Source organism: Nyctereutes procyonoides, unplaced genomic scaffold, assembly GCF_905146905.1.
Source record: "Nyctereutes procyonoides isolate TBG_1078 unplaced genomic scaffold, NYPRO_anot_genome, whole genome shotgun sequence".
In the NCBI taxonomy this organism is placed as follows: Eukaryota; Metazoa; Chordata; class Mammalia; order Carnivora; family Canidae; genus Nyctereutes; species Nyctereutes procyonoides.
The window spans coordinates 33,269,471-33,341,559 of NW_026575136.1; the positions used below are offsets into that span (position 1 = coordinate 33,269,471).

At 35.0% G+C, this 72,089-nt stretch overlaps 1 pseudogene; it reads right to left on the reverse strand.

Annotated features, from left to right (window-relative positions):
• Positions 1-13,302: 13,302 nt before the first annotated feature.
• On the reverse strand, positions 13,303-56,055 carry LOC129495469 (high mobility group protein B1-like; annotated as a pseudogene).
• Positions 56,056-72,089: the final 16,034 nt, after the last annotated feature.

Sequence of the window (72,089 nt, forward strand, 5' to 3'; positions counted from 1 at the left end):
ACTGAATGAGTCTACCTCGGATTCCGCACCTCTCAGTTTGAGGAGCTCTGTGGACATTGTGAAGCTAAGCATTTACTTGAAACGGTGCCTATGTGATTTCCTCAGTCCGTATTACAGATAAGGAGCATAGCTTGTAAACCACATTCAATTATATTCATGTTTGATACTGTGTGGAGAAGACTACCATGAAGAATATTAGATTATTTGTTATTGTTTTTTACCTTTTCACAACTTTTTATTCTATGAATGAAAATTGTTTATAAGCTAAGCTCCACTAGCTAAATATAGACTCTCACAAACTTTATCACGGATCCAAAATGCTACTGCAGAGTTCCCAATGAGGGGGAAAAATACCGTGAAATCCATTTTAGAACCTCCAGGGGGGCAGTGATCCATCCCGATTTCCTTCTTCCGCCCCCTATTAATGCCTTCCTGAATTGGTACCTGCATTGCACTTTCTCTTCCCAACTCCCCTATAAAGACACATGTACAAACATGATTACTTTATCATCTCCACAAACGACAGACATATAAATTTCAGCTAACTATGGAGAGAATAGGATCTGCCAGCCCATCCGAATAACCATGAGCAATCAAGAGAAATAGTTAAATATTGACCATTCTGAAAATTGAAAGTATTTTTAGATCCTGGTAACTTTAAACCAACTTACAAACTCTAAGACCCTGTAATTTTTTTTTTCTATATAGTTTCTCTTGGGGGTTTCAGGCAGGAAGTTACACTATCCAAAACTAAGTAATCATTAGTTTATTTTGCATGAGATCTTACTATTTACTTTGGTGTGACAGAAGTCTGATTCCACTTTCTCAGGATTAGGTTGACATAAATTTGCTGAACAGATGTCAAATAACCTAATTCTGCCATTTACATATGCAATGATAAATAATAAGTGTGTAATAAAACACATATTCACCAATTTCCAGTGTGTAAAGTGTTTTCACAAGTATTTTTTTCTCATAATGAACCATAACTGGGTAGGGCTGAAATTATTGTTCTCCTAAAGATTAGAGAAGAAAAAAGGCAGCAGCAGAACTTTTGTCCATGTTATACAGCCAGTGGCAATCCTTGTTCATTTAAAATCTACCTTTGTGAATTAATTCTAAAATTACTTTTAGAAGATATAAGGAAGACATTTTATTTGGATCATAATACTAGAAAATAAAGCAAAGACATAATTCACATAAATTTTGCCAACGTAATCTGGCAGAAAATCTTTCTTGTAGCTCCATTCTTCCCATTGCCCCTTTCTCTTTCATAATTCCACATCATTTCCTCCTTTCCATGGCAACTGTTTCAGAAGAAAACTGTAGAAAATACATTTCTTTTTTGAAGTTTATGAACTAAGTCATCTTAAGTTGATTTAAAAAGTCTGTTTTTAAACTAACACGTTGAAATGTTCTAAATCTTTTATAGAGACATCATAGCATAACAACCTTTGTCCATTCACAATCTGTGTTGGTTTATTAATTATCGTGGATTTATTCTAAAGTGTCTTCCTAACACTTAAGGGACTTTAATTCTCAACTTGTTTACAAGATGCCTGCAGTAATTACACTGTTGAGGGGTTTATATTTGCTTCATGTCACTGATGTCTTCCTGGTTTAAAATATCTTTGAATTACATCCTCATCTCTTTATGAGGTATAGACATATGCATTTCTGAGCTTTCCTTAAAATATGACAAAGAACATTGTAATTTTGAATGATCAGTAAACTTCTCAAATTCATTTTTTTGCACTTTTTAAGATGAATTTTGCAATAAATTTTTTAGTGCATGTAAAAACAGAGATGTTCTTAAAGGCAAAATTCAGTCTTTATCAAGGTAGGTAGTTTAACAACAAATATTAAATAAGGCAAGAAAAGTATATTGTGGACAAACGCAGGTCACACTGATTAAAAACAGTTAACGTTCATGTTTTATGTAAAAAATATATGCTAAACTCTTGAGTTCTCCAAGATCCAACATTTATACTACACAAAATACTAATGTGGTGAGAATCTAAATTGGCAGACAGAATCTAATCTAAACACTGATTTGAGAAAATAAAAAAATATATATAATCAATCTTATTTTCTTACATAGTTGGGAATTATGGTGTTAGCTACTTTTCCATAGAAAGATAATTTGAACTTACCAAGATATTACATTTCCTGTATTTGTCAACTTGTTTTTATATCTTTCAGTAACATGCAAATTATTTACAGATAATTTTGGCTTTTCCGTCACCAAAAAATTGTTACACTATCATTTATTTATATGCAATGGATTCATATTTTGGCTCCCTGGGTAGTATTTTTCTTGACCATATATTAAACATTAATAAAAAGTTTCCTATGAAATGCATGTCAGGGGTACCTGGGTGGCTTAGTTCGTTAAGCAATGCACTCTTGGTTTCAGCTCAGGTCATGATCTCAGGGTCCTGGGTTAGAGCCGCACTTTGGACTCCATGCTCAGCACAGAGTCTGCTTGTCCTTCTCCCTCTGTTCCTACCCACGTACACGTGCTCTTTTTCTCTCAAATAAATATATAAATAAAATCATAAAAAAAGAAAAAATAAATGCATGTTATTCAGACTCAGAAAATTGTTCATTCTAAAATTATACATGCATTAAAACTTCTTTCAAAACCTTAAAACAGATTACTGTTTTAAAATTTTCTCATGTTTTTTTTTTCAGGATTACCAATTATATGTAATTTCCTTTTTTATTCAGTTATGTTTTAAATAAGGCTCACAATTTGTAATAATATGACCATGTTTCCTTTTTGTGTTCCCTAGTACTAACACCCTAAATTCCCTACCATACTTCTATTTCAGCTTACTTTTCACAAAACAAAAATTTTTCAACAACCAAAAAAAAAAAAAAAAAAAAAAGAAAGAAAGAAAAAGAAACTTTATCTCTTTTCTTTGAAAGCCAGTATAAAGTAATTCACTTACAAATGATTTAGAAATTACTTATTTTTAAAAGATTTTATTCATTCATGAAAGACACAGAGAGAAGGCAGAGACATAAGCAGAGGAAGAAGCAGGCTTCCTATTGGGAGCCTGATGTGGGACTCAGGCTCAGGACCCCAGGATCATGCCCTGAGCTGAAGGCAGATGCTCAACCACTGAGGCACCCAGACGTCCCTAGAAATTATATTTTTAAAGCAACATGTTGAACACATCACATCATATTATAAAAACAAACAGGTATGAATGATTCTATAGTAGTATAATAAAATATTCAACATCGACAGTTTACATCTATATTTTCAGAGGCAAATTATTCCTTTTTCCAGCAAATTCCATGATAATCATGTTTGGTAAACATACCATGAAGAGCTATTTTAGAATATTTCCCATAATGCTTATTCAAATGTCAATTTTTGGCCACTCATACAACCAGATACTGACCACTGATTCTAAATTTGGCTGCATATTGGAATCATTTAAAAACTTTTTCCAAAATCAGATTTGGATTCTGGATGGGGTCAGTGATTTTGCATTTCCAGCCATTTTCCACCCCAGGAGGTACTGATGATGTAGGCTTCAGGCCCACACTTTCAGTAACATGGTCCTTGATGAACTGTTTTTGTGGAGTTTGGTCTTTGGATTTTACAAACTATATTTTGCCTCTATCTTTAAGTTCATGCAGATAATCAGATAGTTGAATCTTTTGTAGTTTAGAGAAATCCAATGGTATTAAATGCCCATTTGCCATTTATTTTCTGTCCATGTATTTTCCAACAATATTTTTATGACAAGTAGTTGATTTTTTTCAAAAATTCTATTGACCCTAGCTTTATGTCTCATTTTTCAGCCCATAAAATAAAAATCAACTTTTGAAATAGTAAGTATCAGTAGAATTTTATAAATGTTTACAGGCTAATAACTTTAAATACATTAAATCATAGGTTACTAATGCCCTATAACTTGAATGAGATTTACCTTACTCCATAGTAAACTTAGAAGTGTACTTAGCTCTATAGTTTAAATAATATTGCTTTCTTTTCATGTGGAAATCAAACCCCTTACCCCATTCAACAAAGAGAAGAATATAAATTGTCATTAAACTCTACAGCTAAAAGTGACCTGTTTATTTCATTAATGGAGAAACTGAAATTTAAGGAGTTTATAGTTTAGCAAATGTCTTCCTACATTGTGTAGCAAACACTGTACGATATTAATGTGTGGGCCTAATTGCTGCTATTGGATTATGATGTTACTGCTATTACAAGTTAAGATACACTAGACCAACCACAACTATAAAAATACCAAAGACTGTAATAGCTTCTTTTAATTTAGTAATTTATAATAAATGAACTAATCAACTATTTCATAAAAGGTAGGCAATTAATACTTTCCTTTTTCTTTTTATGGTAGAAAATACATATTCAATAATTTATATATTCATTTATTAAAAGGTTGATTTATTCTCTATTCATTAAATTAACACAGTTGATTATGAATACTAAAAGAGAACATTTTAAATTATTGTGTTATTTCTAAAATAAAATGCCCTATTAATATATTTTTCTCTATTACTTAATTATCCTACATGAAGCACATTTTATTTTTTTAAATTAACAGCACAAGTTGGTGTTTGACCTTTTATAGAAACTATTAAAGCATCCTAACAAAGCTTCTAGATACCGAGTCTTCGATGGTTTTTGAAAAAGAATTTTCCTTCTTTTCATCTAAAATTTATTTATTTCCTTGGTCATATCCTATAAACTTTCTTGTAGTGAAATCCGCAAATGTCATCTGGATTTGATTGTTAAACATTCTTGAATTCATTTAATATTTCTAAAAATATATCTCTGCTATTTTCCCTGTGTCCTGATGTAATTTGTACGGTTAACTGTAAATCAAGACAGTACACTCAGTTATGGTAGATTATTCACAAGTCAACAGCAGGGTAATTTGTGATTTCCATTAAAAATATCAGACAATGCATGTGAAATTATAATTTAATGTATTAAGTGAATATATCTATCAATATGGAATTTTCCTGCTACATGGTCATAATACTTCCCCCCATGGATGATTCAGCAAAATGTATGCTTGAATGTAAATCAGAAAAGAATCAGTGAATTTTATTTATTAAGTAATTAGATAAGAAGAACGCTAACTTCTATCAGCTGATTTATAGGACTAAAAGTTTTGTTTTTTTAATAGCAATACTGGGGAAAATATTTCAAAATCATGTAAAAGGAAAAAAAATCTTTATATGATGATAACGATACAGATGAACACAAAATCAAATTTATATTATATGTACATTACTCTTCCATGGATTGAAATTTGTTTCAGGTTTAGAACTATGGCATAAAATACTGTAATTGGAATTATAATGTAGGGATTAATTTTCAGGATAACTAGAAAAATTAATTAAAGTGATTCTAGAATATAAAACATACAGTCTAAAAAATTCCAGATATTTTATTCTAATGTAAGCTATATCAACATAATTTTTGACAAATTTAATCTTTTATTTATTCCTCAAATTTCTACAAGCAAGACTCCGAATATCTTTCTACCATATCATGCAGTTAAAAATCATTCTTTACTCATCTGCCTGAAAGTACCCTTCAGGAATTATGCCAAGCAAGTTTTTGATTAAATATTAAATGTAAATGATTTTGTTTGTCCTAAGAGCAACATCAGTAAGTGCTTTGTGGACTCTAATGATTCCTTGCTACTAAAAAGATGCCTAAATACTGTTACCAAGAGTTCAATGAAAATGTGTTATCTCTGTCTTATCATTACTGTGGTACTTCAAAAACATATCTTAACTCAAGCCTTCTAAATCACATCCTCCTCATTATTTCTCCATATTCAAGGAAGTTCCTGTTCTTAGAAATGATTCTGGATAGGAGTTCTATCTCCATCTTGATTCTCAATGTCACTCATCTCATCTATCATGGAAGCTTCTTATCATCTCTCTTTCTTATATCAACTTGAATGTAGAACGTAAATGTCTTGTGATCTCACACAGGAAGTTAACAACAAAGGAACAAGCAATAGTGTCAGCTAAAACAGAGTATTAGATCTCCTTGTCTCTTAAAACCCAGGAGGCAGTACAAAGTGTAATTATTTTCTTGGAGCCACAGCAGAAATATTCCTGCCAGTTAATTTTGCATTACAGTTCAGCTCCTTTCTTTATTTACCTCCAAACTCAAGTTCAGGATTTCCTCTTTCTGTGCACTGACTTCTTGACAACTCCGTCAAAAGAAGGGCCACCAAGAGATCACAGTGTGTGATCACTGACAGTTCTCTTTTCTCAATTAGCAATCTCATCCCTCGGCTGCTTTTCTTGGGAAACCAAAAACCAACAGTGTGGTGTTTGCATTAAGATGGGACTTCAAAGAGGAAAGATAAGTCCTTGCTCGGTGTGTCAGTTGTTTTTTATTTGCTCCTGGACTGTATATGCAACCCCCTTTCTGTTTTCTGAATGATAGTGTGTCCCTGTGGTCATCTTGGAGAATTATAGTTGACACAGGGTCATATAGAAGAGTAAAGGAGTGAGTTGTCTATGGTTTACCAGCACCACCTCACACACATTACATGCATTTGCTTGCACATTTACACATCTGGTTGTGTGTGTGTTTATATACTTACAGTGATGGTCACAGTTACATAATTTTTATGGAGTTGATTGTCAGAGGGGGAGGCAATTACACTTCCTTGGGGAAAGAAGACTTGAGAGTTCATTGTAATAATTTTCACACTGATAAAGTTTTGTTAAAGCTACACCCAGTGTGTTAACTTTGGACTGTTAGTTTGACCCATGTTACCCGTGTTTGGTAAGTGACTTTTAAACTATTTTCTTTTCCTACTTTTCAAATGGCCTCTGATCTATGGAGGCTAGCTTAGGGTCTTAATAGGAATACCTCTTTGCATAGGGCTTATTACTGATCATAATCCTTAAAGTGATGATAAGAAGGAAATGAATATGAATAAAGTATAAATAGGCTTTTCTATTAATCTAGTTATTAGAAATAATAAGTACATAAGTGAACAATTTAATTTTCTGTGTTAAATACTACTGGATATTGATTTTAGCCTGGATAATTTTGCCTTATTATTATTCTTAAATCTGACATAAAATAAAAGTCAACAATTTAAAATATACAATTAAATGAGTTTTGCCAACATAAGGCAGAATATTTCCATAACTTGTGAAGTTCCCTGTATACCTTTGCACAGTCTATCGCCTCTCCCACCCTGGCATCTGTGTTGTTTCCTGTCACTGTCATTTTATATTTTCTAGAATTTTACTTTTTTCTAGAATTTATTTCTGTTGTGAATCTATCAACTTAGTGATGGTATTAGTTGGCCTTTTAAATCTCATTTTATTTTTGGATACTATAAATAAAGTCACAAAAATATTTAAGCACATGATTTTGTGCAAACATATATATTTTTTATTATTCTTGAGTAGTTTTCTAGGAGTGAAATTGCTGGATCTTATGGAAACTATCTTTGTATAAATCAGTGTAAAGAGTTTCAAAATAATTATACTATTTTTTGCATTCCCATAAGGAATATTTGAGAATTTTAGTCATACAATATTTACACAAACACTTGATTTTGCCAACCTTCAATGTTAACTATTCTCAAGTATGTGAATATTTGTGTCATATTGTTATTTAATGACTAAAGAGGTAAGATGCAGTATCATAGGATTATTGCATTCACACCTGTCTTTGATGAAGTGTCCTTAAAATGTTTTGCCCACTTTTCAAAAACTGGGGGTCTGTCTGGTTAAGCCAGGGAAATTCCACTCTAGAGAGATGGATTCAACATCTTAATTATATCCTAAATGATTATTTAAAGTTCCACTAAATTACATAAGGTACACGTTAAAGGTTTTGAAATTAGGCTTGTTTAAAACCCCAGCAGCGGATTGACATGGGCTCTCCAGTGGTCAGTGGTCAGTGACCACTGAGTCTCTCCAGGGAGCCAGAAGAACATAAAGGTATGGAGAGGAGAGAAGTAGAGGGGTAATATCGTTTGGTTAGCTCCCCCTGAATGACCCATTTCCCAAATGCCATTTGCTCTATTTACCCTTTTTCCTGATTTAATATATAAACTGATTCAGGGCTTTAACAATAAACTGAGTTCAGAGATTTTCCTACTCTTTCTTTCTTAGACTATCCAATGATGAATTCGTTCTCTGTACTTACCCCTTTTCCCAAAGTCACTACTCAAATCCAAACAGCCAATGCTTTCTTTAGTTGCTATGGTCATGTTGGCTATTCCTCTACTTCAACACTCTGTCTATAGTGGAAGCTGAGCTTCAGCTCACATTAGGAAGGGTTTTCCTCACTCTCTACCATGTACTTTTCTACAGCCATTAGTACTTAATATCTCCCAGGTCCTTGAAGTTGTTGGAAGTGAATGATACATATAACTAATTCTGGGATGGATGCAGGTTTTTAAACTATTTGTATTTGTTTACTGAGAAGTTAATAACATATCCAGAATATAAAACATTTTGGTTTTCTTTTCATATTAAACTAAGAATAGACCTTTATTGAGAAACACATATTATGTATTCTTAAAACATATTCCATTATTTTTCTCACAGCCAGATTTTGATAAGGTCTGTAGTACAGCACTCACAAAGTGAATTCTCAGATCAATGCATGCAGTCCAGATATTTTTGAGATGTTTATTGAGCTGATCTAAATGCTTTAAAGAATATTATTTATTATAGTCCAATTATTTAAATTCATGAAAGATATTAACTATAGCTATGTCCTCAGCATTGAGGAATTAATGTATAGACTTTGCCAAATTAATGTACAGACATTACTAAACTCTCTAATGATGGGTAAAACACATGTGGTCTTCTTATTCTGGCTAGGCTAATTTAGGTTGATAAATGATAATGAGGAGACACACCTACTGTTTTATAAAAATTTGCAAAATAATGTTTCCTCAGTTATTAGATGTGATAATAACTATTTTTATTATCAGACTAATTTTGTTAACTACAAGGATTAAATATTTACCTTTAGACATGTAGCGAAACCTTTATTATTTTTGAATTTGTGGAGAATTACACTATTTTGACACAGTAAAACTCCAGAAGTATAGGATTTGGCCCAATATGTGTTTTTCAATTGTCCACATCGATGATCCTGTGCTACTGATGTGGACAAGGAGGGAGGAGAGACGGAAGGTAGGAAGGAAGGAAGGAAGGAAGGAAGGAAGGAAGGAAGGAAGAAAAGAAGGCAGGCAGGAAGGAGAAATTGTGGGAAGATGTTGAACATGTTCTTATGTTCAGTATATGACAGAAATTGTGTTCAACTTACACACATTTACCTAAAAAGTATCCTATGAGATTAGGTTCATTCCTCTTAACTGTTAGGAGAAAACTGAAGCTCTTCCCAGGTAAATTTTTTACTATCTTGCTGAAGTGACAAAAAGCCAACATTAACAATTTTATAAACATGAACACTACTAAAATGTATACTGTTTTTAACTACTGCTTGACTAATTCAAATTTTCTGAAAATAAAATTAAGAAAATAAGTCTAGGGATCCCTGGGTGGCGCAGCAGTTTAGCGCCTGCCGTTGGCCCAGGGCCGATCCTGGGCACCGGGGATCGAATCCCACGTCGGGCTCCCAGTGCATGGAGCCTGCTTCTCCCTCTGCCTATGTCTCTGCCTCTCTCTCTCTCTCTGTGTGTGACTATCATAAATAAATAAATAAAAATTTAAAAAAAGAAAAGAAAAGAAATCTATATATTTTTTCCTAATTGAATAACATGGATGTCTGTCTCAATTCTAAGTATTTATATACATTATTTAGGAAAACCACTTTATTTTTGAAAAACACCTTTTGAATTATTTTCCTAAGATGATATTACCAAACTGCATGACTTTTTTTAAAGTTCAAAGCACAATGCTTATCTTTCAAAAAGTTTATTAACTTAGATGATGTAAATTAATTATATCATGTGGCTTAAAGAATTTCAGAGGGATTATCTTTGAAGATGTTGTGTAGTGTCCCACGGAGTACCAGCAAGTGAGAAATTGTGATTTAACAGAGGGTGTGTCATGCTAAAACTGCAATTTGCTCAAATATTTGTTTTGCTTATTCTTTAGTTAACATATTATACAACTCATTGAACTTAATATTCGAGTCATCCCGAATGTGCTGTTAAGACCACATCCTTTGCAGTATTAGGTTCAGTAGTGCATTTTAGTCCTTAAGAAATTACAAGAATATACAAGTAGATTCATTTCCACTAAAGAAACACTATCAAATAAATTATATATATATCTAAGTCTAGATAGATATATAAAAAAAGTATCAAAGTGTATGTGATTTTAAGCCCAATTAGTCTAGATAAGAGTCAATAAGCTGAATTATTAATAGATAACAAAGAAATAACAATTGGCCTGTAATAAAATTACTCTGTACATTTTTAGGCTTTCTGTCTCCTAAACATTCTGTGCTTGATGTCACATCCTGTTTTTTTGAGTATCACCATACATATATGACATTAATCCATTTAAATCTTACAATGAAGCAGTTGACATCTTACGTAAATTTTGAGATGCCTTGCCTGTGGGAGAATTCAGGTCGTGTTGGTTGTAGGACTGGGGCCCTTAGCTCCTAAAGACCACAGACAATTCCATTTAACATCATGAGCTTTTATTCCTATAAGATCAGAATAAGAATGTCTCTTTTCTCAGGAAAGGCCCAGTTCCTCTTTAAAGAGTTTTAATCACTTGATTAAACCAAGCCAACTCAGGTTAATTTCCCTCTAACTCAAAACCAAGTGATAAACTGGCTCCAGCTAATGTGAAGCACTAACTACATCAAAAAAAAAAAAAATCCCTTTACCTCTGGCATAAACTAAACCTAATTACACTCACATAAGGGTATATAGCTCAGGTTGCAAATCTGGAGAGTCATCATAGAATTTTACCTACCACAGGGCACTTGAGTGGTTCAGTTAATTAAGCATCTCCACTCTTGATTTCAGCTCAGGTCATGATATCAGGGTCATCAGATTGAGCCCTGCATCTGGCTCCACACTTAGCATGGAGCCTGCTTGGGATTCTCTCCCTCTCCATCTGACCCTCCCCCTGCTAAAACTCTCTCTATATATAAATAAGTAAATAAAATCTTAAAAAAAATTATCACAACTCCCTACAATAAGATACCTGGTATTTTTAAATACTAAGTGAAATATACCCTTTTGGCTAACCAAACAGGTCTATCAATAATGACAATGACTACAATAGTCACAGTAGGCCAGATTATGCCACATTAAGAAATGAAGAAAAAGAAGAAGAAATGTGAAAGGCAACTGGATGAATAAAACAAAGGTTAATTTACTCACTATATGTGTCCAGTGTGGGCCCTTCACTTCATACTAATTCATAGATCCAGAATGAAAGAGATTTTATTTACCATTTTGTAGCTACATTATGTACCTCTTTCTCTTGCAGCCCTGATAATTCTTATTGATTTTACCTCTTGGGTATCTGTCCATTTCATGTTCTTTTCCACCTACTAGAATTTTTATTTATTTATTTATTTATTTATGAGAGACATACAGAGAGAAGCAAAGACACAGACAGAGGGAGAAGCAAGCTCCTGCAGGGAGCTCAATGCGGGACTCAATCCCAGGATCCTGAGATCATGACCTGAGCCAAAGGCAGATGCTCAACGACTGAGCCACCCAGGTGCCCTCCATCTACTAGAATTACCCCAAAATTATTTTGCTTCTTTTCTCCTGACTTACAATCTATCTTCAATTTAGCAGATAGAATGAGCCTTTTAAAAAATTTGTCATATCATGTCACTCCTTTATTCAAAACTCTCTTAAATGCTTCCCATTCACTAGAGGAAGGGTCAACATTCTGGAGCTTCCACTTCTGTAACAGCAGTATGAGGAGGGAAAAAATGCTCAAAACAGTTTTCATGAGCCTTAAAATATCCCAAAAGTCTTTTTTCTAGCTTGATTCTTGAAGTACTTGTTATTCCATAGAGTGAAAAGGGTTACAGTTAATGAAGAAAGTGAGTGAAAATTCACAGTCATTTTTATTTAAGAAAATTGTAAAACATACTGCCAGGTGCTTTACCTCTTTCTCTCCATTGGCAGTTATACTTTATTGTCATAATATAATGTTGTTTTGGGGCATGAATAGGATGTCAAAGGACATTATTCTCCAAGAATAATATTTGTCTCTCTGTCTATGTACATTAATCAGAACTACAGTCAACTCACTTTTTCCTTTTTCAAATTAGCAGTTACATATGGACAGCGCTGCATCAATTCCAAAATGAATGTAGAGGAGATGAAAAACTAGATGGAACATAGGTTAACAAAAAAGCAAGATTAAGATAGATAAACAGAAGAAACACAATGAAAATGACAGAAGGCTAGGGAAAAGAAACCAAGAAATGATGCTACAGAATGAAGTAAAAAACCTGGCCAATCAATGTAAAAGTTGTAGCTCGAGTCTGCCAGGGTTTTGGCAAGAGTACACTGTAGATATTTTATACATGGGAGGGACAAGATTTCCTTATAGTGTTTCTAAAGTCCTACCATGTCTCTCCTTTAGCCCATTTCCAAAGAGGGCATGTGCTATTGAAATGCTTCCAAAATTAGTCATAAAGTAGTAGTTGCTCCCGTGTAATAAGAACGCATACAATGATATTTATGGGCATAGTCAGAAATAATAAATTTCTCTGTAAATTGCTTAGACTTTAAGGTGCATTCCAACAGTTTTCTATCATTTATATGTCAGTGAAAGAGAATTCAAAATGTAATAGACTTTAAAAAGGTATAACTGTTTAAATAAATAAAGATAAGTAATTTAATTTTCTAACTAAAAAATTGTATTTCTTAGAAGCATTCAGAATGTCAACCACACTGCTGCAACTTTTTTGCATAAGCTTCATCAGAGACAACTGAAAATGAAAAAACAAAAACAAACTGCCATCCTCATATATAATTAATTTGTGCTGGGCACCAACCTGGACCTGCTTTAAAGATCCAGGACAATTTATAACTCCCATTTTAGTCCCAGGCAAAGTTACTGGCTACTGAGAATACCACTAGGAGAGGGCTCTCTAAATTCCATAGTGTGTTAGTCATACAAAAAAAAAAGAAAAAAGAAAAGAAAGAAAGAAAAAGAAAAAGATACTGTACTCTTTAAAAACAAATCTTACGCAGTCTTCCATTTCATTTTTTTTCTTTAAAAGGAATAAGTTGCACACAGGGTGCTTAAATACTTTATTGACAAGAAAAAAAAATCTATCCTAGAACCAACTTATTCATCATCATCACCTTCTTCCTCCTCCTCCTCTTCCTTCTTTTTCTTGCTTTATCAGCCTTGAGGACTCTCTTTTTTGTGGCATCAGGCTTTCCTTTAGCTTGGTATGCAGCAATACCTTTTCCCTATTTTCCTTCAGCCTAGCAGCCTTTTCCTGAGGCTGCTTGTCATCTGTACCAGTGTCATTCCTTGTCTCTCCCAGTTTCTCTGCAGCATCACCAATGGGTAGACCATGTTGTTCTCCTTTGATTTGGGGTGATACTTAGAACAAAAAACAAAAAGGCCAAAGAAGTCCTCTTGGGATCATTGAGATCTTGAACTTCTTTTTTGTTTCCCCTTTGGGGAGATATAAGTTTTCACTTCTTTTTCATAATGGGCCTTGTCTGCTTTTGCCATGTCTTTAAATTTTCTTTCACCTTTCTCAGCACTTCTGAGAGAACTCAGAGAAGTTGACTGAAGTGTCTGGGCACTCCTCTTGGCACAAAAAATGCATATGATGACATTTTGCCTCTCAGCTTCTAGAATCTTCCTTGCCCGTGTTTAATTGTTTTCCTGAGCGAGGCACAGAGTCACCCAGTGCCTGTCTGGCACTCACCCGCCCAAGCTCTGTCTCTGTGGAGCTCAAGGTACTCCAATGATCCATTACTTATTATCCATAGAATCTCAAGGCTAATTCAAAAGAATTCCATATTTACTTATAAAGCAATGTCATACTCTCACAACCACATGACTCTATTTCATTGTACTTTGCATATTGATTATACTAACTTTTGACATAATTAACTCAAATTTGTTTTGTTGGATGGACAAGCCTAAACTTTTATGCCATATCTTTTGCACTTTTCCAGTGAATATCACATTCTATTTCCTCAACTAACCCAAAATGGTATTACTGTGCTTAATCAATCATAACAAATGTTCACAATCCATATGTTTTACTTTTTTGCATCCTCAATCTTGCCATTCTTGTGGCTCAGGGGGATATTTGCATCACTATTGTTCCTGTTTTGTACTGAAGCCCCTATTTTTTTATTTTGTTTATTCTTTTTTTTTTTAAGATTTTATTTGTTGGGCACTTGGGTGGCTCAGTGGTTGAGTGTCTGCCTTTGGCTCAGGGTGTGATCCCGGGGTCATGGGATGGAGTCCCACATCAAGCTCCCAGCGGGGAGGCTGCTTCTCCCTCTGCCTATGTCTCTGTCTCTCTCTCTCCATGTCTCATGAATAAATAAATAAAATCTTAAAAAAAATAAAGGCTTTATTAATTTGAGAGAGAGAGTATGAGAGACACAGAGAGAGATTACAGGCAGGAGGGAGAAGCAAACAAAGAGGGAGGATCAAATTCCCCATTGAGCAGGGAGCCTGATGCAGGGCTCCATTACAGGATCCCAGGATCATGACTTGAGCTGAAGGCAGACTCTTTACCCAGTGAGCCACCTGGTGCCCCAAAGCCATTACTTTTTAGTTTTATAAGAAAAATATGCATTAATCTGGACTTTCAAAGTTTAACAATATATATATTTTTATGAATGTATTAAATATGTATGAACCTTTTTTTCTGACTTTTAAGTTAATACAGCTGTCATAGATATTTGTGTACAATCATTTTGGAAATAATTTTTCTTGTTTGCAGTATTTAGAAGCAGAAGGAGTGAAATGTTGGGGAGACATATATATTTAAACATTGTTAATCACTACACAGTTTCCTAGACATGGCATGCCATCTTAACTCCTACACTCAATGTCTGAGAGCTCCATTTGCTTCTTCCTCTCCCATGCTTGCAACCTTAACCATCCTTATGCAGAGTGACCTCCTTACAGTTATCATTTACATTTCCTTGAAAAGTAATAGTCTTGAATATATTTTAATTCCCATGCCACTTGGACAACCTCATTTCTGAAGCGACTGTTCAAGTTTCTGACTCTTTCCCTCCCCCCAAATTGGATTGTTTGTCTCCTATTTGCTGATTTGTAAAGGCTCTTCTTATGTTCTGGGAACAGATTCTAATTCACAGTGCCTTAAATAAGCACTATAAATGTTGATAAAATTCCACCTTCTCTTTGTGATTTCTGTGTCTTGTTTAAGAAATATCTGACCACTTCAAAGTCTTCAAAATTTTCTACTACCTTCATTTTTATAAATCGTAGTGTTTGGGATGCCTGGGTGGCTCAGCAGTTGAGCCTCCCTGCCTTCAGCTCTGGGCCTGATCCCAGAGTACCGGGATCAAGCCCCATGTCAGGCTCCCTTCAAGAAACCTGCTTCTCCCTCTGCCTGTATCTCTGCTTCTCTCTCTCTCTCCATGTCTCACATGAATAAATAAATAATTTCTTTAAAAAAAGGTCATAGAGCTTTAGTTATTACATTTTGGTCTGTGCTCCTACTCCAGGTAATTTTCTTTTTCCCCTTATAGTGTAGATAGAAATTCCTTTTTTCCCCGTACAGATATAATATTGTTTTTCTATATTTTGAAATAATACTAACTTTTCCATTGTAGTGCATGGGCCCTTTGTCTGAAAATCAAGGAAGAGTTTAGGTCTATTTCTGTATGTTTTGACATGTTATACTATACTTTCTTCAACATTGCTCATCCATTTCAGAAATGCTTCCACTATTATATATTTATGACATTTCTAAATGCATTTCAGAATCATCTTGTCAAATTTTATGTATAAACCTACTGTCGTTTTATAAGAATAATATTGAATCTGCAGTACAAATTGATAAGTGGCATCCTAATGATATCAAGACTTCTAATCCATGAACATGGTATATGTCTTCATCTTTGGTTCCTTAATTCCTATTAATGAAGTTTCACTTGCCTTTGTAAGATACACTTATATTTATTTATCTAATTTCTAAAACAAATTGCTAAAGATTAAATGTGATGTAGTTTGAGAGTATAGGGCCTCTGGAATCTACAAACACAGGGGAAGCTTGTATACAATCACAAGCTCTTCTCCACAGTAGGGAGGATGCATTTCCAAGAAAGACTACAGAAAGGGCAGGAGAATTCAGTGTTATAGCCTGAACAAGGCTATTGGCCCCTGCTAAAAGAAGAGCATAAATCCCTTTTCAGATATTCTTCCTGTGGAAGAGCTTGAACCACTGGGAAGGGGAGTGAGGGAATGAAATGCTAATTATGCTAATTAAAGTCAGAACTAGACAGTATTGAATACCTAAAATTAAAAATCTGATAATAAAAATGCTGCAAAGTATGCAAGACAACTGAATTCTTTAAATAGGCTGCTGGGAATACAAAATGATAGAGTCAACTTGAAAAACAGTTTAGAACTTCCTTAGATATTTAAACATGTATTTACAATATGACCCAGAAATTCTACTCCCAAATATTTATTAAAACATATGTTCACCCATAAAAATAAAGGTTTTGTATTCCAGATATCTATACATAGTCGTCCACCAATAGAAACAATTCAAATGTCCTTCCATTTGTAATATTAACTAACTGTAATCCATCTTTATAGTGGAATACTACCTACCAATGAAGAGATCAAGCTACCAATACAATATAAATACTGGATGCAATATACTGAGTAAAATCACACCAGAATAAAATGACCACAGACTGTATGATTCATTTATATTATGTTTTGAAAAGGCAAAACTGTATGGATGGAGGGGCACCTGGGTGGCTCAGTGGTTGAGCATCTGCCTTTGACTCAGGGTGTGATCCTGGAGTCCTAGGATCAAGTCCCACATTGGGCTCCCTGCAGGGAGCCTGCTTCTCTCTCTGCCTATGACCCTGCCTCTCTGTGTGTGTCTCTCAGGAACAAATAAATAAAATATTTTTAAAAAAAACCTGTATGGATGGAAAAATAGATCAGTATTTTTTTGGATCTGGGGACAGAGAGGCAATAACTACAAAGGGCATGAGGTAACTTGATTATGAAAATGTCCATATATTGACTTCATTGGTGGTTATGATGCTGTATGAGTTTGTTATAATCTAGGGACCTAGGCATTTAAAAATGAATTTTAATGTATGAAAGTTATTACCATAATTAAGAAGAATCACACACACACACACACACACACACACACACACACACAATAAGGAGTTTTAACCTGTTGGACTCCAATCCCCCACCCATTTCTCCTTTGTAGTTAGAAATAGTAATAATTTCAGACCAAGAGAAAGTATTCCTACCTATGGAATCTTGGTTGTCTTGTTTGTCTGTTATCTATGTGTTTATTCTTTCATGTTCATGCATTATTCGATATTGGATTCTCAAAATATAGTGTGCTAAGAATGAGTCTATGCATCAGGCATAAATGAAAAACTCATAACTTCTCCTAAAGCACCAGAAAATTCCTTTCACCAAAATCAACTGCAAAACTAGACAAAATAGATGATGTACTGGGTATTAGCCAGTGGCTAATATTAGCTCATGTTAGCACTACTTGGAAGAATTTCACTCAGTTCTCTGCCTCAGAACCACTTCTGACCTAGGGTGAAAAGAGAATGAAAACTGGAATATGAACAGAGCATAGGAATCTTGCTGAGCTGAGGAGACAGAGATCAAAGTTTGGGTCAGCTGAAACAGTGGGAGTATGTGTGGTAGGTACTGTAGAGAAGTTAGCTGTGTAGAAAAGGAAGCTAGGTGGGGGGATTACCCATTAGTTCTTGGCTGCAGGCTGGGTCCTAAATGAGCTGGGCACAACCTCCTAGGGTTTATCAGAGAACACCTAATACAGGGATCAGAACAAAGTGGGGATATTTGAAATTGAGCAGGGTTGGTGAAGCACCTTGTCAGTGGATCTCTTTCATAGTGAAGGGATGCTCATTAACACATCTTTAACACCTAAGCATATACCTGAGACGTAAAAGAGTTGCCATATTCAAAATTAAAACTGAAAAAAAATTTAAAATGTTTAACTTATTAATCCACTTAAAATAGCAACAATAATACACTAAATGGAAATGTTAACAATATAATTTTAGGAAAATAAATATATTTTCCAAAACAAACCAAACTGTACTGAGAAAAGTACTATTGTTTTACATTTTTGCAAATAACTTAAATGACTAGCCTAATAGAAGTCAGCTGGATTCTTATGTCTGCCTTCTTTATTCAGCCTGACTTGATATGCTTTTTAAGGAAGTATATGAGGGAGAATATGACCTCACATAGACGTGTGGTTTTAAAAGGAGAAATATTATATTTTTTTCTAATAATTTTGGATAGTCTTTTTGTTTCTATATTTCAAATAAAAAATTGGTTGTTTCTTAGTAACTAGCTGCAAATGGGGAAGCTGGAATCATATCAATTAATGGATCTTTTCCATGTATGTGGTTTTGTAACATCAAATAAGTATCGTCTACTTGGGTTCAATGAATTACAGAGATATTTCCAATGTTGACACATTCCATTATAAACAATAAAAACTGACAGCCGTATTAGATCTTATGAGAAATATTTTAAGTTTTGTCAAACCTCTGGCTGAAAAGTTTAGCAAAATTCTCTCTTTCTGTCTTTTCTTCAAATATCTCAAATGACATAAATAAAAACAAATACAGTCAATTATTTTCTTTGGAATGACAGTGAAGTGAGCCTTCACTTTGTTAATTTTTGAGAAACTTGTCTGAATAAATATAATTTGTCCTTCAGCCACTTAAGTCATATTGATGTTGCATTAAAAAATTGAAAAGTGACTGGTTCAGCTTCAAACTCTGTATCCAATAGATTTTCTCCAAACCCATCATTCTCCAGTATTCAGCACGATACTTCCTTATGTTTTCTCATACTGAATATTCAAAAGTATGCTCAAAGTTACAGTATTTAATAAATTAGTGATTTATACTTCTTGATCTAAGGTATTTAAAAGTGGCTTTTTAAAATGTAAATAGGTAAAGTTGGATAAAATATACTTAACAGCACATTTTGGTGCCACTGTTTTGATTTCTGTGAAGACACAAGCAGATTTATCAACCAATGCTTAAGCACCATCTTTATAAATGTTAACATGGTAAAACACCAAAAAAGAAAAATCCCACACATTATATTTATGAAAATGGGCTTAAATTAACAGATCTCTTGGAAGCGTATTGGAATGCAGCAAACTGCACCTTGAGAATTGCTACATTAAATTATACTTGTCCTACAACCATCCTAACTTAGATTAGGGAATATCTGTCAAGCCCTGCAGGGTGACACCATATGATATACATCTTGCTAAACTGGAGCTGCTTGGGGAATATCTATGAGTTTCTCTAGATTTAACCTACACCTTTATAGATTTCAAATTGTTCAAACACTAGCTAAATTCCTGAAAAGCAGAAATTGTCTCTTTGAGAATGAAGCACAATGTGAAAATATCTGTAAGATATAATCAAAGTGCTAAATATTTCATCAAACATCACTAGGCAAGTAAATTCAAAACATGCAGTTTATACTAAACCAGTGATAAACAGAAATCATGCCCACTATGTCTCAGATGATGAATTTAGAAGACTACAAGTTTTGTATAGATTTATTTTTAAAACCAAGAAAATAAAATGATTTTAGTGAATGAAGGATAGAGAAACCAGATAAAAATAAAATAAAACAACAAGCCAAATGGAAATTCTAGGACTAAGAAATAAAATAACTAAATAAAAATTTACCTAGTGGAGATGGCATAAAAGAAGACCTGTAAAGTTAAAGGCAGATGAATAGAAATTATGCAATCTAAGTAACAGGAGTGATGGGTGGAGGGTTAGGAGTTAGGATACAGATCCCAGAATAAAAATAATCAGTGATTTAGAGACCTATGTGAAAGTCTTACATATGAGATGAATAAAGGAAAAAATAGTTTAGAACAAGTATGGACACACACACATATATTCACATATGTATTTGCATATATTTATATATAAATATAAATAGTTGTGAATACTATGCACACACAAACAAAAATGAAGTGTTAAAAAAAGTAGGCATATATTAAAAAAACCCTATGTATTCCTTTTAAAATTTTTGAAAAGACAAAAGACTTCAATGAAAAATGATGAAATTGTAAGATGAAATTTATAATGTTATGTTCATATAAACTATAGTAACAATTACCAAAAAATGGGAGGACAGGTAAATAGATTTATGTCATACTAAGGCTACCATGCTTAGAAAGTGGGAATGTTAAAGAGAAAATTAGGAAATTTCAAGTAGGAAATAAAAAATGCCAATTATAAAGATTGAAGGGGAAGGTTGAAATCAGAATTTTGTAGTATTTAACGTGAAATTTGACAGATACAAAAATGACTCAAAATAGACCCCGATAAACAAAGAACCCATATTGCTAGCGTAGAGGCATTACTGGAACAATAAAATATAAATTAAAAAGCTATAGAGGAAATAAAAGTAGACACTAAAAATATTTAATTAACCAAAAAGACAAGATTAAGGAAGAACAAGAGAACAAAAACAGAAAAGTAGAAAACAAATAGCAATATGGTAAATTTAATAATAAAAAAATTAATTCAGCATAAATTGAATGAACATTCAATTTTTTTTAAGATTTTATTTATTTACTCATGAGAGACACGGAGAGAGAGAGAGAGAGAGGCAGAGATATAGGCAGAGAGAGAAGCAGGCTCTATGCAGGAAAACTGATGTGGGACTCAATCCCAGGACTCTAGGATCACACCCTGGGCAGAAGGCAGATGGTCAACTGCTGAGCCACCCAGGTGTCCCAAGCATTCAAATTAAAAGACAACATTTTTCAGTCTGTGTAAAGGCAGAGAGCCAAACTATATTTTGCTAATTAGAGTAAGATGAAACAAGAGAACATATGCTTAAGAAAAAAAAAAAAACCTGAGGGTGGGGAGAGTAGTGAATAGTATGCACACACAAATAATTAGGAAAGTGGTGTGTTTATTAGATAAAGTAGACTTTAAGACAAAGACCATTTTCACAGGGGAACAATGTAATGAGCAATGTCCTATGAATACATAACAGTCTTAAACATATATATGCAGGGGATCCCTGGGTGGCGCAGGGGTTTGGCGCCTGCCTTTTTGGCCCAGGGCGCGATCCTGGAGACCCCGGATCGAATCCCACGTCGGGCTCCCGGTGCATGGAGCCTGCTTCTCCCTCTGCCTGTGTCTCTGCCTCTCTCTCTCTCCCTCTGACTATCATAAATAAATAAATAAATAAATAAATAAATAAATAAATAAATAAATAAATACATATATATGCAACAGATAACAAAGCACCAAAAACCATGAAGCAAAAGCCTAGCAGAAGTAACACAGATATAAATCTACAATCACAGTCAAATATTCTAACAGTATTCTTTCAGGAGATGACAGGTAAAGGATATAGACATTCAGTAAGACTACAGGATACATGAGCATAACTAAAATAATTAACAACCAGACTTTCCTGATTGACAGGGGAAACAACACCTGATGAAATATTATACCTTAGTTTCAAGTGTACATAAATTATTCATATAATAATGGTCAATAGTGGTTAATCAAAAGCTTAAATGAACTTTAAATGGCTGAAGTATTGTTTCTTAATCTGAATACCATGGAGCACTTCAGGTATTTGTCTCAACCAGTCTAATGAAATTAAGAATTACATTGTTAAAAAACGACAATTCACTGTTTTCATATCTGTCCATCCTTTCCCCATTAGTCATTGTTGCTATAAATTTACAGTATGGTTATTAGTGATGATTATATAATTGCTATAGGAAGATGAAGATTTAGTATAAACCATGCGGTGATTTTTCTGCATGTGTGTAATTATTATATCACAGATATCAACATTTCTTACTAACTTCCTGTGTAAAGAGTATTTAATTCTCCTGTGGTTATTAATGCTTCCTTTAAAGAATAGTCTATAAATACCATCTTTTCTTTAACCATCCGTTTCCTTCATTGTTATTACCTTATTTCTTAACTCTAGTATTTAAACTTTGTGGAATATAAACATTTTCCATCCACGGAATTAGAAACATACATTTTAATTTTTTTTACCTAATATTCTGGTGTTTTAATCTCCTTTATCTTCTGCTTCTGAATCTCATTTTGTTTATTAATTAATGAAAGTCTCTGGACTTTTCCCACAATGTATACTTCACCATAGCAGATTTCCTTCTGATTTACTTAATAACTTCTTGTATCTTTCTGTTAGATCTAATATCACACCTCCAAAATTCTTGATGGCATATATGATTACATTTTCCAATCAATTTACAAACACTAATTATTATGTGAGAGGCTAATATTTAGTGACTTCTTGCTAATTAGAGACCTGTCTAAGCACCAATAAAGAACTTGAGTTTTTTCTGTAACATGGTTTATTTTTAGTATCAAAAGTTTATATGGGGAAAACATAATGCTTTATAGATCAAAGGATGTGTCTTATACCACATACCTAGTGTGGCAGAGTAAACACTTTACAGGAGGAGCTTTATCATTTTAACTAGTCCAATATATCCCTCATAGTAGTATTAGTAAAGTTGTAAAGAAAAATAACCCTTCTCAAAATTACAATAAAATCCTCTGAATTACTGTTTTCTTATAACTTGGTGATTGGTGAAATAAAGAAAGAATCATACATCTCTTTTTCAGATCCCATTGGCTAAGTTATGTACTTCTGGAAACAACATTAATAAAAAGTTACAAGGTCAATGCATGTGAACTATCTCCTTGCAATATTGACTTTGTCACATTTTCACAGTGACTATGTATCAGCACTAAAACACATCAGGGAACTCTTGGGTGAGATACAACATTAGTATTGTTCCCACATTTAAACACCTCACATTTTTAAGTCTTGATTAATTATAATTTTGCTATTTAATTGATAATGTCTTAGTATATTAAAAAGACTTTTTTACCTGAAAAGGCATAAGACCTATGGATTGAGGGTATCTCTGCACACTGGAAGCACTTATGAAACATACTAAAATGTTTTCATGAAGAGCCACATCTGAAGATTGCTTCAGTAGATCTGGGACATTTCCAGGGATCTATATTTAAAAACTACTTATGCACATCAATATTAAAAACTACTCTAAATATTATCTTGATGCATTTTAATTAAAAATGAAATATAATTAATTTTATATTAATGTTACCTTTCTTTACAAAGACCAAAAAATAAATTTATATTCTTTTCTTTTTCTTATAAAGAGGAAGACTTGTCAATGGTAGTTTGGGAGATATAGATTGTTGTTAGCAATAAAGTGATCATACAAAAATTAAACTATTTTTAAATAGTCACATCAATTTGCTGCTCTAAAATAAACACAGCCTAGGGCAGTCAATAGCAAGCTAGACAATTTCTCATTTGCACATAGCAAGCGGATCTTGCCTGCTCATGCTGAGATTCCTCTTTTATCTGTGGACTTACTTGCTTTTTGCCTTTCCCTGTAGAATAAAAATACATGGGAAGCCCTCTGTACTTTATGAATGGACTCTTCTGTGAAACCCAGCAATGCTCACACAGTCAGGGCATCATGTTTCAGAGGGTGGCCAATATCTGTCAGATGCTCCAACCTGAACATAGTAGAAGGAAAGCTCATAAAAGTTTGTTCATTTCTCTAAGATTCTGCACTACGAGCAAAACTTTTTTTTTCAAAAAAAATCTTGTTCAAAACGTTCAAGAAATTTTGTTCATACATACATGTTGAGATTTTATTTGTGTTTTTAATTAAAATGCATCAACTCTTGCTGTCATCTGAGGTCATAGTCTTGGATTTGTGAGGTTAAGCCCTATGTTGGGCTCCACACTCAGCAGAAGGTCTGCTTGAGATTCTTTGCCTCTCCCTCTCCCTCTGCCCCTCCATCCACTCCTGCTCTCCCTCTCAAATAAATAAATAAATAAATAAATAAATAAATAAATCTTTAACAAAATAAAAATAGAAAGGTCTAAAACTCATCACAGCCAAGAGAAGCCTCAAGAGACCTAATAGCTAAGTGTAATATCATACCTTAGGTTGGATCCTGCAACAACAAAAAAACAATAGATTTTACAAACTATGGTAATATGAACAAAAAGTGTGGGCTTTACTTGCTATCAGTCTATCAATACAGGTCCATTTACTGTAACAAGTGTACCATGCTGATGTACGATGTTAGTATTATGGAGAATTGCATGGAATACTTGAGGACTCTATTATCTCATACATTTTCTATAATCTAAAATTTCTATCTCCGTCTTAATAGATGTAACTTCAAAAATTTTAATGATATTAATTAGGGAAGCTCTTCTTTATTCTTTTTCATGAATATAGTGGTTATTTTTGTTCTTTATTTCATTGTATATATTTTTGTCAAATTTTACCACAAGATTTTTGATTTTCTATTGAATCTACAGATCAGTTAAGGAATATGGATTGTCTGTATGGTATTGTGTCTCCTTATTCATGAAGCTGGCATGTGCCTCCACTTGACTTATAATTTTGTAACACATTTCAATATAATTTTGCAATTGCCCCAACCAGAACTTACCTATGTTTTGTTACACTGATTTATAACCACTGTCAATATTAACTAGCCTATTTACATCTATTGATTGCAAAAGGAACTTTAAAAATATTTTATCTACTTGTTTACAGTGTAAAAGATGTAAACAAAAACTGATTTTTAAAAAAAACTCCAAAACACTTGCAAAACCCTACTGCTAACTAATTACTGATCTCAAAGTTAAGTTGGTTTTCTTCAAAGACAAAAATATTGTGTATAAATAATGAAATTCTCAGCTTTCCAATCATATGTAGCACTTAATCCTTTTGCTTTTATGCACTGAATATACACCCAGAAATATATTTAAAATGTTGAAGGGCTTGCTTCTAGAATATCACTATCAATAAGAATATTTGCTATTATTTTTAAGTAAATAACTTTATTAGACTCCAGGAATTTCCTTGTATTTTTAATTGCTAAGAATGTTTTTACATAAAAATTAAATTTATCATACTCCATATTATTTCTGCATTTATATATAATCACATTGACTTCTCTCTCATCTCTTAATGTAGCAAATCATGTATTAATTTATTTTCAACTGGTAAGTCAACATTACACTGAGATATACCCAATGTGATAAACATACTATCTGAATATGTGCTGCATTGATGTCTGTGAGAACAACTGTCCTGTGATTTGTCTTTTACATACTATCCTACTTACATATTGGTGTCAAACTATGCTGGCCTTGATTATGCAATTTTTCTTTATCTCTTTTAAAGAGCATATTTCCATATGACTAGAATAATTTCTTCTAATTTTGTTGTAAAACTGATTCTAAAATCACCTTTTTAAAAAGGTTTTCTTTAAAGGAAGTATTTATTAATACTGTATCTCAAATGGGAAGATCACTTGTTTTAGGTAATTGTTTTTTGGGTTTTTGTTGTTGTTGTTGTTCTTAATAAATGCAGAAGTTATATTTCTTCTTTTTTTCTTTTCTTCTTCTTCTTTTTTTTTTTTACATTTCTTCTAACAATTTCAATGTACTGGCATAAAGTATCATGGCATCTCATTATTTTTAATTGTTGACATCTGTTATTATGCCCCAATTTCATCGGTGCTCTCGTTTATGTCTTTTTCTTCTTTGTAAATTTCATAATAGATTTGTCATTCTCATCAGTGTGTTAAGCAGGATTGGTGTTGTTTATATAGTTTGAATTTATTGTCTTTCCTGGTATGTTCTACCTTATGTGGTTTTGTATTCATTTTGTTCCTTTTAGTCTAAATCCTGTAACTTCTTTGTTGACTAATTTTCAACCATTCATTTTCAATGAATGTTATAGTATAAGTCACAATGTCTTAGCTGTGTTTCCTCATTTTTTATTTATTTTTCTCAATTCTAAATATGTTTATGTGCCGTGGTTATAGTTCCTCTGTTAACAAGCTGTCTTTGGTTTCATTTCTTAATGTCCTGTCTTGTAGTATTTTTCTAAATATTTTTAAAATTGATTCCTGGATTATTTGGTCTACATATCAACCTCTGAAACCTATAACAATTTCTACTATGATTTATTATATAAGTGTTTATAGATGGCTACAATATTCTATTTATATACCGCATATCAATGTGTTATTTTTGCATTTTATATTTCTATAGCTTTACTCTCATTTTATGTTTGATTACATAAATACTAAAATTACTAAAAAGGTTATAACGTTCATATCACATATAACATACAAGGGACATATAAGTTTAAAATTGCTGTACTTTTCCTATGAATTTGATTTTTCATTATGAAATGATGATTCCATTTACCTCTAGTAATACTCTTTGCTTAAATGCAATTTTTTAAAGATTTTATTTATTTATTCATTAGAGACACAGAGAGAGGCAGAAAGAGAAGCAGGCTCCATGCAAGAAGACCCATGCAGGACTCGATCCCAGAACCCCAGGGTCACCCCCTGAGTCAAGACAGACGCTCCACTGCTGAGCCACCTAGGTATCCCAAATGCTATTTTGTTTGATAATTTACTCACATATGGTAGATCTACAAGTTAATATCTGTCAGAAGGGAAGAACAATTGGTGATGGGTCAGAACAATATATGTTGATTTAATATAGAGTTCCTGAATAACTATTAAAAGAAACAATCATTTTATTATGGGATAGAATTCTAAGACATTCTACATAGACCAATTTAACGCAGGCTAACTTACTAGCTAGTCTGCAATTTTCCCCTTAAGTATATTTTCATTCTCATCTCTATGCTATTGAATTTCTATCTTTTATAAACATTACTCTAAATCATGGAAAGTACTTTTATTTATTTAAATATCAATTGGAGTGACACCTGGGTGGCTCAGCAGTTGAGCTTTTCTGCCTTTGTCTGAGGGCATGATCCCAGGTCCTGGGATCGAGTCCCACATTGGGCTCCTTGCGAGGAGCCTGCTTCCTCTTCTGCCTGTGTCTCTGCCTCTCTCTCCCTCTGTGTCTCTCATTAATAAATAAATAAAATCTTTAAAAATAAATAAATAAATAAATATCAATTGGACTTTATACATTTTTTTTTAATTTTACAACTGAGGATATTATTTTCCTAAATGTGTTTCTTTCCAGCATATGTCCTCCATGTATTATGTATCTTCTGAGGCCCACAAATGGATAATTTTCCAGCTTTCTTTGCACTCTTTTACATGGTACTCAAACTTCAAACCCATCTTTAATGAAGACGTATTCCATTTCCCCTTCTTAGAGGCTAGGGCATAGAGCAGTGTGTGACATAGCCAGAATCCCTGACTAAATGTAACTGAGAGTCTGGCAGCATAATTCACCTCCTCGGTTTGGAAACCAGTATATATGGGTAGCAAATATCATCATCACTTGTCTGCAGACTCTATTGTCTTGATATTAGCTTTCTCGTAGGTCTTTCCCCCACACACACACTGTATTTTTGTGGATCCACACAAAAGCAGCTCTCATTACTGAAAATAAAATGTCTATGTTAAGGATTCTGTAGAAAATATACATTTCACAGCAAGTAGTTCTCAGTCTCAGATTAAGGCATTCATAAAACTGCACATATTTGGTTACAAATAAGATAATTTTAAAATAAAATGTGTGAAAAAGTGAAAATGTAAGCTTTCTTTTGGGGAGAGCATGAAGTTTTCTGAAACATAAAATTGTTCTCCAAGAAATGTATTAATTCATGTAAAAAAGATTTATTTCAGAAATAAATTTGTATATAGAAATACTTTCCTTCCTCAACAGCTTTCAATAAAATAAGTCAAGTTCTAACAATAAGCTACTAAGTTTTGTGACATTGTCTATGGTTCGTGAAACCTATGCTTACTTTTTCTTGGAAAGGGAAGCTTATTGTGATATTGTTTCAGCTTGGTATATTTTCTGTCAGAAATTATTGATTTATGACTCTTTATAAGATATTAGTTTCTGCCTGGTTCCTCTTTTGATGTTAAAGTTTTTTTCTCTGACTAACTCATCCTATCTGTTGTCTCTTCACTCCTGAGCAGGCAGGAGGCTTTCGTGAATCTGAAGCTTAGACAAATCTCTATTACGTGGACCTCAGGTCTTCATGCTTACACAAATTCCAGCCCCTGCTTGCTGTCCTCAACTATGCATATTTGGCAACTATGCATATTTACATTTATTGTCTGTACCTAGCTCTCTTTGTGCTAAATGTTTGGTTGAGAATGTCTTTTCCGTTTAGGATCCCTGAGCCCACTTTTCACCAAGACATTGTTATGAGTTTAATGTTGTTTGAACCCCATTTACCATTTGGAAGCCCAATCTATGTGAGCACTGATTCCTATTTCACCCTCTAGTCAGATTTCTGACTTAGGCTAGAGACTTTGCAGTATGCAATTTTGTAGGTATAGTCATATTCTGAGTATGATTCAGAACTCTAATATTTACGACCTCAAATATAACAATATGGGTGTGTGCAGGAAGGGGTTGTTAACGCAGTGTACTTTTACTGGTGTCCTAGAAAAACAGATGAATATAATCTGCCCTCGGTTTCCAAGACTGTAGCACAATTTTTGAAGGCTTATGGGAAAATACTGATCAACACCAGTTATTTTTCTTTCAAAGATACTGTGATTTTTTTTGGTGGGGGGGGGAGTAGAACTGTAAACAAATGAAAAGAATGAGAAAGAGGAGGAAAAATTATATTAGAAAACAGGAAAGAATAAAATAATTATTGACCAAATAGATACATTGTATGAAATTATCATTAAATATCATGAGAGGATGTCTGTGATAACACAGTAAATCAAAGGAGTTGGCTCTTTATTAATAGCTTGAAATATTATATAGACAAACACACACCCACCATGTCAATTTGCTTCATGAAACATTTTCTTTTTCTCTTTGCCTCTGTCTTTTTCTTTTTTGCCAGTTTTGATTGTAAGCCTCTGATTTTGTGTGTAGAGAAAACATCTATCCATTTTGTTTTCCAGTTTTTAAAGATTTTGTAACATGTGTTCCCAAGGGAATGCTCTCCATCCATAATACCGTCTTCCGGTGATAAATATTTTATCACACTTAAGACAGAAACATTAGTTCACCTCAAAGCACATAAAGATTTAATTCAAACATTTGGGCCAAGGTAGGCAACTCAAAATGAATACCCACTGACCAAGAAGGCCTTAATGTTTCCCAAAGTCTCAACTGGCTTTATACAGGCTTCTTGCCTACAAGGCCCTGACCTCCCTCTCAGAGAGGGAGATTCTCTTTTTTTTCTTTTTTGTATATTTTTTAATAGAGTTTGATTTGCCAACATATAGCATAACCGCCAAGGCTCATCCTATCAAGTCCCCCCTCACAGACGGAGATTCTTATAGAATCCAGATGACCTGATCAGAAGCACCCCTCCATTTTCTTTATAGAAAAGTTTCTCTTTTATTTTATTTTTAAAGTATAGAGACTACACATTTTAAAAAGTGTAATTGTGAATTCTATCTCCATCCTTTTGTGATGTAAATTTTATTTTTTTAAAGCCTCTTGCTAGTTTCACAACCCAGGGGTGTTGTTTCTCAGGGACCTGGGAACCATCCCTTTGAAATATATGATCAAGGAAGATAGTTCTCCATCACCTAATTTCTGTGGGTAGGTAGGGACCTAACTTCCCTGAGAGCCTTGTTCCAAGCTTCAAAACTACCTCCTGTCATGAGAAAGTTTACTTCACCTTCAGGTAAAGCCAATTAGAAAACACAAATGGCCAATGAACAATCAGATTTTGTCCTCACTTCTTTCTCATTTTACTCTCATGCACAGATGTAATTTTGAGGAATTTAGCAATTATCTGTTCTTTAATACTACACTGGTCTTAATTTTCAAAATTTTCATTATGCATTATTTCAGTTAGCTATTGCAATATAATTAACCATATCTGAGCTCAGTATTTTGCCACAACGCAGTTATTTCTCATTAATTTATGTCTTTACTGTGTGCTTCTTCCAGTCTCATCTGGGATATTCATGTGCCATGGGCAGCTCCCATTGGCCAGGCAGCTGTATTGACACGGATGAATTCTTTCGCACAATTCACTAGCCTGGATTCAATGGAATATTACTCAGCCGTTAGAAACGACAAATACCCACCATTTGCTTCAACATGGATGGAACTGGAAGGTATTATTCTGAGTGAAGTAAGTCAATCGGAGAAGGACAAACAGTGTATGTTCTCATTCATTTGGGGAATATGAATAATAGTGAAAGGGAATAGAAGGGAAGGGAGAAGAAATGTGTGGGAAATATCAGAAAGGGAAACAGAACATAAAGACTCCTAACTCTGGAAAATGAACTAGGGGTGGTGGAGAGGGAGGAGGGTGGGGGTGGGGGTGAATGGGTGACGGGCACGGAGGGGGACACTTGACGGGATGAGCACTGGGTGTTATTCTGTATGTTGGTAAATTGAACACCAATAAAAATTAATTTATTAAAAAAAAATCTAAAAAAAAAAAAAAAAAAAACAATTCACTAGCCTGGGATTGGTTTGCGGTCAGCTAGTGTAGGTTGCAGATGACTCATCAGTTTCCCATGTACTTTCTCATTCCTATTTGTAGTTGAGTCAAGACAAATTCACCTGCTAAGCCAGACATATCTGTGTTTTCATGGGCACTGAATAGAAGCAAGAAAAATAAGCTACCAGGAGCTCATGCAAAAAGGGTGACACACTGGTGTTTTTTAGTTTATTTTAAAATTTTGGAAATATTGCTTTGGTCAGAGTAATCTAAATAACAAACACAAGTCAGAGTGCTGTGGACTAGGGCCTAATGGGGAAAAGCCACAGACACAGGAAAGCCATCATTCTCAATTGGTAGATTATGTTTCCAACATCACAATTCTCCAGTGTCTTGAATTGCACATTTTCAATGACTTTGTCTTCATTCCACTCATACTACCTACAGTCAAAAGCATAAATTAGATATTCTTATAACTGCTAAGAACAGCTTATCCAATTATGTAAATTCCATGAGTTCCAGTTCTCTTGTGCTGGTACCCAAGTTCCAATAATAATAATAATAATAATAATAATATTATTTATTTTTAGTGCTTTGGAATCTTCAATTCTATTAGCTTTTGGCTCTGCCTAACCAGTTGACACATTCACCCTGTCCTCATCCTATTTAAACTTCATGGTCAGGCATTATAATCACTTCATCATGTATGTGCTGGAATCTTTGCATCTCTCTCTTTCAGCTTTATTAGTTCGGCAAAAAGTTGCATTTATGGTTAAATCCGTCTCTATACCATAGAATGCAGCTGGAAAAATCTATTGGCACACTGATTGGTTTCATTTAAAATATGCGATCACAAAAAAAATCGAGAGGGCCCTTAATACTGCCAGCCGTCTTGTCCTTCCTTGGTCCATTTGCAATGGCACTGTCCCAAAGTCTCAGGCCCAGATGCTCATGCCACACTGTGCTTTCTCCTCAATCCCTCCTACAATCCTCTCTTCTTTTCCAACCTTAGTGGACAGTAATTTTGTCCCAGTCAAACTATACATTCCACATTTGCTTGATTCTTTATCTTTCTAGTCTTACATCCAATTTTTTTAGAACACACTCTTTGCTCCACATGAAGTATATCCTCCATCTCACCATTTCTCACTTCTACTGTTATCCTGGTCTGAGCCACCATCATCTCTCACTTATATTACTGCAATTACCTGCTAACAGATCTTCCCTCCTATGCTTATTCTTTAATCTGTTTTCTCACAAAAGGCCACTTGTGTTAAAGTATTTCATTGTATCTGAACATTCACTGTCCCTCTTTGTAAAAGCATTATACTTCCTATCCCATTAGCAAGAAATTTGACCAAAAGACCTAGATTGGTAAATAAACTGCGAGAAATGATTATGTCCTATCCAAGAAGAAATTTTATGAATTAGTCCTCCTCTCATCCCACCAGGAGACTGGCAAACCTCAAATAACAATTGCCTACTTATCCTATGCCCTGGAAAGAACAAAACATAGAGGAGCACAAGAGCTGACCTGCAAAGACTATGTGATGAAAATGGAAGAAAAAATATTTGTTATTGCAAGGCAATGAGGTTTTAGGGTTGTTATATCACTGTAGCCGAATATAAGAAAATCGACTAATAGAGAAATTGGTACATGAAACAGCGGTATCGCCACAACAAAAGAAGCTTAAATTATGTCACATTGGCTCTGCAGCTTGGTAGTAGGCAGGCCAGAAAATGCTATTGAAATCTGCCAACATGGAGCTCAGTGAAGCATTTAGTAAAACAGACAAATGTGATAACCTCGAAGCTTGATAATGTTCTTAATGAGTCTTTGGTCTTAGGTGAAGAGGTTTGGAAACAGAATGCTATTAGTGTTTCTTTGTTATTTTTATTTTTATTTGACATGAAATTACATGGGCTAAGAAATGATTGCCAGGTTTGTAAGCAGTTAAAAGATTCATTGGCTTCTCAGCTAAATAGCTAAAGGAGAATATTGAAGTGTTTTAAGATACAATCATTGATTAACGCTTGCCTTCATGATAAGGGCTTTGTTCAAACATCTTAATTCATTAAGCTGACACCTGTTAAATTCTTTCCATGCCTTGGGGAGGGAGGAAAGAAGTGGTGAATGCAGCTTTCCCAGGAAAGTCTGATGAGCTCGAAGCAATTAAAATGAAATCTAGAAGGGGAAGAATGCCTTATAAAGAGCTGTGACTATAGATGTTGGTCTATGAAACAGATGGAAAAGAAGGTAGGTGTGTCAGTTGATATGGGTATTTTGTGATTCTTTTTAAAAAGTCCTGAATAGGCAGTACCTTAAACTAATTAAACATGACTTTATATCAGAATTTACTAAGTGATCAACTTTTTTTTTAATTTTTATTTATTTATGATAGTCACACACAGAAAGAGAGAGAGGCAGAGACACAGGCAGAGGGAGAAGCAGGCTCCATGCACCGGGAGCCCGACGTGGGATTCGATCCCGGGTCTCCGGGAAAGCGCCCTGGGCCAAAGGCAGGCGCCAAACCTCTGCGCCACCCAGGGATCCCAAGTGATCAACTTTTATAAGCCCATGACTTTTTTCCCCATCTCTTAATTAAGCAAATCATATAGATCTTTATTATGGAGCAACTATGGCAACAATAAAACACACAAAAATTATTCTGTTATATCGAGTTTCAGTGAAGATAATATAGGACAGCCTTCCAGGAGACTAAATTGGCCCTCAAATAGCCTCTGATTGACTATTGTAAAGTTCATATTCATTACTTAAATTTTAATGATTTAGGAAGGATGCAATCTTTCCTTTTTTTTTTTAAGATTTTATTTATTTATTCATGAGAGACACACAGAGAGAGGCAGAGACACAGGCAGAGGGAGAAGCAGGCTCTATGCAGGGAGCCCGATAAAGGACTCCATCCCAGGACTCCAGGATCATGCCCTGGGCCAAAGGAAGGCATTAAACTGCTGAGCCACCCAGGGATCCCCACAATCTTTCCATTTTGCTACAATATCTCCTCTCCATTTCCTGTTACTTATATAATCCTCCACTTTCAAATTTATACCTGCCCAGAACCATGGATATTTGATGTTTCCATCCCTACCTTAGACTTTCTAAATGTAATTAGATATTAAAATGTAAAACTAGCCTTAATGTATCAGATCTTTAATATATTGGTTTTCCCTACTTAAAGCAACTGTATTATTAATATGACATCAACTCTATCAGTTTACAATTTAGAAAACAAGATTTTATTATACCATAATCACCACCAGTTAATGACTTAATAAATACCAGATAAATGAAAACATACCTAGAAATATTGGTAAAATTGCTTTTGAAAAATTTGTTGGTAAAAAGCCTAACTACACACAGGCATGTAAATAAACAGACACAAATTTGAACTTTAGTTCCTGCAATCACTAATATGTATGCAATTTGCTAAGTTCTATGGTATACATTTAGATTTCTTATAATGTTCACAAAGTATATTCACAAGCATCATAAAAACCTTTTCAGAAAAGAAGTAGATATTGAAGTTGTACAAATCATGAAAACAGACTGGTTTCAGTGAATAGTGACTGCCTTAAAATGGAAGAAAAAACTGTTGAAAACTATCATAGTTATGCATATCATATTTATATACTCTAAAGCAAATATAAGATCATTCATATAAATTGCTACTAGAAAATTAGATTTTTCTTAAAGGAATCAACCATATATCACTTATTTTATGAAACTAGAAAAATTAATGCCAAAAGAAAGAGAATTTAGATAATCTAAAGCAATTAATTCCTAGGAATGATGTTATTTAACATTTTTATGAAGTAGTAAGAATGCATTTGCAGCTGATATGAGATTGTGAATTTGGTTAGTTGTATCTTAAAAAGTAATACTTCAAGTAAAGAAATCCTAATAACATTTTAGTGCCCAATTGCAAATAATATGAATTCAAAGAATACATTTCCTTGGCAGGAAAATTGTTAACAAAATCACAGAATACAATGTGGTTTCCAGGAAAATAAAATCAACTGTAGGAAGCATTTGTAGAAGTAAAATGTCCAGAAAAATAGTAATGTTTCTCTATTCTAGTTTGCATTGATTTGTCATATTCCACTTGTCTGTCTGTCTTAAGTAGATCTTCAGTTTCTTAAGGTAAAAACACAGATTAATTGACTTTTTCTTCAAAGGCATCACATCCAAAATGTTGCTTACGTTAGAAACCAGTAAGTGAGCCTTTACTGGCTTTTATCCTGTACCTAATCCCTGCTCCTGTGCAGTTCGCGCCTCTCACCTGCATCATACTCCTCTTAATCAACGTCAAACATCACGTCTATCCGCTGTCATCTTTCACCTGGATTAAGTGAAAGCCTCCTGTTTGATTTGCGCACATTCAATCATCCTCCTCACTTCCAATTTATTCTCCAGAGTGTGACCTGAATTATCTTGAACATTCCAAGCACAATCCTCCTTCCTGAAGCGCTTCTGCTTCCTACCCTCTCTCAGTTTTCCAATCACACGAGATTTACTATAGGTGCTCAAATGTGCTTTGCTCCTTCCTGCCTCTGTTGGAACTTCATTACCCATCTTTGGCCAGAAAGTGGGTAAGATATATGACCTCAACTGTTATATTTGGGACATTTAATTGTCTAGAAATACTCACCTTAAAGCAAATATACTTGACTTTTGGTCCCTTTGAGTGGGAAGACTCATTTTGCTACTGAGATAATTAGTCATTTTACCCTTGGAATTAGTAACAACACAAATTAACCTTGCTTTTTGAAATAAAATTTGACCTTATCAAGTCTAAGACTTTTCTTCCATTGAAGCTGATCCACAGAGAGTCTCCCCATAGCCTTTCACTCTCTTCTGGTGGCTGAAATGTGTCACTGATAATTAGAGACTGCAACACCTTCATCAAGCTACTTCCACGCTACACTACTTACAGCCAAACACACAGAACATATGAGGCTTTCTCATATGTAAGAACATCTATTGTTATAAGGACAACAAAAACCATGAATAGGACATCGTGGCATCTACTTAAATCAAACATTGAAAGATCTGCAGTCCTTTTAAATAACTACATTAGATACATAAGACTAATCCTACTTTATTTTTTCGTGTTTACCTGATGAGACAGCTGGTCTATGTCTTTTCCAATCAACATGGAGGATTGTCCCTGGTTTAGAGCAATTCTGTGATCTTTCTTATTTCAGAAAAAAAAAAATGTCTAAAGAAACATTAACCATCCATGGAACTGGGGAAAATGGTCCCTGGTTACTCTACAGCATGCCATGCATAACTACCTTACTACTGCACCATCACTTACTGGCTGAGGCAGCAAACTCGTGAAATCTGTAAGAAGACCTGGGGATGGTTTTCATTTCAGACTGTGAAGTACTTGGATTACTTGAGTGGTCAGGAGTGGTTGGGGAGTCATTGGAAGGAAGGACTCTACTGCCATCTCGGGGAACAGATCGTCTGGCATCTGTGGGCTGAACGTAACACTGCCATCCTTCCCTGGACTGAAGGTCTGAGATAGGACTTGGATACAGCAAAGTTATTCTACCTTCTATTTGTTTTTATTTGTCTTTGCTCTCCTTTTCCCAATATTTTGGAGTCAACAGTTGTATTATGTATTTGAACTATTTTAACATAGACGAGTGCACCTATAAATCTCTGTGTATGCTGCTTTAGCTTGAGAAATGTTAGGTCTTCCCATGTCCTTCTCTGCTTCCTCCTTGAGTGGAGGTCCCCACTACCTGTGTGGTACCGGCCTAATCCCTGGGGTTGACTGTCGTCCGGGAGAGTGTGAGGTCCAGGTGGCCTTCCTAGCCATCTCTCTCTCTCTCTCTCCCCTTTTCTTTCTCTTTCTATTCTTTGTTAAACTTCTGATTGTTCTATCATTTTTTCTTGTCACTGCTTGTATCATAGACCTATGAGTGCCCTCTTAATTGCTCTCCAGCAAGATCTCTGTAGTTTTTCATGATGTTCCATGTGTGGGATTCTCCTGCTCTATTGCAAGTAAGTCATCTGCTCAGGTACACTGTGGAGCTCTTGCTTTTGAAGGTCTGCTTCTCCTCCTCAACAGAAACTTCATGGCAATTCACTTCACAAGACCTAGGGATGAGGACAGCAGGTGGCTGCTCTGGGAGTGCCAGTTCTACTCTACGAGCAGGTGCTGGGAAGACATGGGGAGGGGTGGTGGTGACTCAGGTCTTCTTGGTTTGCCCTTCCCAGGATGAAAATTCTGCCCTACGGACCAGACGTTTGAGCTCACTTGCTTTGAACAGAGCTTCTACAATAGGAAGCTGGGTAATTGGGAATGCTCCTGGCCTAGTCCTCTGTCTCCCCACTTCTATCCTAGACTAGGGGCTTTGGAAGAGGGAGCCCCCACTTTGGTGAGCTGAAGAAGGGGAAGGAGAAGGCAAGCCCCGCTGCCAGACTTCACCCTCTCACCAAGATCTAGTCGATTTTTTTTTTTGCTAGGCAATTTTTGTTATTTAAGAATAACTGATCTATCCAAGTGACTTTTTTGGGAAATGGAGGTGATATAAGGCAGAATTGTTATTAGTTCATGTACAAACTTTCAAAGAATCCATGTGTATATATTAGAAATTGAGATCAGGGAAGTGAAAAGATGAGTTAATATTATCTTCTGGGGACACCTGGGTGGCTCAGTGGTTGAGCATCTGCCTTTGGCCTGGGTCATGATGCTGAGGTCCTGGGATGGAGTCCTGCATCAGGTTCCTCACAGGTAGCCTGCTTCTCCCTCTGCCTGTGTCTCTACCTCTCTCTCTCTCTCTGTCTCATGAATACATAAATAAAATCTAAAAAAGAAGATGTTATCCTTGGTGAACATTGAAATGCACAAAGCACATCACACCCCACACCCCCTCCCCCCACCCATGTCCCCAGGCAACTAGAGGAATCCCTCTCTGCTAGATGAGAGTGCCAAGCACACAATAATGCACACTAAAACTTTTTGCTGAATTAAATTGTCAAGGCACATCTTAGACATTTGCCATTGGCAGAAACTGACTAAAATCTGGCCCTTCAATGTGGGGAGCTGAAATGCAGAGCCGATGGAAAATTTTTGCTGATATTTCAGTCATGTGCTTAAAACTTACCCGATGCTTACTATCAAAATTGCTTTTGATTAATAAAGAAACCAAAGTAATGAAGCATGGATTAATCTCGGTGTACTTGAGTACCCTGTAGCCATACAGCATGTATTTGTTGAGACACACCAAGCACCACACCAGTGTACATACATGAGTTTATTTAATTCTTACAAAACCTGATGAGGTTATTCATATTCCTTTGCCATTGTATAAAAGAGGATATTAAGTTAATTGACCAAAGTCTTCAGCTAGCATACATTAAACCCAAGACTTGAACAAAGGAAGTCTGCTTTCATAGATAAACTCGAATAATATTCTACGCTAGTGAAATCACACTTTTTTGATAACCTACACAATCACTCATTTCCAGTACAATGATAATCATCAGATGGACACATGCTCTCCCCTCCACTTTGTTGGAGGGTCATAGTTGCCCTTATTTTTTAAACTAGTGTAAATTTATTGCATTGCTTAGATATTTCACTATGCATAGATACTGATGACTACTGACACAGAATTACTAAAGTACTAATGTGAATGTTTGAAATGATGTTTCCTATTTGTATTGAAAGGAAAATTATATTAAAGATTGTATTAAGCATATATAAAATTTTTTTGAGATATCCTTTGGTGCGTGTTTGTGTGTGGTTATGTGTAACTCTTGTGGGAAATATTTCATCTGTTTCAACAAGAAAAATCTAGTTTTCAAAATTCAGGACAACAGTCATGGCAATCTTTGACTAACATATGGAAACATGTAAAAATGAAAGCATATTTGTTTTATATATTACAATTTTTACAAATGTTTTAATAAATTTTGTGACCAACTTTGAGACTTTACTTCGGAGTAATTCTATGATCTGCCATGGTACTGTATTACTCCTCTTATGAGACCCTGTGTGACTAAATAGTTGTTGAATTCCCTGTGGGTATATTACCTGTTTCTATCATAAATAATTTAAAAGGGCAGCTCGAAGTTGTTAAAATGCCTGCTGATGATATTATATGTCCTTTCCTCATATCCAGAGTACCTTATTACCTTACACCTGGGTATCAGAAAATGAAAACCATTTGCTTTTGTAAAAAAAAAAAGTGAGTAAATCAAATATTGATTATGTATAGAGATGCTGACCATCTTCATTCAGATTATCACTTTAGCTTTCTCATGTTATCTCTGATTTCATCTGAAACAATTATCTAGTTGTTGATATTTCTGCACATGGTTTATTCTCAATGCCATGGTGTGTTGTGTGTGTGTGTGTGTGTGTGTGTGTGTGTGTGTGTGATTCTTGTTTGGTTGCTTTAGATATTAGGACTGTCCCTTGAAATTTAGGCAAGTATGTTATACAGTTAGTATTCAGAGATATTTGAACAGTCACCTGAATCACAGTATTTGAGGAACTACAATAGTAAGTCATCAATCAGAAACCCCTGTATAGAAAGCAGATGGAAATAGTAGTATAAAAGCAGGTTGCCTTAGCAAGATTTACAGCATTATAAATGCCAGGAAACTTCACCTCTTCAGATTTCTGTGACCTTCTGGCACAGATGTTATAGAATGGCACTAAACCATATTTTCACCTTGTCCCTAGACTACTGCAAACAATATTCTGATTGATGACATCTTCTGACTCATCTATAATCCTAAGGCCCATAGTTTTATCAGAGCCCATTAGCAAGGCAAAGGCACATATATAGATTCTGAAACTTACAGAATGGTTAGATTATATCCATATTATTCATTTAGTCATGAAAGCCTGGCAATTCAAAAGGATGACAAATATTATCTCACCAGATGGGAGTAAAATAAGGAAATTTCCAACTGAAAACCTGTGCTTGAGAATTACAATGCCATTTATTTCAAAACTTAGACTTGCCATCACTGAGGAATATAAAAAATATTGGTGTTTGAAAGAGAAAAATTAAATTGCACAATCATAGTTGGCCTGCCAGAAAATGAGATTAAAACAATTCCTATTGTATAGATCTGTCCAGAAACAAAATATAAAAAAGAAAATGCTACAGTAAGATCTATAAAAAAATCAGTTAAACTGTAAATCTAATCAGCATTGATTAAATGAAAATTTAGAATTCATATATGTTCTAAAAAAGCCTGTTTTCTATTTTTAACTGGGCATTAAGACTAGGAGATTAAAACAGATATAAAGTCAGTATCGATTTCTTTTCATGATAAAGTTCAGTCTCTTAAAAGATATTCATTAGAATGTGACTTTTTTGCTTTCTTTCCTCTAGTTGTTCACTCTGACGATTCTTTTTTTTTTTTTTTTTTAATTTTTTTATTTTTTTTTTTTTTTTTTTTATATAAATTAATTTTTATTGGTGTTCAATTTACCAACATACAGAATAACACCCAGTGCTCATCCCGTCAAGTGTACCCCTCAGTGCCCGTCACCCATTCACCCCCACCCCCCACCCTCCTCCCCCTCCACCACCCCTAGTTCATTTCCCAGAGTTAGAAGTCTTTATGTTCTGTCTCCCTTTCTGATATTTCTCACACATTTCTTCTCCCTTCCCTTATATTCCCTTTCGCTATTATTCATATTCCCCAAATGAATGAGAACATACACTGTTTGTCCTTCTCCGGTTACTGTGGCCAAGTTCAAAAAGGGTGTTGCCTGAGTTCTTCTCTGGGATTTTGATGGAATCTTGTCTCACATTTAGATCTTTCATCCATTTTGAGTTTATCTTTGTGTCTGGTGCAAGAGAGTGGTCCAGTTTCATTCTTCTGCATGTGGATGTCCAATCTTCCCAGCACCATTTATTGAAGAGACTGTCTTTCTTCTAGTGGATCGTCTTTCCTCCTTTATTGTATATTAGTTGAGCATAAAGTTCAGGGTCCACTTCTGGGTTCTCTGTTCTGTTCCATTGATCTATATGTCTGTTTTTGTGTCAGTACCACACTGTCTTGATGAACACAGCTTTGTAGTACAACCTGAAATCTGGCATTGTGATGCCCCCAGATATGGTTTTCTTTTTTTAAAATTCCCCTGGCTGTTTGGGATCTTTCCTGATTCCACACAAATCTTAAAATAATTTGTTCCAACTCTCTGAAGAAAGTCCATGGTATTTTGATAGGGATTGCATTATACGTGTAAATTGCCCTGGGTAACATTGACATTTTCACAATATTAATTCTGCCAATCCATGAGCATGGAATATTTTTCCATCTCTTTGTGTCTTCCTCAATTTCTTTCAGAAGTGTTCTATAGTTTTTAGGGTATATTTTGAGAACCATTTGAATGGTAAATGGTTCTCCAACCTTTTATTTTCAGGTTGTAGGTGTCCTTCTGTCTAAAATGAGTCTCTTGTAGACAGCAAATAGATGGGTCCTGTTTTTTTATCCAGTCTGAAACTCTGCGCCTTTTGATGGGGTCATTAAGCCCGTTCACGTTCAGAGTTACTTGAACTTCTTCTTAAAGGGGAGTTTTAAGAGTCCCCCTTAAAATTTCTTGCAGAGCTGGTTTGGAGGTCACATATTCTTTCAGTTCCTGCCTGTCTTGGAAGCTCTTTATCTCTCCTTCCATTTTGAATGAGAGCCTTGCTGGATAAAGTATTCTTGGTTGCATGTTCTTCTCATTTAGGACCCTGAATATATCCTGCCAGCCCTTTCTGGCCTGCCAGGTCTCTGTGGAGAGGTCTGCTGTTACCCTAATATTCCTCCCCATGAAAGTCAGGGACTTCTTGTCTCTTGCTGCTTTAAGGATCTTCTCTTTATCTTTGGAATTTGCAAGCTTCACTATTAGATGTCGAGGTGTTGAACGGTTTTTATTGATTTTAGGGGGGGATCTCTCTATTTCCTGGATCTGAATGCCTGTTTCCCTTCCCAGATTGGGAAAGTTTTCAGCTAGGATTTGTTCAAATACATATTCTGGCCCTCTGTCCCTTTCGGCGCCCTCGGGAACCCCAATTAAACGTAGGTTTTTCTTCCTCAGACTGTCATTTATTTGCCTTAATCTGTCTTCATGGTCCCTTAATTGTCTGTCTCTTTTTTCCTCAGTTTCCCTCTTTGCCATCAACTTGTCTTCTATGTCACTCACTCGTTCTTCCACCACGTTAACCCTCGTCGTTAGGACTTCTAGTTTGGATTGCATCTCATTCAATTGATTTTTAATTTCTGCCTGATTGGATCTAAATTCTGCAGTCATGAAGTCTCGTGAGGCCTTAATGCTTTTTTCTAGAGCCACCAGTAGCTGTATAATGGTGCTTCTGAATTGGCTTTCTGACATTGAAGTGTAATCCAGATTTTGTAACTCTGTGGGAAAGAGGGCTGTTTCTGATTCTTTCTTTTGAAGTGAGGTTTTCCTTCTAGTCATTTTGCTCAGTGCAGAGTGGCCAAAAACAAGTTGTATTGGAACACGGGGGAGTATCACTGGTCCGTCTAGCTGGTCTTCTGGGGGAGGGGCCTGCTGTGCTGATTTTCAGGTGTCAGCACTTGGGGGAGCTGCTCTGCCCCTGCCTGCTGCAGGGCTCAGCGGGGGTTGTTTACCCCAGGGAGGAACAGCAGCAGTTGCTATGGCAACTCTGGAAGCCTGGATTCAGCCTCCGCAGGAACTACGGGGCTCGGGGCTCTCGGCTCTCCGTCCGCAGGGCCTGGAGGCTCCGGGGCGGGGCCGCTGATCTGCTCAGCTCGGGGCAGGAGCGTCCTTGCTGTCCTGGGCCCTCCCGGCCTCTGCCTGTCCCAGGGGGAGGCCGGATCCTGGGCTGTGTGTCCCGGCGCCCTGTGCTCCGGGGCCTGCGCTGTTGGATTCGCGCTCCCGCCCTGCAGCTCCCTCCCTGGAGCGGCTCCCGAGCCCCTCCGAGCTGCTCCGGTCGGTCCCTCCGTGCGCGCTGCAGCCCTTAGGGAGCTCGGAGCACTCTCCTGCGCTCAGGTGTCTGTTAGTGTCCCAGGGAGCCCGAGGGCATCCCCGCCCTCCTGGGTCCTGCTCCACCTCCCTGCGAGCCCCTTTCCGCCCGCCCGGGAAGGTTGGTGCAGCTCCTGCTCCTCCGGGAGGGACGGGGCTCTCCTGTCCTGGGGACACTCGCCCCGGCCTCAGCCCGGCTCCTCGCGGGGCCCCTCCCCCTCGGAGGCCTTTTGTTTCTTTATCTCTTTTCCCCCGTCTTCCTACCTGGATAGAAGCGTGAACTCTTCTCACTGTAGCGTTCCAGCTGGTCTCTCTTTACATCTCAGGCTGAATTCGTAGATTTTCAGGATGGTTTGAAGGTTATCTAGGTAACTTGGTGGGGACAGGTGACTTGGGGACCCTGCTCTTCCGCCATCTTGCCCCTCCCTCTCTCTGACGATTCTTATGACAAAAGTTGTACCATTTTAAACATCAAATTATTATTTAGATTTTATTTTCCATCAGTACCCTCCAGCACTTCTGCAGGGGAATAAAAATGACATTTCTCAGAATCCAACATGTAATTCCGGTTATTCATCCATTTGACACACAGTTTCCGTATATTGAAACAAGATTATTTTAGCCTAGTAAAAATCTGTTTTAACATCATATGTTATTATTTTATAAATAATAATCTGGAATTCATCATATAGGGATATATTTGAAGCACATCTGTTTTTCTTCTTGTAATTTTTCAATACATTTCATATGTGTATTGAGGATGATAACAGATTTTAAATTTAGAAAGAGGACATCATTAACATAAGTACACTATGTCTATATAGAGTTAGTCTACAAATACATTTCTCCGAATATTTTAATGTAATCTATATAACAATGCTTTCAAGGACAAGAAAATAATTCATGGGTGATTTGTATGTGTGTGTATGTGTGCATGTGATCAAACTTAGCTGGCTCTTGTCACTTCTCGAATTCATGATACTTGGTAGGAAATCTTTGTATGCGTAGATATTGGTGCTTATTTAGGATAAAAAATAATCAGCATTTTTACAAGAAGAATCCCTGGTGGATTTACTGCTTATGCAATTCATGTGCAGCTTTGAGCAAAAAAGCAACACAAAATATTAGCAGTTGAGAGGAATATTTCTTTTGGCTTTCATGGTATTGAATCATTCACTTTTTATTTTTTTCCCTAGACAAGTTTACTGTACTATTAAACAGAATTTTCAACAGTTGCTTTGAATGACAATAATTATTGAAGGAAGTCATTGAGTAAAAGAATAATTCTACAAGAGCACTTGAATCTAAACAAAACATGGGGAGATGTGAGAAATAGTAAAATGGAATATATATATATATATATATATATATATATATATATAAAAAATACATTTTCCTTTTTGAAATATATTTCACAGAAAATTAACTGTTGAAGCAAAAAATAACAGTGTTTTGCAGAATTAATAGTATATCTAGAAATAAATATGTGACACAAAACCACAAAGGCAAGCAATCAGAGCATGATATCATACTTGAAATAATGTCAACAACATTTAGAGGTGGACTGTACTCAGGTGAACACTCTATTTTAAACCTTAGAGACCTCTCTAAATACACAAAGGAAACAAGGTATCACTAATTACACATCATGGGCAATAATTGATATAAAAATATTCTAATAATAAGAAATCAAAAGAAATACAAAAGTAATAAACAGCAAAGTTGAGAATTTAATGAAAGTACATCAACTACATAAAAGAGTAAATTGCTATAACAACCCAATTGAAATGAGAGATAATTGGGTGTATATAAAACAATTCTCAACTACATGCTTTCCACAAGAAATAATTCACAAAAAAACACAAGTACAATGGGAAGAATTCTGAGGATGCTCATCCCAAGATTCCTCTGTCTTGGATATTAAATTAATCAGTAATCTAGGTGCTACTGAAGGAAGTTTGTAGATGTAATTAAATTTCTACACCTTATAATAGGGAGATTATTCTGTGTTTTTCAGGTGAGCCCAATTTAATTACTTGGGCCCTGAAATGCAGAGAATTTTCTCCAGCTGGAGCCAGGGGGATATGGTAAGTGGGGAGGCAACAGGGAGACCAAAATGTGAGAAAGACTTGGTCTGCACTGCTAGCTTTAAAGTTGGAAGAAGGGGACCGTGGGCAGAGCAGTGTGTCCAAACTTTAGAAGCTGAGAATGACCCCCTCTCAGAAACCAGCAAGGAAATGAGGACCTTGGCCTCACAGCTTTTTGGAACTGAGTTCTGCACCAAAACGGAATGTGTTTGGAAGCAGATTTATCCATCAGGCCTTCCAGAAAAGGATTCAGTCCTGCCAAATTGAGAAGGCCGAGCTACCTTGTGCCCTAACTCCTGACCCATGGGAACTGTGAGAAAATACATTTGTGTTGCTTTAAGACAATGATCTGTGATAATTTATGACAGCAGCAATAGATAAATAAGATACATGTAAAGGACAAAAACATATACACCATGGAATACCAATCATAATGATACGGGAGAGCTTGGTTCTTGACTCATGGAGTCAAAGAATGAATCTCGCAGAAAAAGGAAAGTGAGTAAAGCAATAAAAGTTTATTAAGTGAGGATATAGAGAAGGCTCTCAGAAGTGAGAGGGGCCCTAACAGGGTTGCCACTGAGGGCTTGTATAGCATTGTTTTTTTTTACTGGAAGCCAGTGAGGGATCCTAAATCCTTTATCTACTGGTATCACTATTGAGTAAGGACTCATGATAACATCTTTCAAGGCTCGCTCCTCTTTTGGGGTCTGGTTATTTGTTCGTCACAGAAGACTGTTATAAAAAAGACTCTCCCCACCCACACGTATGTCAGGGTGGTCTGGCCTACTCCCTTATCTCTGGTTTCCTTACATTTCAGCATTTTGGGGATTTTTGTGAGCCTGCTTCCGTGGCCCCCTACCTAGCCCTGCCTACCCCCATTTGTCCCTAACTCAATAAGAGAGCTGAAGTGGTTATATTAGTATCAGACAAAGTAGATTTGAGACAGGTTACATTACCACAAATAGAGAGCAGTTTTACATATTGATAAAAAGGGCTGACTCACTGAGAGAGAGTCATCTTAAACATCGAAACACCTAATAACAGTCATTTAAAATACAATAGCAGAAGCTGACAAAATTAAAGATAAGTAGACAAACCTACAATTCATTTGGAGATTTTAACATCCCAATCTTAGTAATTGGAAGAATGTGTACACAAAATAGACATAAACAAATGTCAATAATGGAGCAGAAGGCATGACAGTACAAAGGGATTTACTTAATGGACATTATGAACCACTGCGCATACATTGCATGCATTACATGCATTCTTTCCAGAGAACAGAGGATAATCACTCTGATAAATCATATGCCAAGCCATAAGATGCATCTCAACAAACCAAAAGGATACTTAAAATCATATATGGCATATTATTTATCCATAAACAAATTAAATTTTATATCAATAACAAGGAGATGCCTGAGAACTCTCCAAATGTGTTTAAAACAAGGAACACACTGCTGAGTTAAATTGGATCAGAAGAGAAATTAGATGATGCATTAGACGATGATGTGAACTAAAAAATAAATAAGTAAAAATAAAACCACTGAACTTCGCTGATGCAGGCAAAACGAAGCTGTTCTTCCTTTTTCATGATGTTTTTCTTGAGTTTCCCTGTTCCGCTGTTTCTGCAGTTTCTTAGGTGGACCTCTGAGCTCTCTCAGAGCAGGTTGTTGCTCATGGATAGCTACCTGATTTTGTGGGGGTGGGGAGAGGGAGACAGAGGCTGGGGCCTCTTGCTTTGCAATCTTCAGGACATCTGAAAACACCAAGGAGTATATATTTGAAAGCAAAAGAAAAAAAACACTTCAAACATTGAATCAAAAGAATAGTAAATGACTGCTTTAGGGCATATTTTTAAAAAATCTATCTTTTGTAGGGGTGGCTAGATGGCTCAGTCAGTTAAGCTTCCAACTCTTGGTTTAGGCTCAGGTCATGATCTCAGGGTGTGAAGTCAAGCCCCCTTGGGCTCCATACTCAGCTCAGAGTCTGAGATTCTTTCCCTCTTCCCTCCCTCCCCATCTGTTCCTCCTCTGCTCGACTCTCTCTTTCTCTCAAATAAAGAAATAAAATCTTTTTTTTTTAAATCTACTTTTTATCTTTTGTAACTTCCTACATTTTTTTCAGCTTACAGAAGAAGTAGGGTTTCCTGATGATAATCACAGCACTTGAAAAACCACAGTACTCCAAGGTAATTTCAGTTAACTTGGGTTTTGTGTTTGGAAACCCTGACTACCTATTCTAACATTGTGTTTAATCTGGAGGCAATAAACCTAAAACCACACAGGCTTTTTCTCTTTCTCAAACTCCCAGTATGCCCAGTACCCAATAATTGTTTTATAGATCATTTCCAGTTATGGTTTTACCAGAAATACAGTGCATCTGGTTATCTTGTAAAGATAATTTGAATGGTTTCATTATCCTATATATACAACTTATCAAACCTGTCTTGTAAATCAGTGTACACTTCATCAACACCAGCAAAGCTTGCATAAATAAAAGCCTTATGAGTCTTAAATGATAATTACCGCAATCTAATGAATTGCATAAATCACTTATAATGAAGGGAAATAAACAAGTACGCTGAGATGAGCGCATTAATAACTTAAGTTTTTCAAAAGCAATGAGTAATTTAATTTATATGGTATGTCCACAGACAGTAATAATTTGAATTTTATTTGTGAAATAATTAGCTGTTAATCTAAAGGGATACGATTTATTTATCAGCAATACTTTAAACTGAAAAATAAAGATTAATTTTATCTTTGATGAAAATTATTCTGGTAATGCCCTATGATTTGAAAGTCACTATATAGAGGGAAAAATGAAGATTGATTTAAGTTCATACTGGCAAACCTCAAATTTATTCCAAAATATGAATTAGCATGCTTCACAATTCCAAGCAATTTGGATATGCTATAATTTTTAGTGATCCACTTACTCAAGTGCTAATTGGATTTTATTTTTTTATATATTTATGAAGGAAGGGAGGGAATTTATAACTTCTAGCTTTAACATTTTAATTTGGATCATGAAAAACACATAATTCATTCATGAGGTTCACTTTCATTGGCTAAAAGAATATTCTCCTAGGTAACAAAAACCTCAAATATAATTAGCAAAACTGCTTTGCCCCACCTAAGTAGCATGAATATTACCTAGGCTAATATATTTTGTGTACCTTATTTCTTTTGGCTTACCTAACCATCATCTTGTCCACAATTAAGTTTGAAAACAGTATTTTGGGGGCACCTGCTTGGCTCAGTGGGTTAAGCATCTGCCTTTAGCTCAGGTCATGATCCCAGGATCCTGGGATAAAGCCTCGCTTCTAGTCTCCTTCTCCCTCTGCCCCTTCCTTCCACTTATGCTCTGTCTTGTGTGCTCACGTGCTCTCTCTCTCTCTCAAATAAATAAATAAAATCTTAAAAAAAAAAGAGAAAACAACATTTTGTTTCCAATCCAGTAAGCTTTCCTCCACTGAAAAGTAAATATATCACAATAGGACTCTCTCATATTTGAAATCTATGCATTTGCTCTCCTATTGATTTATTCAACTATGCACCAAGTTCTATGTTAAAATTGGTGTATTAAAATGACCAACATATAACCTTACCTCCAAGGAGTTCTTATCTGATGGTGAAAAGTCATTTCAATAAATAAGCACAATTTAATGTAAATGTCATTTCTGTATGGTCTATGCCCAAGACTTGGTATCAAAGGAAGAGTCATGCTCTGGCTAGGTTATTGGGATTTTTTTCACTGTGGAGTTTTCCAAATGAGTGATTGGAAAATGTCAAAGCTTGTTATAAATGAAACCTGGAGCTGCCTTAGAAAACAAAAATACCATGTCTCATCACAATACATGTACAGACAAAACTCCAACAGCAAAACAAGAAAATGCAGGGACTTAATGGACACCAGAAATAAGTCTGAATAGTACAGTAGATTGGCAAGAAACCAATACCTGAGAAAGAGCTCGTCTATGGACATCAAACTCAAAAGGTGAGGGGTAACTGCCCTTACTCACCTTAAAAAACAATGTTGCTGTTCAAGGCTTTCCCTTTCAAGCTGACCTGCTCATAGAGGTGAACCAGTTAGACCTGAAAAACTAATGTGGAAAAGATAAATGTTAATATTTGGAATCCATAAAGAAATTACTTGTATTTCTATTGTTTTTAACCAATACTTCTTGTTGCGCGCGCTGCGGCAACACGATCAGGGTCCTGAGGATAAGAGGATAAGGAAAATAAAAGAAAAGTAAAGAGATGGGGACAGGAGGGACACAGTGGATGATGTCCAAGCAGTACCAACTTTATTCAAGGTTTTACAACATTTTATAGCATAAGCAAAACAAAGCCAAGAAGGTGTTTATTTTTAGCAGGTTTGTGAAACCCTCCAAATTTCCCCTTTCTCAGCATGTAAGACAGACTCACGGGTGCCAGAAGACCTTGGTAAATAGATAAGCTTGTTGCTCCAGATGTGCATACTTCAAAGGAATATTAGGTATGGTAAACAGACCAGCAAGGACAGACAGACCCTTATTTACATTTATGACCAGGTCAGAATAAGTTTTATCTATTGTGTTATGTGGGCGATCACGTACAAGCGAGCCCTGAGAACCATTGCTCAAGCCCTTTCTCAGCATCTACCAACTATTCACCCTTTAGGCTCTCGAGCCTTTTGAGTGAATGAGGGACGCAAGTCCGGGCCTGGTTTGGTTCAGTTACTCCAGCTAGTTCGTGGTCGCCCACAACTTCTTAAAATAGAAACAATATATCTGGACAACAGATTATTGACTGCCATTTCATTCAAGCTAAAATAAAAGTGTGTATTATTTTATTTCCTGTTTCTGTTATTTTCCCACGAAATAATTTACTAATTTGAAAGGATAGTTGCCTTTATTGATGCATTTTAGGTGTACAGTACATTTTAATTTAATCCTTCCATGAGAAGAGCTCAAGGGCAACTTCTTTCTGACTACTTTTCTTCCAGATGTGTTGGCATCTATGCATATCTCTCCCAATTTATAAAACTAGTGTATTCCACGAAACATGGAATAAGTCTCTAAGGAACTGTGATATGGTAAAACTGATGTATATTTCCATTTTTGTTACTAGTTCTTGGCACAGAGCTCCTAAACATCTTGGAATGAATGATTAATAGGTGAGTCCTTTGTAATATCTAATGAGCCCTTTCTGACCATCCCTGATGTGGGCCTTTCTGACCATCCCTTATGCTAATGTGATGACTCTTGGTGGGCTCCTAGATTGCCTCAAGATGGGAGCTAGTCACCAGAGAGATCCAAGAGAATAGAGGTTTGGAAATTTCAGCCCTATCCACAACCTCTGGGGAAGGAAGGGGACCAGAATTGAGTTCAATCACAAATGGCCAGTGCTTTAATTGATCATGAGTATATAACGCAACTTAGATTAAAAACTCTGAAACAATGAGCAGAAGGAAGCTTCTGGATTGGTCAACACATCTATGTGCCAGGAAGATGGCATATTCCACTTTCAAAGGGACAGAGGCTCCTGTGCCTGGGACCCTTCTGGACTTGCCTGTTCATTTTTATTCTTTATAATAAACTTTAATAGTATGGATTGCATTTTCCTAAGTTCTATGAGTCAATGTAGCACTTTATTAAACTTGAGAGGAAGTCATGGGAAACCTGAACTTAGAGTTGTCCAGATAGAAGTATGGTAGCCTGGGTAGTCATCCAAAGTGAGGGAAGTAATATTGAACCCTTTTTGGGTCTGCATCAACTTAAGTCAGAACTTAACTGAATTCTAGAACATCTGGTGGGTGTCAGAGAATTGGGGGACTATTGCTTAGAAAATCATAGAGGAACATAACAAAAGAATTCGGATGCAGTAATAGACCATTAGAAGAGACTACCTTAGAGATATAAGGCTCTTAATGATGGCAATGTTTATTTGGAAAAAAAAATATTTAATTTTATCAGAATCAGAAATGTTAATTTCCTGGGTCCAGAAAGAGTTTCACTGGGCTCAATTTGGAAGGGTATGTAAGAAAACAAATGAAAGCAGAGATAACAGTTTCATCCCAACATGTGGTAGAGAAAAAAAGGAAACCATCCAGTGAGCAGTTCAAGGTTTTCAAAATTCAGCAGTGTCTACATTAAAGAAAGGCAGAATGGAAATGGAACATCACAGAAAGTAGCATTGGGGGCTCACTGCTGCTGGAGTACAGATGGTAGAGAGGGATTTCTTTGGCAATTACAGTCCTAGGAAATTCAAAAGTAGCAGAAAACAAAGCTTTAGGAGAGAAGGAGCAAAAATACTCTAGGCATAGAAGCTCCCGAGGACGCAGATTTTGGACGTTTCAGCAACATCCCTCAATCAGAAATAACCAAATGCGGTTCTCCAACTAGGACAAGCATAGATACAAGGGACCATTCCATCCTGGGGAAAGGAAGGCACAGGACATTGGAATTTCTACAAAGAACACTGATTCGTTATGTTGAAATATTAAATGAGCCTTGGTTCCTTGGGAGATTGGAGAGATGCGGAGGTAATATAAAACACTCAAGATTGATTCCAGAACAAAATTTAAGGTCCTACTATCAAGAGAGAGTAGATTCTCTTTTCTAACTATGAGAATTCATTCAGCTTAGCAGCAAGGAACAAGAAATAGGGAATTCAAGGGGGCCATGCATATATGAGATCTTAAATACACAGATGGGTCGCTAAGAAAAAGACCTCCTGAAAGAGCAGTTGCCAGGAAAAATATGAGCTTTCAAGAAGCTTGGACTACTTAAGATGCTATTCTGAGTATGAAAATGTTTGTTTTGATAGTTGTTTCCACCAGATATAGTAACCACTATAATAAAAACCTCTTAGTGGAAGGTTTCTCCCTATATGGTTCCAAATAAGTATCTTAGGATATTCTGAGCATTAACAGGTCACCATCCTGGCAAAAGTGGAAAAAATATAATATGTCTTTTATTTTCTACATAATCCTCTAAGAAAAAAAAGAAGAAAGAAAAGAAAAGAAAAGAACATACATAACAACCTCAAATAAATTTCAGTTCAAACCTGAATAAGGTCAGAAGACAGTCTCAACCAAACGTCTGCATGAGATGCATCTTCATAGGAGTAATTAGACAAAGAAAAAAAATGAAAAAAGGGTATTTTTAGAAGGTAAGTCCTTCAAGATAGTACAGATAAGTTGTGCTACCTCAGTTTATCAACTACTCCTTTAATTGTCTTAAGCAAATCATAGAGCTAAATTTGATAATATTTTCATACTGTTTCCTCTTGAGTAAATTCATAGTAGAAGACAGTCCCAGAGAGGTCCTCCTATTCTCCATGGCTTATTCCTTTTATTCACAGTGGGTTCACTACAGAGTTGAGGGAGCATGAGAAGGTCATCAAAGAGGAAAGGAGAGAGAATTGACAGGAATGCAGGTAGACAAAATTTGAAAACCGTATATAATCAATCTTCTAGACCTCTACTCTGTAATTTTTTTATTGAATTTTCACATATTTTCGACTCTGTGATTATTAGTGCAATTAAGCAAAACGGGAAATGTTACTCAAATGCTTGTGTTGAAGGATGCTGAGAGTTGAAGGGCACTAGGTGTTTATCAAATCTTCAAATTTTGATATATTGTATCCTACGCATGTATTTTAGTAAAGAGGGGAGTATAAGTTGTTTGTTATTGGAAAATCAGCTGAAAAACCTCTAGCCTCTAGCACGGCTCCCCCAGTTCTTTATGAATTACTTGTGAGTTTCATTCTACAGGCAAGTTTTTCTAAGAATTAGAAGTTGCATCGATTGTATTTTTTATTTATTTACTTGTTTTGCACCAATTATAGTTTTACTTGCATGTATATACATATTTAATATTTACAAATGGATTTGGTATGAAAAAAGATATATTTTTCTTTTTTACATTAGTCTCTTAATATAAAATTTGACCCAAACCTGAGTCGAATTCCTACCTCCCAGATGAAAGCTTGAAACACTGCATGGGGATTTGGATAACTAATGGAAATTTATTCTAAAGACTGCCTGCCAGCCCCAATCTCTTGCACTACAAATAGTTAATTTGACCTCATGTACCTTGAATGTATTCAGGTCAGGAGTCTTTAAATACTTTGGACACAGTATACAGGAAATATCGTTTGCTTCCCATTTTAGCTTCACTGTTGAAAGGGAAGCCTCCAGTCTGTTCTCTGCTTGGGGCGGGGGGGGGGGGGGGGATGGGTTAGAAGCTCAGTGCTGAGCAATCCCTGTGAGCAGCAGCTGCCTATGGAAACAAACAGAAAATAAAAACCATCGGTTGGCCTCATCCACACTTCCAATCCATATTCCCCTTCTTGTTTTCTCTGTAGTATTTTGAAGCAAATGTGATATTCTTTGAAGTTTAAATAGTAAGATTATATTTTCTTAAGGCTTCTTTTCTTCAAGTAACATCATATTTTTGTTCTACTCTAGAGATATAATAGATGAAAAAGAGTTGAAGAGAGAAATTTCAGGAGAAAGGAAACTACATACACAGACACACATGTCCATGAGATGAGACCCCTCCATCTGCAGGCTCATCATACAATTGACGTAAAAATATTCTGAATAAATTTTGCAGTAGTTTTGTAGAAGATGGTTTAAATCCAGGGGTTTGTTTTTGTTTGTTTGTTTGTCTTTGTTTCATTATGCTGTATGCTCTTACTCAGTTTCATAGTAAAATAACATGAAATCTCAAGTTAACCATGGTAAAATAGCATCTGGAGGAGTCTTAGAGGATTCCTTAAACAATACAGTTTCAAGCTACCCTTGGTAAAATGTAATGCATGAAAATGCAATTTTTATTGGGATGCTGAGAGAAACAGAGAATGATGTTATTCTATGATCAGCTTTTCACCATTGAAAATTATTCTACTAGGTGATAGTCTTTTCCATAGCAAGTCTTTGAGAATATTATATTAGAGGTATCCTTTTTGTTTCTTCTCTCATGCATAACTAGCAAAGGAAAAAGGTCTGTCTGCATTCAACAAAGATGAGCATATGGGCTCCTGTCAATTTCAGATCTATTTTCTTTGCGTTGCTACAAAAACAGTTTGGAATCATGCACATCTCTATATTAAAAATAAAACAAAGTTAAATACATAGGTTGGCAAAAAGGAATTTCAGCACAAAGAATGATAGAATTGCAGGTGGATTTTTTCTTTTCTTTTCTTTTTTTTAGTTTCGTTAGGCTGGATGCTCTTACTCAGTTTCATAGTAAAATAACATGAAATCTCTGGTTAACCTGAGATTTTAACTATGGTAAAAGCTAGCTTCTGGAGGAGTCTTATAGGATTCCTTAAACAACACAGTTTCAAGCCAGCCTTGGTAGAATGTAATGCATGAAAATGCAATTTTTAAGTATACATATGACTTTGTTCCCAAAAATGGATCTCTCTCTGATAAATCTTTCCATATTTATACTGATCTCAGTAGGAGTCCACTCTTGCATTAAAAAAAGTGACTTTTTTTAATCTTTTGCATTTGCTAAATTAAGGTAAAGTCATTCAAACAGGCACATTAAATAAATAGGGGAAATGGTAGTATTTAACTCAGCACATTCCACCTCTAAAATATTTCACATATTTATATTTGCTGTCGCCCTATTGTCTTACACTATTAATATTTATCATAGTTCTAGTATTTATTAATTTACCACCCTTGACTCCTACCTTTCTGTATTTTGTTCGCTGTATTAACTCAATGGTGATATAATTTTTAATGAAAGTTTAATTTAATTTAACTAAGAAGAACTCAGAGCTTATTAGTTAGTGTTGTTTTTCTATTTTGAAGACTAAAAAATGGAGCTTAGATATTTCCCTTATTTTCCAAGATATTATAACGTAGTTAAAATATAAGGCAGATACATCTATCATATGTAATCAATGCTAAAAAAAATGTTCATAGAAACTGATAGGGTAGCATAGATATTGGAGAACTTGTTTTGACATGCAATCACAAACAATACTTAATATGCTTTTAGAGGTTATTGAATACATGGCTACATTAATTTAATATAGAATATGCAAAGACCATAAAAATACAGATTTTAAAACAAAATTTAAATTTAAAACAATTTGTTTTAAAAAATTGTCTATATTTGACAAATGAGTACTCTGGTTTTTTGGCATATGATATAGATACAATGAGTAAAATAGTAGGTGCTAGGAATGCTTTAACCGATAATGACCTTGAAAACCATGAGATGAGCATTAATATTTCTACCACTTTTGTTATTGCAGATACTGGTAAAGGTAAATTGCATTCTGAACACAGCATTTTCTGTATTAGTAAGTTTAATTTAGTAGAATGTGTTGGCTAGTGGTGTTATTTATATAAGCCAATTGTTACAATGAAAGGCAGAGCAGGGGGGAAAATGGAATTGGATCTAAATTATTAAAAACAAGCCAAAATAGGGGCATCTGGATGACTCAGTCCTTTAAAGCTTCTGCCTTCGGCTCAGGTCATGGTCTCAGGGTCCTGAGATCAAGTCCCACATCCCAGAGCTTCCTGCTCTGCTTCTTTCTCTCCTTCTGCTTCTCCCCCTTCTTATGCTCTGTCTCTGTCAAATAAATAAATACAATCTTTAAAACAAAACAAAACAAATAGGGATGTGGGCTAGAGCTAAGCCACAGAAATTAATTGTTATCAAAATGGTAAAGAGATTGTAATAAATGATGGTTATTTCATAGCAAGTAATCAGAGCTATGTGAGCTAGGGGTTCAGATGACTGCAAAGGGTTCTTGTGGAAGAAGGGGCTGGCACCCCCCCCCCAACCCTTCACATGTTGGCACACCCATCCCCCAGCTGCTGCAATTGTCCTGGACTGCTTAAAAATCATCTCTTCTCTAGACAGGCCCTTGGAAGAAAGAGGACAGCCCCACTCCATAGACTATACCCTCTCGGGGGCAATGCTTCTCTAGTAACTGACTGACAAGGAGGTTTAGAGCCTCACTCTCACCTTTGAGTCAAGCTGGAAAGTTCTGAGGTGCAGTTTATCTGTACACCTTCTCAGTAGGTGCAGTTTATCTGTACACCTTCTCAGTAGTAGACCACACCACAGCTCTACTTCTCTGAGATCATATTCCTGGATCAGCTTTCTCACCTTTGCACCATCGTCTCTCACTCCACCTCTGAGAGCAGTCCTAAAAATCACCTGAAGACAAATCTCCATGTCAGCATCTGCTTCCAGTGAGCACACCACCACCACTGAGTCTGAATTTCTGAGGAGATGCATGAAGACTTTCCTTCTTTTCATTATAAAGCTTTCTAAGGCTATCTGCCAAGTGCAAAGTGATAGTGTACCTTGCCCTTGTCATGAAAAGCTCAAGAGTAAATGATTTCTGTATATTCTTATTTGGGTTTGGTCTATTTATTTCCATATCGGAAATGAAAGCAAAGGAGGTCCTGAGAGTCACAGCAATGTCAAAGTTGATGAGGAGAATTTAGTCCTTATTTAGACAACAGTTTTGAGAGAAAGATGGAAGTGATTACAAGATCATGAGTAGATGGAAGGAAGATCTTACCACTCCTTCTGAGTATGGAATTCCCCAGCGGGTGTTTTTTTGTTTGTTTGTTTGTTTTTGTGTTTTGTTTTGTTTTGTTTTGTTTTGTTTTGTTTTTAAGGCAGGATGTTTTATATGCTACTCCTAAGGCAAAACTTTATTTAGTCTCAAAATATAATTCTTTGAAAGTGAACTTGACATTTTCCCTACTTCAAATGGTCTAATATTTAATTTAAAATGTATTCATTAGAGATATCATAGACTTTGATCTTTTCTATTTTCACCCCATCTGAATGATTTTAGTGTAAACTGATAAAAATGCAATCCCCCTGCCCCATTGCTGTGTTAGTTCTCCTACTAGGGGATTCTGAGTCGTAAATGTCACATTGGCCACAGACCCAACTGCTGCATTTTAAAATAGAGACTTGATTTTGTACATGACAGACTTATCATAGTAGATAAAAAGTCAAAAATTAGGATTTTATTTTAACCTATCTGAATTTTTTTTTCTTCTAAAAACTGCTCTCATTAAAAAAAAAAATCCATATTGCCTTTCAGAGGAAATTTATGATAATGATAACATATGGCAGCTGGTATCACACATGGAGATGGGTGCATTTCTGTTACTGGAGCTCTGTAAGGCTGCACAAGAATGACTAGTTTAGCAAATAGATGTTTAGAATTTCTAGCTGTGATATTGACCGAGTGTTCTGTTGATGCCTGGGGATTACATCCTCCCTGATGCTGTAGAAGGGACCACATGGAGTTGCCATGTTTGCTTCCCACGCCTCTTTGAACGTGATTGCTTCTTGTGATTCTTTTCCTCTTCCATCAGGTGCATGACTTACATTCTAACATACATATAAAATCTCTGTGGTCTAACTCTGTGCTCATCTGGGTCCTTTTTATGAACATCTGGCAAGAATCCAAAAGCACTGGGAAATCTTTTTGAAAATATTACTTCACAATTGGGGCTCCTTTTAGATATATATGGAGGTTATGAATCACTGAATATGATGATTAAAATGTTATGAATTTGAAGATAATTTATCACCTATAAAACTGCATTTTCTTCCTGAATCTTTCCACCTAAAAATGATCACTATATACAAACTCAGTCTGCAGTAGAAAATTGTAAATATAGCTTTTGAGAAATGACTTGCATACTTTAAAAAAATGTGTATGTGAATAAATTTTATTTTTGAGGCCATTTTATTCAAAATGTTTCTTAATATTTTGATGACTTTTAAAAGCCAATATCATGGGGTTAGACCATTACTAATGTTTATTCTATTGAGGAATTTACATGTACTGTTTGTTTCTGAATTAAGCAAAATACTTCTTTGAGTTTAATATACGTGACAACTAAGGAAAATGTGCAGTGCATTTAATGTTCTCAATTCCCATGTATTTCTGGGGGAGATTTACCAAGGATTATGAAATATGTAAGTCCCTAGATGATTTTCCTGTCATTTAAAAACTATTAATATTACAGTTATTCAAATATCATTTGAAAACTCATTCATTTAAATAGTTTTTTGTACCACAAATAAATTGTTCTGTGCAATGAAGCAACACTTTTAAACATAATTCATCTTTGCTCTATTGACTCTGAATCAAGTTGGTACACTATATTTTCCTGGCAAAATGTTGACTTGCAGTACTCCAATAAATGTGTCCTATTTTTATGTTCAAAAAGCTTTAGAAATATAGTCCCTGAATAATACACATATGTGAATCTACCATGAATCCACAGATCTCCTAGTAAATTTTATCTGAAATAAATCTGTTTGGTTAAGATCTCCATTTGAAATGAAATATAGATTCCTGATTCTGTAAAACCCCAAACTAATTATTTTGTGATGTCTTTTTCATTAAAAAAAAAATTGCTGTGAGAGCGTAGTCCGAGATCTACATTTCAAATGGCAATGCCAAAAATATATGACAGGAGGAAATTATCTGTACTAGAAATTAGACTTCTGTATATTTTATCTCAGTATATATACATATATATGTATATATATATATATATATGGAAAGGATACAGAACTTAAACATTAATATTTCCTTTTTAGTTGTAGTGTTATTTAAACCATCCTCAATTTCAATAAAAATTGCTTTGGAAACATCTGCCTTTAGCAAGTCTCCAGTCCATAGTTCTAGTCTCCACTGCTTCTCTAATAGTTCAAGTGTATATTTTTTTAACTTTTTACAGGTAGACATATGACTTCCAAGTCATATTCCTAGGATAGTATGCCCAAAGAAATTTCCTTTTGAATTTTATTTTATTTTATTTATTTTTATTTTTAAAAAGATTTTATTTATTTATTCATGAAAGATACAGAGAGAGAAGCAGAGGCACAGACAGAGGGATAAGCAGGCTCCCTGTGGGGAACCTGATGCAGGACTCAATCCCAGGACTCCAGGATCACAACCTAAGTCAAAGGCAAAATCTCAACCACTGAGCCACCCAGATCCCCCTCCTTTTGAGTTTTAATGGCAAATATTATCATCACCACAAAAATGTGGGCCATTAGTAGCTGAGGAATGAATTAAACGATCTTATCCTCATTCTTCCCATTGTATTCCTGTATATACATGTATAAGAGTTGCCTTGTTATTTGGAATTTTCCTGGGATATTTTTCTCTTTTCTATTTATTGATTCAATTATTAATTTATATCAATATGGATCAATGAATATTAATTTTATACTTTGGGGTTTATAAACCAATACCACTTTATTTAATCTGTTCTCTAATTATTTCAGATATGGCTACTGGAAGGTCTTTAGGTGAGTTCTTATGCTCCTAACATACTTCTACTTGTGTGTGTTTATGTCTGTGTGTGTTAGAAATTCCTCACTTTCTGGCACTACAAGATGCTTCTGGCTCATCCTGTATATTTCCTGCCCAAGTTCCACCTGCTGGTTGTTGAGTAGATTTTATTTCATGCTCCTTTTCAAGTTAAAAAAGATCAATAGTGGCTCTGTTTTGTGCCATTATGTGCTCTTGGAGAATATGTGAGACTCCTATTTATCCTCTCAAGATTTTTGCTTTTGTCTAAATGAGTAGATCATTGGCAGCAACACTTCCTTAGATTTGTTTTTTTTTCTTTCTTTTTTTCATATTATCTAGTGTATATGTAGCTCAGCCATGTACTCTTCATTATCATGCTGACTGTATTAGCAACAATGATATGGATAACAGACTCAAGACTATCTGTTCATTTTATGCTTCATTTAGTAGGTAATGTACTTGTTGATAGATTTGTGCTGCTTAAAAATCCTCCCATGCTTTCTGAGCTTGTACTATACAACAATGTATCATGAGAGATGCCTTGCTGAAAGAATGGTAACGGAACTTCTATCCGCTCACTTTTCTTGGGAAGTAGGTAGGTTAAAAGCAAGTATTCATACCTATTTTTTTAAAGATTTTGTTTATTTATTCATGAGAGACACACACACACAGAGAGGCATAGACACAAGCAGAGGGAGAAGCAGGTTCCATGCAGGGAGCCCGACGTGGGACTCAACCCCAGGTCTCCAGGATCACGCCCTAGGCCCAAGGCAATGCTAAACCGCTGGGCGGTCCAGGCTGCCCTATTCATTCCCATTTTAAAGCTGAAAACACAATTTTCAGCAATCTTCAGAGGCTGTAAAGTAATTAAAGATAACAGCAGAATTGTGAATTATAAATAATATATTATATATATATTTTTTAAGATTTTATTTATTTATTCATGATAGACATAGAGAGAGAGAGAGGCAGAGACACAGGCAGAGGGAGAAGCAGGCTCCATGCAGGGAGCCCGACATGGGACTGGATCCCAGGTCTCCAGGATCGCACCCTGGGCGAAAGGCAGGCGTTAAACCGCTGAGCCACCCAGGGATCCCCTATATTTTTATATAATATAAAATCACATGTGTGATTAAATCCTAGATGGTTTTTAGAATGAAACATTTCAAAAAATATTCCCTTATTCTATAGATATACAGTCTTAATTGTCTAGGAAGCATCACACAAATATATTACAAAAAAATATCAGATGCGTAGGGCATAATATATCCAGTCAAGGTGCCAAACTCACATACTATACTACTCTGAGAAGGCCTTCAGATGTGAAAAACACATATCACCAGGTGGAAAATGTGCTTGTGACTTATCTTATACCACCAGTTAGAATTTACAAGTTTTTAGGGCAACCAGTTGAATGCCCTTTTAATTTGCAGCATATATATATATATATATATATATATATATATATATATAATTTTATATATATATAAATTTTAATTTATATATATAAATTTTAAACATATGAAATTATATATATTTATATGCATGTAAATACAAATAAATATATTGAAAAGTAGCAGTTTCAAAATGATGGCAGTGTGTTACAATCAAAGAGGAGATGTAAAGCAAAATGTTAACATTTCTTTTACTGTTGCTCTGGTGTCCTATATTTATTGTATTACTGTATTAATCAGGATAAGCTAGGTGTGCTACAAAACCAAATAGTGGCAAAATCTCATTAGCTTAACACAAAAATGCAGGGTTTTGTTCTTTTTTTTCTATTTTCAGAGAACTAAGCTATAGAAGTTCTATCTTGACATATGCTTTTATGTTTATGAGGGTGAGGGGAGTGTACACGATGAATCCATGTTGGCTCTTAATTTCCTCCATCTAAATGTGATATCTGCCACTTCTGTTCATATTTCATTGGCCACGGTAGCTATGGCCTCCCGGAACTTCAACAATCTGATAGGAAATCCAATCCCAACATGTCTCTGAAAGGAGGGAGCTATGAACAGCTCAGTGGGTACTATATTTGGGTAAGTGAAAAGAAAGCAGTGAACACATCCTGGTTATTTTCTCAATTGTCATGACTTTCCTAATGAAGGAGACAATTAGAAAGAATATAGTGTTATCACTATAAAGACATACCACCATTCCTGAGTGCCACTAACCAACAGCTTCAGAGATTCAGGATAGAGATTTTATACTTAACAGACTTGTGAGTGTACACACAACTGCATGGTTGTCAACAAGACAAAGTTCTGTCCAAGCTCTGGCATCCCAGTATGAACAGGCAGGCATATGGAGTTACCCCCACCTTCTCTGAAAAATGCAAAGGATTCATCTCTACACTGTCCCACCCACAGGAGAACCATTTCAGCTCTGCTTTCCCCAATAACATAACAGAGTTTCTTAATATATATTCATTTTCTTCACATGCAACTATTCAGCTATTTCATCCTCTAAAGGCAAAGCATCTTTGTATGATTACTTTTTTTAAGTCTTTTGTCCATATTTGAAATTTTCTTGATTTGTTTTATGACATATCTTTCTCATAGAACTTTTCTATTTATGGCAGCTGACTACTTTATTCAACAAATAAATACAAAAAAAACTTAAATATTTCAACTTTTGATGTGGTAATGATTTTTAATTTGAAATTCTCCTGTGCCTAATAAGGGGCAAATATCTGAAAAAAAAAAGTGTTCAAGATTCTAACTTTAGTTATGGAATGGTTGAGATGAATTGATTCCTTAGTCTGTTATTTTTTTAGTTTCATAGAAATTTAAAATTCATAAAATAATTTAAATTTTACTCTCATTAGGAGTGATCAGAGGCAGGAAATAGTTTGTTTAAAAAGAACATGAGTTGTACAATTTAAAAAAATTAGATTGAATTCCCGGTTGACAAAACTTACTCTCATAAACAAATGTACTCTCTGTGACCTTCAACAAATTATATAACCTTTCTGAATCTGTTTCACATATGAAAACTAAAACCGCGCCTGCTAACACAGAAAGTGAGGGAGAACACTTAACCAGATTTTACATGGAAAGAACAAACACCATGTCTGAAACATAGTAGACAGTCTATAAATGTTGCTTTTACTTTCATCATTTTCTTTCTGGAATTTTAACGAAAACAATCGGGTATTATAAAAAGAAAATTGAGAATGCTGCTGTATTAAGAGAAGCTCATGTTCTCATGTCCTTCCCAAAAGCACCCCTTTCCCCACAGTTTAGACCTCTCTGAGTTCATTATTTTCGAATAAAAAAAAAAAGTAGCATATTACAAGAGTTGAATTTAAATAGTGCAGTGTACCATTCTTATTTTTAAAGGGATTAGGAAACCTGCTAGATAGTCCATGCTTTCTAAATATAGGATGGTTATATTGTTTTCGATAATTATATAGTAGTCTTTAGTTTATCAGGTACCAAAAAATTAGAGTCAACTTAAATTTATTTCTCTGAACTCTCTCTTCATATTTTTTTTCTGAGTTCTGAAGGTGAGAAACAGCAGCTGTAGTATTCATTAGTGCTTTAGGCAGAGTTGGAAGTGTGTGAATTTGGGATGGCAGTAAGCAAAAATAAATCCATTTGTCCTAGTGGGTCTTAATGGTAACTCAAATTAAAATCAACTCTATTCCAGATGAGCCATCCAAAAGATCCTGATTTTCACAGTTCAGGCTGTTAATAAATCATTGTTCTATAGATATAATTGCTATTTATTTATCAGGTTATTCGTGTCACTTCCATGTAGGCAAAATATAGTCAAGGACTCAAGAAAAAAATTTGATAATTACCCAGGTGATTTAGGCTGGTATCTTGATTTTGGAATTAGATAATCCTAATTGTTTTCCTGATGCTTTTGTTTAATACCTCAATTTATTTGAGGCTACCAATTAGTACTTTCAAGGTGTTTAGCACTTTTTTTAAAATTGAATCATTTGACCCTTAGCATTGTGTAAGTTTAAAATGTGCAGAATGTTACTGTGATACATTCATATACTGTGATAAGATGGATTGCCAATGTCGCAATAGTTATATGACATAATTATAATACAATATCATTTTCAATATTCATTATACTATTCATTCGATCTCTATGCCTTTTTTACTATTCACAACCAGTTTGTGCTCTTAACACAATCACGGTTGACCCCATCCATCTCTTGGTAATCATTTTACTCTGTTTTTTACAGATTTAACTTTTTTAGATTCCACATATAAATGATATACTGTATTTGTCTTTTTCTGTCTTACCTCATGCAGCATATGCTCAGAGTCCATCTGTGCTGTCACAAATGGGAGAATATCTTCCTTCCTCGTGGCTGAATAATATTCCATTGTGTATATCTATCACATCCTCTTTATCCATTCGCCCTACTGATGGGCACTTAGGTTATTTCCATCTCTTGGGTATGGTGAACAATACTGCAATAAACATGATAGTGCATATATCTTGTGGGTATCTACTGACTGCCTAATGGGATTACTGTATACGTCACTTTTTTTTTCCTGCCTCCTTTAAAATTCTTTGTTTACCACTGATTTTTGATAGTTTCAGTATGTCTTAGAGAAGGTCTTTTTGCATTGAGATAATAAGGTATTCTTTTAGCTTTGTGGACTTATAAATCTGATTTCTTCCCCAGGTTTGGGAACTTTTCATCTATTATTTCTTTAAATATGCCCTCCCTTTCTTTCTGGGATACCCATTATGCTTATGTTGGCATTTGTAAGGGAATCTGATATTTCTTGTAGGACTTCCTCACTTATTCTTAAATTTGTGTTCTTTCCTCTTCCACCAGAATCATTTCTATATTTCTATACTTGAGCTTGCTAATTCTCTCTTCCATATGATCTGCTATTCCCAATGCTTTCTTTATCTTATTATTGAGTTTTTCAGATTGGTTCGATTTTAGTCTCTGTTTGGTTCTTTTTTAGAATTTCAACCTCTTTCATAAAGTACTCCTTCTGTTCTTTATTTCTGAGATTGTTGAATTGCATTTTTTAGGATTTGTTCTTGCGGCTCCTTGAATTTCTTCATAACAGCTATTTTAAATTCTTTTTCGGTTAGATTGCAATTTTTCATGTCTTGGGGTTCAATTGCTGGAAAATTGTCATTTTCTTTTTGTAATAGTCTATTACGATGATTTTTCATGGTGTTTGATGAGAAGTGTCTCTGGTTTCACTTACGGGACCTGATTCACCACTAGGGTTGAGAGTGGGCATAAAAAAAAAAAAAAAAAAAAGGCAAAGGATGGCCACAGGTAGGAAGGAGGAATATACTTAGCACTTTGGATACACCCACAGCCCTGTAGGGGGATTCACAAGTTGGATGGAGGCCTGTCCCAGAGATTTGTGGTGTTTCTTCTTGTTTCTAGAACAGACAGCAGGAGACACTTCCCTTCAGGTCTCTTTGCTACTTCCCATTTCCTTTCCTTCATTCCAGTCTCTTTCTTCAGTTAGAATAGGTGGTCTTTCCAGCTGCAGTGGGCATGGCTGGGCAGACCCCTACTCAGCCTGTCACCTGCTACAACCTCTGCCATAAATGTTGTACTGGTTTGCTGCCACCAGTCCTGCCATCACTGTCTTCCTGTACCCCCCCCCCTTCAGAGTCTGGTGTACTCACTTTTGGAGGCACAGATGGATTCATCTCTTGTCTATCCTGTTACACTGTGCAGAGGCACCTTTCTTTTCTTCTTCATTTATGGTTATCAATTAACTTAAATCAAAAGAGAAAAACAGAAATGCCTCATGCTGCCATAATGCTGACGTCACTCTGTTCTTAGCATATTTTTATATGATATTTAATATTTGTAAAGCATTTAAAATTGAAGCATCTTTGCAAAAACTCTCTCTAAAATGTTGGCACAAAATTATGTACCCATTTCAAGGATGGCGAATTGGAACTCATTATTTGAATAGCTTACCCAAGGACTCCCTCAATTTATGCAACAATATTTGAAAGCCATAATTTTAGTCTAGTGGTATAGTTAGTGAAATAAACTTCCTTTTTAGTACCAGTTGTATATTTTATTATTTGGATGTATATAGAAATAATAATGAAACAATGTGTGATAATTCTTTCATATTACATGTTAAGTCCAGTGACTTTGAAACTTTCAAGTGTATTTTTTTTAAAGTCAATTGAAAAGGAAGTTGGTGCTTTTGCCCTTGTTTTTTGGTTATTTATTCTTAAATAATTATATGGAGAACATAGGAAAAGAGGAATCCAGTGTATATTGAAACTTCTTAAAGATATAAACATATTTATTGATCACCTATTTTGAATTAGGTGCTTTGCTAGGGGATGGTGAATCAAAAGCAAACAATTGGGACCCAACCTATGGAACTTTACATTCCAGAAGAAAGTATATACTATGATTATGTATTGGATACAGACCAAAAGGAGATTAAGTCACCGTTCATGTTACAGGATTCAGTAACATTTCGCACACGTTCTTTAGCAATAATGTGTTGTCATTGTTGGAACAACACTGGTTTAAACAAGCATATATAGTTGTTTTTCTCGCAGAATGTCTAAAACTTTATGTTGCTGGTAATTTTAATTATGAATACCTGAAAAACTACACATGCTTTCTTCGACTTAGCTTCTCACGTAATTGTTTCATGTTGGTATTCTAAGGCTCAGAAGTGGGGAAAGTCCAACTGATAAAATTTGTTTTACCAAAATTGTTTGATCTGATATTATGCAGTCCTGAGTATCTCTTTCTCATTCCAATTCTCCTGGATTCTTACAACTTGTTATTATCTATTTACAATTTATGTTTTCCAAAGCTCACCTAATTTTTTATGTACTTGATTAGAAATATTCTTTCAGAATCCTAACAATGACTTCTTTCCTTATAACTTTCTTACAGATGTCAACTTATTATATCTGAGTATTTTTTCTGTCAGTTGTATACTATTGACAGTCAACTTTCAAATCTAGAGATTTTCTTCTAAACTCTAGAACTGATTTCAAGTTTTCAGATGTCAAAAATACTGAGAATAAGATACATACTGACCATAAAGTAACCAGAGTTGAGAATAAAATTCACAATTCTGCAAATAATTAAAATGTGTGAGGGGAGACAGGCATAATTCTGGTATTTAACAATAAATTAATATAATATCCCATTTAATGTGAGTATTTTTGTAATAATTTTGATCTGAATTCAATTTACAATCTAGCATTTTGCCAAATCTCTAGATTGGGCTTTTGAGACATTTTAAAGTGATACAGGAGGGGAATAAGGTTTTCAAAATATAAAGTAAATAACTTTTAGCAGAACTTATGGAATATGTAAGATATAATTATAAAGGTATTAATAATTTTATTCCTATTTTATGACATATTCAGTTTTATTAACAAAGTTTAGTGGTAACAACTAAATTAGACACTGCTCAGTTGTCAATCTCTCCTATAAAAAAGAAAAGTTATTGACCTCATTATTGAAGTATTATAATTCATTACCATTTTATCCATCAACAAAATAATGTACTACTTTACAAACCATGGCCTGCTTATAAAATCAAATTAAGAGCAAATTCACGGGATCCCTGGGTGGCACAGCGGTTTGGCGCCTGCCTTTGGCCCAGGGCACGATCCTGGAGACCGGGGATTGAATCCCACGTTGGGCTCCCGGTGCATAAATAAAAATTTAAAAAAAAATTAAAAAAAAAGAGCAAATTCACAAGGTATGTTACTAGATTATATATTTTGACATAAAATCTCCAAGGGACAATTGAGACAGAGAAAAAATCAAAATAAACTGATTTTAACTTAGAATTTCACCACTTTTGACTGATGTTGGGTCATTTATTTAGCTAAGCTTCAATTTTCTCAATGATAACATAAGCATAATAATACCTACAAAAGATTGTTATTAGAAAAAATTGCATCTGATAAAATTTGCAAAACTCTCAAAATAGTATCTTAGGGTTTTAATTGTATTATTATTGTTAATTATTAACACTGTAGCAAACTTTTTACAATTAAGATCTAACTACAGCTGTTCAGTGTACTCATTATAAACACCCAATAAATTCTATTCTATTCTGTTATTTTGACAAATTGATATTTGTGTTTTTATACAATCTATAGATTTTCCAACTCTTTAAATTATCAGGAATATATTATAATACTGATCCTTGTAAAATATATTCAGAATAAACTGTATCCACATGTTCTTTTTGGAAAACTATGAAAGGAGTTATAACCTCTCTGCCATATCATAATTTCAAGAAATCAGTCAGATTACTTAACTTCTTTGAGCTTTGATTCCCTTGATATGGGCTGTGTTTGGGTTTAAATAAAAGATGGTTTCACCTAAATGCATTATATATCAGGCACATAGGAAATGCAAAGTAATGTTAAATTCATAATATTGTTAGTGGTCAGTAGATATCAAATAATTAATAATAATGCATAAAGAATAAATTTTACTATAAACATAGGTTAAAATTGGCTAAAAGACGTGCTAAGGTATGTAGAAGAAAAGAAGATGCCAAAAATATCCTACCTTTCAAGTAATATTCTGTTAAATGTCCAAAGAAGTTAGATAAACAGTAGTAAATCATTCAGATTCAGAAAATGACAATGCCATAATAAAAGATGATGAATGATTTACTAATGACACAGAACACTCTTGCTACTTTAATGTATTAAACAATCAGTTGAACAGATGAGAAATTGTTAGCAATATGGTCATTATATTTCATTTTTCTGTGGTTTTTAAACAAAAAAGCAAAGGTATCATATACTAGATAAATTTGTTTTACTCCCTCTTTATCTGTCCCATTATGTAATTTCTCTATTTGTTTAGAAAACTGCTGAAACAATATACAAAATATGACAACATAAATGCAAAGCCAATATTTGGCTATGTTTCCATAGGTAATAAAAGTAACTAATATTTACATTAGGCTTATCCTTAGTGTGATCTTTATTTAAGATTCAAAGCATTTATGAATGCCATTTTTAAAAGAGTAAGGTAGTGAATAATTATATAGCATTTTTGAAACAGATTAATATTATTTAACATAGTTTATGTTCATTTAATAAGAATGATTCCAAATCTATGCTGATTAGCCTCTTTGTTTCTATTATGGTTTTGCTGAGGTCAAGAAACATTTACTTTGGCATTGTTTATTTCAACATGTCCTCCAACTATAAAATTGAATAAGAAAAAAACATATAGCAGTTTGCTGAAATACACCTTAGTATTTTTCAGACTCAAATATTTGCATAAGAATCTTATAATCTCAGCACACATTTTTAGATACTGATTTCTTTTTTAAATTTTATTTGTACTAACTCCTAACTCATCTTGAGTTATTAAAGCATAATTTCATTTTGCTGATGAGGCCGTCATTAATAATATTAGCATAAAATACGTCACTAAATATCTTAATCTGTGTACACCAGAAAGAGAATCTGGGACAAAGGCCTATGCCTGATTAACTTATTAAATAATTAAATTCTGATTCCTGGCAGGACACAGTAACACAAACCAACTGTACCCTTCTACTCAAGCTATGGGGGGAGGGGAAGAGAAAGGAAAGGAAAAAGAAAAACCTAATAAAGTATAAGAAAAAAATTAAAATGGTGCCGTATAGGAGGGCAATTTCTGAGAAATTACTAAAAAAGAGGTGATTCCTACCATCGCCCACCTTCCTGCCCCATACAAGCTTCCAGGCTCCTGGACACACATAAAGAACCCTAGGAGACCCTACAGTCTCTCAAGGTTGAATAGTGGAAACTATTAGTATGGGAGGGACTAAAATGGCCACAGTTTGCAAGACAGAGTACCAGAGAGGAGGTAACTACAGAGACAGAGAACAGGAACACTGGACATCTGCCGAGGTCTTTCTTGGGTTGTCAGTCAAGAGTCCATCAGCAATGGACGTGAAGGAATTACCTGGATCAGAAATATAACGGCAGAGTAGTTAGTGCTAATAATTCCCAAAACTTCCAATGGACCAGAGTGGAAAACTTCACAATACATAGGATATAGGTAGAGGACTACAGAGGATACTGATGACCAGGCATTCTAAAAGTAGGAAAACCCAAGCCACAGAAAGAACAAAAACAATCACTAGAGACAGAAGTGTAAATGACAAAGGTGATAGAATTAGCAGACAGGGCTTAAAAATTTCTAAGTACATTGCTTGTGTTCGAAAAGGTAGAGAAAAATTTTTACAATGTGAAGAAAGAAAAATAACATCTAGGGATGACCTTTACAATAACTTGGATGAAAAATGCACCACACAGTATTATCAGCAAATTAAATACCACAGAAGATAACATTAGTGACCTTGAGGAGACAAAAATATCAATAAATATAGAAAGAAAGTGACATTAAAAAAAAAACTATGGATGAAAAACTTCAAAACAAGAAAGGGTTAAACAGAACGTGAAAAAACCATGGGACAACTTTAAGTGGCTAGATACATGTGAAACTGGAGTCTACAAAAGGTGAGGAAGGAGAGAACACAGTGAATGGAAATACTTGAGAAAATAATAGATAAAATTTCATGACTTTCAGGAATAATTTGAACTCTCAGAACAAAGTTCCATCAAATTCGACATAAGGCATGAAGAGAGTTGTGTTAAAGCATATTTCATAATCAAATTGCATAAAAACTGTGATTAAAAACAAATTAGAAGTGGCCAGAAACAAAATATTTTGCACGATGAACAAAGATGAGAAGGAGAGCAGGTGTCTGTTCTGTAACAACACAGCCCAGAGGACAGTGGGCAGGCCTCTGCAGAGCACAGGCAAACAGCAATAGCCACAGTAACAACAAAAACAAAACTGTCAAATTAGAAAACTCCATCTTTTTTTTTTTTTTTCAAAAAAAAAAAGGAGAAATCTTTTGTCTGCTATACAAAAGCTACAGCAATTACTCACAAGAAGTTCTGTGCTACAGTCACTATAAAAGGACCTCTTCCTCCTGGAAGAAGGAAAACAAAGCCAGGAATCAAACACATCTTAAGTTGTAAATGTGTGGGTAAATGTCACTTTTTTCTCTTTTTATTATCTTTAGATTCATTTATTTGTTTCAATCAAAATCAATAATAATGATAATCACATTAAATATACAGGGTATGAAGACACCACCTAAATAGTGTCAGATTGGATAAAAAGGCAAGAACCAAATTCATGCCAAGAAGTTTTCATATCAAAGACTATTCCCAGGGATAAAGAGGGCATTTCAGAATGATTAAGGGTTAATTCATCAAAAGGATATAATAATCCCAAATATTTATGCATCCAATAACAGAGCTTCAAAATAAGTGAAGCAAAAACTGACAGAACTATAAGGAGAAATAGACAAATACACAATTATGGTCAGAATAATTAATAGAAGAAAGTTGACTTGAACAGCAGTCAACATGAACTAATTAACATCTGCAGAACACTTCTCCTAAAAGAGCTAAATACTCACTTTCTCCTATTTTTACTTTGAATTGGATTACCATTTTACCACTTTTCCAAGATACACCAATCCAGGGCTTGGCAAAGGTTGAATTCAATCAATGTTGAGTAAATGAATAGTTGCTGAATGAGTATACCTGTATATCTCCCTACAGTCAGATGACCTGTCAATAAAACTGAATGTAATAATGTGGCTAATAATGGGAACAACTATGGCAACATATATGCTGAATGCACAGATTATAGGCACAGGAATAGAAAAAAAATGTCTATTGATTCTAGCAAAGATTCAAGTTTAGGTATATATTCCAATATTTAATAAGAGATGGTTGTGTTTGATAAAATATCCTCGATGTGTAATTGTTGTAGAACATGGACATTGGGGTCTTGGCTCCAGAATGAAGAAGCTTCTCACAAATGACAATTCCTCTCACACTCCAATTTAGTTTACTTAGTTAAAACTGATTAATGTTCCTAAAATAGATGTTGTTCCACTAAATGCAAAGAGGTTAAGCAGCTTGCCCAAGCAAGTAGGCAGAAAGTCTGGGATTTGCATCTAAATAGTCAAATTCCATTGTTAATTATACATTTTCAACAACTATGCTATTCATCCTCTCCAAAGGCAGTCTTGTGTTAAGTGTGAAAGTGCCATGATATGTAAGAGCAGGGACACACAGGAGGGATGCTCGTGGCTTTATTTGTTGTAACCCTTTCCAGTTTGGTCATTTGTTCTCTGCGAAGTTCACTTGGTTGACCTAACAGAGTCAACTCCCCCTCCAAGAGTCATAATCAGTCCCTTGACACATTCTGTTGTGTTTAACCACATTATGACTGAACTTCCTGGTTAAGTTATGGCTTCTTTGAGGCCTAGCGCTCTTCTGAATATATTGTTTTATCGCTTGGACTTTTCACGGTGCCTCGTGCAGAATGTGTGAACGTGAACAGTGTGACTACAGCCTGGACGGGGTAATGAACAACATGGGCATTTTCAGGCAGCCCCTTCTTTGGTTATAGCCACTAGTAATTGTAATTGCTCGGGTGTGGTATGTCTGTTGTAGCCTTTCTAGAGTTTCCTTTTCATTGTATTTTCTTATGACGACAATGAAGTGAAAAATTATAGTCTCTGAATATAAGTTGAACTTGCTCCAGCTTCCAAAATTATTAAGGTTCTGAATTAAATCTCTCCCCCATTTCTTAACTATTTTAATGATGCATTGGATAATCAGGGTATGGTTGTTAAATTAGAAGAAAGATATTTGTATGATTAAATTTCAGTGCTGTCATATTTATGTTTCAGGATTTATAATATTTATATGTATTTTAAAATCCATTAGCTAATTAGAATCCTTTACCTTTAAAAAAAAATCTGTGTTTTAACTTCATCTTTGCCATCAACTATTTCACTTTGCCTTTGGGTATGGTTATAGTCCATCTCAATTGTTTGGAAGTTTAACCTAAAGAGTACATTAGATCCACGTTGCTTATACATTTAAGAAAAAAAAAAAAGTCCCTAAATTAAGC